Source organism: Dioscorea cayenensis, chromosome 6 (assembly GCF_009730915.1).
Source record: "Dioscorea cayenensis subsp. rotundata cultivar TDr96_F1 chromosome 6, TDr96_F1_v2_PseudoChromosome.rev07_lg8_w22 25.fasta, whole genome shotgun sequence".
NCBI lineage: Eukaryota > Viridiplantae > Streptophyta > Magnoliopsida > Dioscoreales > Dioscoreaceae > Dioscorea > Dioscorea cayenensis.
The window spans coordinates 14,496,934-14,569,022 of record NC_052476.1 but is presented as its reverse complement, the minus strand read 5'-3'; the positions used below and the strand labels follow the sequence as shown (position 1 = coordinate 14,569,022).

At 33.3% G+C, this 72,089-nt stretch overlaps 2 protein-coding genes, 1 long non-coding RNA gene and 1 other non-coding gene across 6 annotated transcripts; all 4 read left to right on the top strand.

Moving 5' to 3' along the window:
* The first annotated feature begins 5,928 nt into the window (after positions 1-5,928).
* On the top strand, positions 5,929-6,035 carry LOC120264026. Its single transcript, XR_005537209.1, has one exon. It is a non-coding gene; the product is annotated as a small nucleolar RNA R71 (small nucleolar RNA).
* A 9,181-nt stretch (positions 6,036-15,216) lies between these two features.
* Positions 15,217-20,560, top strand: LOC120263890 (dual specificity protein phosphatase 1B-like). Of its 3 annotated transcripts, none has more exons than XR_005537163.1 (7): positions 15,217-15,420; positions 15,508-15,643; positions 16,601-16,721; positions 17,286-17,431; positions 17,685-17,740; positions 19,615-19,737; positions 20,386-20,560. XR_005537163.1 is itself a non-coding variant. In XM_039271864.1 (6 exons), exons 1-5 carry the CDS (start codon positions 15,226-15,228, stop codon positions 17,720-17,722), a joined length of 636 nt encoding a protein of 211 aa, XP_039127798.1. In that variant the 5' UTR covers positions 15,217-15,225; the 3' UTR covers positions 17,723-17,740; positions 19,615-19,868. The 3 variants fall into 3 exon arrangements, 1 of the variants encoding a protein (XP_039127798.1); XR_005537162.1 differs by lacking the exon at positions 20,386-20,560 and adding an exon at positions 17,886-18,011 and having other exon boundaries at positions 19,615-19,868; XM_039271864.1 differs by lacking the exon at positions 20,386-20,560 and having other exon boundaries at positions 19,615-19,868.
* A 16,426-nt stretch (positions 20,561-36,986) lies between these two features.
* Positions 36,987-38,135, top strand: LOC120263856 (transcription factor MUTE). Its single transcript, XM_039271831.1, has 3 exons — positions 36,987-37,134; positions 37,224-37,637; positions 37,821-38,135. The coding sequence occupies exons 1-3, from the start codon at positions 37,039-37,041 to the stop codon at positions 37,899-37,901; spliced, it is 591 nt and encodes a 196-aa protein (XP_039127765.1). The 5' UTR covers positions 36,987-37,038; the 3' UTR covers positions 37,902-38,135.
* Positions 38,136-40,854: 2,719 nt separating this feature from the next.
* Positions 40,855-44,366, top strand: LOC120263947. Its single transcript, XR_005537189.1, has 5 exons — positions 40,855-40,959; positions 43,298-43,405; positions 43,504-43,926; positions 44,030-44,068; positions 44,179-44,366. It is a non-coding gene; the product is annotated as an uncharacterized LOC120263947 (long non-coding RNA).
* The last annotated feature ends 27,723 nt before the right edge of the window (positions 44,367-72,089 follow it).

Sequence of the window (72,089 nt, the reverse complement as noted above, 5' to 3'; positions counted from 1 at the left end):
AAGCACTTATCAAACTCCCCCACACTTAAGCTTTTGCTTGTCCTCAGGCAAAAATAAAACATTAAAGTATATAGGAAGGAAAATTGGAAGTGCTTGGCCTTAGGTTCACCAAGAGCGTGCAAGGGAAGCATTGTACAAGGAAGGAGAAATTTCAACACCGAATAAGAAAAATCAATGCTCTAGCTAAAAACTCGAATAAAAAAGAACAATAAACCTGATATTGTGTAGTATGTGTAAACTCACTCAAATCAACCCAAAGAATACTCCTCAAAGCTCTAAGTGAGATGGACTTATTTATGTACAAAAAGAGAATAGAAGGTAGTAGTTTCACACATACTCTAAGATATCCCTTTCCGAAGGGGCCGCTAAGGTGGCTTTCACATTTTCGAGATGGTAGCTCTTTCTACCGGGGTAGTATTTTCACTCATCCCATGAGATAGCTCTTTCTCTCACTAGGGCATAACTAGTATTCGACTTATGAGAATAAGTTCATACTTCATAGGTGGTAGCTCTTTCCACCCCCAATGCACAAACAAAGAACATATATATATATATATCAAAGAAATTAGCACAAGAAACTAACTAAAATAGTCCCTTAAACTTCGAACTTGAGTTTCCACAAGGTTTAATGAGTGAGTAGTGCAACAAATATCAATCGGGCAAAAATTCCTAAAAATTCAAGTAAAACTAGAGCATGAGAACATTCAATGTTAAAAATTCTCCTAAACTTAATAAAACAACCATTGCAACTAAGGTGAACCGCCATTGGCTACATGAGCATGAACAATGAAAGCATAAGTATAGAATATGTGTAATGTGAACTCCCCCCCACACACACACTTAAGATATGCATTGCCCTCAATGTATGCATGCAAACACAATAAAAAAGTATAACAATTAAAATTAAAAGCATATGTGGAGGTAGACAATTGTAATAATACTCCCCTAAACTCCTAATGGTACGTTTGATGGTGCTATATTCATTGAGAGTTGAGTTCTAATGGGTTGTGGAACACACACGGCCATGTGAATGTCACATTGACCGTGTCCATGACTATTTCTCAAATTCCAGACTCACAAGACCATCTGCACGTATACACAAGGGGGTTCAATGAAACTCAAGAAAAGCAAAATAAAAGCGAGTCTATAAAGATATAGAAATGAAATATAACTCAAAAAAACTGAAAATAAAAGATAAACTCAAAAGAAAGATCCTTTTTGAGTAATAAAAATCCAAAATAAATATAGAAGTAAAATACGAAAAACATAAAAGCAAACAAAGGTAAAAGACGCCTCAAGCATCGGTATTTGGCTCGGTCAGCTATGCTGCTACTGCTTGTGGATCAACTGGCGTTGCTGGTGGTGGTGATGTGACTAGTGGTGCTGGGGATGCTGGAGGAGTCCGGGGTCTCATCACGAATGGGGAGGTCACGTCCCGCTCTAGTAGCTGCTGTAGTGTGTTGAGACGGGCCATCACTTCTGCATGGTTTGCGGCCTGTATTACACGAACCTCAGCTAGATCTGCCTGTAGTACTCCTACAGCACTCTCGAGCCTCTCAAAGTGATCATGGGCTCGAGAAAGAGAAAAGATCTGCAGTGGTAGTGGCTCATGTTCTACAAGGGGTGCATTGGTCTCCATATGCTCCGGCTGCGGCTCCTGCGTAGGCTAAGATCCCTCGGCTACATCTCCCTCTCCCTCGGGTGTCTCTGGTTGGGCCATGACCATCACGTAGATCCACGGCCTGCACCTGCACACCACCCCCATCAATCTCATTGTCTCTATACCAAGGGGAGATAGAATGATCGTCTTCTCGGTCCCGCGAATAGCGTCCATCAGGCCCATCCCCATGATAAGTCTGGTAATGTATGGGCCTAAGAAAATCACCCCAACTCTAGCGTACTGGCCCTGGTGTGGCAAATAATTACCCAGAATGTGTCCCAAGTGAATTGGCTCGCTCTATACCATAGAGTACAAATATAACAGCTCCTGTCTGCTCAGAACTCCGGTGCTATCGCCACATCCGTTCACTAACCTGCTCGGATCGACGAGGATATATCTGTATGTTGGCCGAGAAAAGCACATGGCCTTGGACACCCCTAGCTCATACTGCCCCCTGTTCACACAATGCCCTGTAGGCACGCTGCGGTGTCAAACTGCTGGGGTAGTCTATCGGGAGATGCTCATACTCCTCTGTATCAGTAAAGGCTTCATCGTAGAGCCCCAGTTGGATAGAGAACTGAGTGACGCTCATGCTATAGCACTGTCCAAAGGCTCTAAACTATATAGTATCGATGCTCGAGAAATTACTATATAAGCGATCGAACTTGAATGAAGAAAGCACCTCTAAAATGAGCATATCAATAGGTGGCTCTCGAATTTACAATAATTTGCGCTAACTACCAACTGAGAGGAATTATTAACCTCCTCAGCCATCTTATCTCCTCGTTGGATCTCTCTAAGTGCATTCAAGTCTGAGAAACGTGATTGCCTGAACTTGAGCTTCTATAGACTCTCGAACTGAACCTAGTGTTTGGGGATCGCAAACTCTAACTGCTCTGGTTCGGGAGAAGACTCGCGTGGACGCTTGCCGGCCGCTTTCTTTGTTATGGGGGCCATATCTTCAAGAATTGAAAAAGAATCACTCAAATAAACTAAAGAGTATAACTCTGCAGAAATCCACACAGTCGTTTGGAAATTCCACACACCCGTAGGATCTTCGGGGTGTGAAAGACGCACGGCCACTATGCAAAAATCCTGAAAATACATAAAAAAATTCACTCAAATTTCTTTCAAACAGCATACACCAACCATTTAAGCAAGAAATCGATGCAACATCGACCAGTTTAATTGAAGAAATAAAGATTTGTGAAGAAAAAGGGAAAGATGGCTTACTGACGAAATGAGAACAAAAATCCTTGAATGTGGCCGGAAAACTCAACAAAATTCCTTTAAAAATATGGTGAGAAGTCGGGAGAGTGAAGAGAGGCGATCCTCGAGTGTTTGGGAGTGAAATAATGAAGAGTCACGGTATGTTTTAAAAAAAACCCGCACCTCTTGGCGTTCTATGGACGCACACGGGCGTGTAGAAATTCCACACAGCCGTGTGACTCCACAAGGGAGAATCATAGGGGCAGACACACGCCCCTGTGTGCTCTTGGGATAGCTCAAGTTGCCTCTGAACGCATCCACATGGGCATGTGGAAATTCTCCACGCCCGTGTGCCCGACCCACAGGGGCATCCCACGCGCCCGTATGCCCTCTCTGTCCTCCTGAGAAATCGACTAAGTGTTCCACACGCCCCTCTGGAAATTCTACACGGGCGTGTGGATGCTTGCAGGGGTACTCACAGGTCACTCACACGCCCCTGTGTGCTCTCCGGATGGAGGAGAAGTCTCTACAGAGTTTCACACGGGAGTGTGAAAATTACCCACTCCCGTGTGTTGTTCACACGTTCATCGACAGGGGCATTCACAGGCCCCTATGTCTTATCGGGATGGAGTCTAAAAACTCTGCAGAGATCCACACGCCCGTGTGAAAATTACCCATGGGCGTGTGACCGTCACAAGGCTGTTCACAGGGGCATTCACACGCCCTTGTGTCCACTCGGGATGAGCTTTGAACGAAAACACACACCCGTGTGGTAATTCTACACGGCCGTGTGTCTTTTGTGGATGACTTAGGAAAAATTACAGGCTCTGTAGAAACATTTCTGCAACTTATACACAAGCAAATCCTGCCTATACTATGAAAAACTGACCAGAGAAACATGGAAAGTACGCTCAAACGACCAAGAAACTTCACCAATCACAATCAAGCACACTAAAACACCAATAATCTATGAGTAAAACACAACAATAGCATGTAAAACATCAAGACACCAACACTCATGTTCTTATTCATGCAAGTACTAAACTAAAACCTAGAAAAACAGTAAAGACTTGGGTTGCCTCCAAAGAAGCTCTTGTTTAATGTCACTAAGCTTGACGTACTTGACCTTATCTCACAGGGGCTCATAGATGAATGTTGCCTCTCTTACCTACAACTTGAAAGCACGATGCACATAATTGTTTCAAGGTAGAGGGAGAGTTATCAAGCTTGTTACCACACAAGGGTTCATCACCCTTACTCCATGCATGCACATCCCCACTAGCCTTGGGGCGCTTCTTATGACTTCTCCTTGCTCTTTTCATCTTTTGGACCATCTTCTTCATAATCCCTGCGGTAGGTTGCACCTTGTCCTCTAGACCAAGTGATAAGACTTCTTCATTCTCCACTTCTTGATCTAGCAAGCCCTCAAATGGGTCTGGACACATCATTTTCTGCACATATTCATCAACTAACTCATCAGTAGTTTCAAGAAAATATAAAGTATCATCAAAATCAAGAGAATATCGCATGACTTCAGCGAGGCTGTATGTCAACTTGTCATCACCAACTCTTAATGTCAACTCCCCCCACCATCCATTTCAATAAGAGCTTTGGAAGTGGGTAACAACGGCCTTCCAAGTATCAATGGAACCTCAATATTCTCATCAACATCCAACACTACAAAGTCCATAGGAAATATGTACTTGTCAACTTTCACAAGTACGTCTTTAATAATGCCCCTTGGATGTCTAACTGTTCAATCGGCCAATTGAAGTGTCACCCGAGTGCGCCTAGGCTCTCCCAAGCCTAGCTTCTAAAAGAATGTGTAAGGCATGACGTTGATGCTAACCCTCGAATCCGCTAATGCCTTTTCTTCACCCAAGTTAACAATTTTGCATGGAATGATAAAGCTTCCGAGGTCCTTCTTTTTGTTCGGCATATTCTTTTTGCAAGACCACCGAACATGAAGCATCTAAGATACAGATGCACTCTTCTCCAACTTCCTCTTATTAGTCAAGAGATCCTTGAGAAACTTTGCATAGTGAGGCATTTGAGACAACGCCTCTACACATGGGATATTGATGTGTAACTGCTTGAATAGACCCAAAAACTTCTTGTATTACTCATCATTTTGGTCGTTCTTCAATCTTAAAGGATAAGGGATTCTTGGCTTGTAAGGTGGGGGTGACACCTCCTTCTCTTTGGCTCTCTCCTCACTCTCTACGACCTCGGGTGACTTAACATTGGTCTTCTCACTAAGAAACCTACTCTCAACTTCACGACCACTTCTCAAAGTGATCTCTTTCACATGTTCTCTTGGATTAGTCTCCGTGTTGCTAGGCAAACTCCCTTTGATGTCTTTCCGAAAGTGACTTCGCAATTTGGCCCACTTGGTTCTCCAAGTTGTGCAATGATGCGGTGTAGTTGCGAAGTGTGGCTTCAACCGATTGAAATCTCGTATCTGATGATTGAATGAACTTGGTCAAAGCCTTCTCTAAGTCGGTCATCCGGTTCTCCAACCCTAAAACTCGATTCTCCATGTTCGGGGCTTGTTGTTGTTGTTGGAAACCCAATGGTGCCATAGTCTTCTATTGCCCTTGATTACTCCAAGAAAGGTTCGGGTGGCTTCTCCACCCCGGATTGTAGATATTGCTATACGGATTTCCTTAACCTCTCATTGCATTGCCTACAAAATCCACCTGTTCCACTGAAGATGTATTACCAATAGTAATAGGACAATCAGGTAAAGCATGTCCTCCCGCGCACCCAGTACAACTCATCACGGCCACTACTCTAGGAAAAGTTAGAGTGTCTAACTTCTTGCTCAATGACTCAACCTAGGCTGCCAACGATGTGACTATAACAATTTCATGAAGTCCAGCTACTTTGTTCTGTCTCGTGTGTTCCATTGATAACTGTTCATAGTCATTTCTTTGACGAGATGTTGGGCTTCTTCAGGGGTCTTGCTTCCTAAGGTACCTCCTGCTACTGCATCAAGTAACCGCTTTGTGCTTGGGTTCAAACCATTGTAGAAAGTCTGAATAATCACCTACTCGGGGAACCCATGCTAAGGACATTTCCGCGAGAGATCCTTGAACTGCTCCCATATCTTAAAAATAGACTCCAATTCCATTTGCATAAAAGAGGATATTTCATTCCTAAGCTTCGCAGATTTTCCGGGAGAGAAATATCAGGCAAGAAAAGCTTCTACCATCTCCTCCCAAGTAATGATCGATGCTCTAGGTAATGAATATAGCCACTACTTTGCTCTCCCCTTCAAGGAAAATGGGAAGGCTCTCAACCTGATGGCATCATCCATAACTCCATTAATCTTGATCATGTTGCACACTTCCAAGAAATTCTTAATGTGGTTGTTCGGATCATCATCAGCCAAACCATTAAACTGTGCTGATTGCTGTATCATCTAGATGAAGCCTGGCTTGAGCTCAACATTCTGAGTTGTAATTGGTGGCCGCACAATACTAGACTGTGTGCCAAGAACTACGGGTCTTGCATAATCTGAGAGTGTCCTCTGCTGCTCATTTTGTTCTGGCATATTATCAGACCCTTTACCTTTTTTCTCAGCTTGATTTGACTGTTCTTGCACAGGTTTCTTTCCCCTTCTATGAATTCTACTTCCAATGTCTGGATCACCTTCAACCAATGTCGAAGAGTTTACTTGGGTCATAACCTGGAGCTACAACCAAAGAAAGAAAAAAAATTCAGAATGATGGAAGAATAAGAAAGCATGAAATAGAACAAGTGATGAATAGCTAAAATAGCAAAGTGCAAAACGCATCCAAAACACCTATTCCCTGGCAACGGTGCCAAAAACTTGACATACCCCTTGCGTGTGTATACCATAAGTGCACGGGTTGTTGAAGTAATAAAGTACCCTAGTGAGTGGGTAGTCGTATCCATAGGTAATAGTACACAGAAACACTAGAATTTCTATTTAACTATGGCGAAGATGATTCAAGAGTGAGGTAAACAATATCGATGCAAGTAAAAATAAAGCCAAGAAGAAAGAGACGCAATAGAATATAAGGAGAGGCAATTGACAGAAAATGGGATACCCAAACATTGCTCACCCTAGGACTATTGTTTCAAGTGCAAGACTAATCATTATACCTCCTAACTGATGGTTAATAAGTCGTGAAAATCCTAAAACACACGGTGCCAAATCTAAGGTCAACCGTGACTAACCCTACACTATGCCCCGGAGGAAAGGGATACTCTCGACGCCTTATACTGTGCAAGGTTGCTTATAGCTCTAGGGACTCTAAGTGATAAACCCTATTCTCTAATATAGATCTAACCCTTTGGTTCAGGCGAAAGACCCCTAGTCACAATCAAGCCCCAGCACTAAGAATTACTTCAACACTTCACTCTGTTGCTCGCGCAACTAAGCCCCAGTGGAATTCGTCTCTTAGCACTTCACTCTATTATGATTGCAAAGAACTCTTGGAACGTGGAGGTAGGATAAATCACACCGGAAGGGAAAAGGGGCATTCTGCTACCTCTCGACTCACCCTCTCGACCCTCTCCAACCTATTTTTGTCTAACCCTAATGAAGTGTCACTCATTCACAAGGATTACCAATATAGATTCTCAACCCTAGTGTCACTCTAGGGGAAAATCAATTCAACAAGAATTCAAGGTTGAAACTCAATTAAAAACATCAATTAAAGAAATATAAAGAAGAGTCAATGAAACAAAATCATCCTAGGGTTTACAAGTCCAAGCATCCACTATGGGTTTAACTCTCTATGGAGCAATATACAATCAACAATGAAATCGAATGTAAAAGCATGCAATCCATAAGTAAAACCCCCTCGCAGTCTGTATCGATGGTCTTGTGGAGTTGTCTCATCTTCTCCAAGGGTTCCCTCGTCAAGCCTAGGGCACACCTCGCTGAATCAATGGCAACGAAAGTTCTCCCAATAACTATCTTTTGAAGGAACTCAGTGTCAAAGGCTGTAGAACCACTCCAAAGAGCTAGCCAAAGCCTCTCCAACCCTAGCCGCGAGTGCCTCCAAAGATGGGGAAAAGATCATAAAAGGATTTTCCAAAATGTCTTAAATCGCAGTATTTATAAGGGTTGGTATCAGGCATCCACACGGGCGTGTGGAATTTCCACACACCCGTGTGAATTTCCAGAAGTTGATTTCCTGCGAGCTGTGAACAGTAACTGCTATATTGATTTTGCTATAGTGATTTACTACAGTATTTCACCAAAATACTCCCAAATCCACACTTATTATCGAGGCCACATAAATGGCCACAATTCATGCGGTAGATCTCGTTGCGTCTTCAATAAAATCACATTGACAAAGATCTTGCTAGTATTGCACAAGTCAGAACACATGAGTGTGACTACCTTTGTGCCCTTACAAATTGTATATTTGCTCAAGCACAATGGAGGTTGGGACACACTCACATGTCTTTGAGCACAACTTGTGTCTTCACATTTCTTCACTCCAAGCTTTCATCAACAAATGCATCCACGATCTACTTTTGGTTCCTTTCTTCTACAATTGTCTCCACCACCCTATATGCACAAAAGAAACACATATACACACGAATAAGCGATAAAATATGAGAAAAATAATGCTCAATATAATAAAAGAATACTTCATATTACTTATACACAAGCACTTATCAAGGAGATGGTTGCAATGTTTTTGAACATTGTAGCCCGCCATGTCAAAAATAGAATAATCAAGTTTGACTTTGTATGATTGGCCGAAACAATTAGTCAACATTTTCATGCTGTGTTGCGATCAATTATTCTTTACCATGGTGTTCTCCTAAAGAAACCAGAACCCGTCCCAGAAAATTCAAACGATCCTAAGTGGAAATGGTTTAAGGTAATGAATAAAATTTTGATTGGGTTATTTTTTTAATTTTTTCGTAGGGGTATTACATAAACAAATAAAAAATAATTTTTTCTTTTATCTGACATAGAATTGCCATGGAGCATTGGATGGGACACATATATGGGTGAATGTACCCAACGCCGATCGCCCACGATTTAGATCATGAAAATATGAAATTACCACTAATGTACTTGCCGTTTGCAGACAAGATATACAGTTTATATACGCTATATCCGATTAGGAGGGTTTGGCACATGATGCCCGAGTGTTGAGGGATGCCGTTACAAAACCAAATTGGTTAAAAGTTCCAAACGGTGAGTTATATGTACTATGTTGTTTTCAATGTAGTCATTCTCATTGATTGTGCTTCTAACAACAAATTTGTATCATAGGTTTTTATTACTTAGTTGATGTCGGATATGCAAATTGCCCTGGATTCCTTGCATCTTTTTGAGCCCAGCTGTATCAATTAAACTCATTGGCCGATGGGCGTCACCTAGAAACACCTGAAGAGTTTCTCAACATGAAACATGCTAGCGATAGAAACATTATTGAGAGAATATTTGGCCTTTTGAAAATCTGTTGGAAAAATTCTAGCCAATCCAAGCTTCTATAATTTGACCATTCAACGGCGTATTATTAGTGTGTGTTGTTTGCTCCACAATTTCATTAGGAGAGAGATAGCGGAAGATCCAGCAGAAGAAGAAGAAATTGATGTTCCATCTTCCGATGAGAGTGTGGAAGATGACACCAACAACATAGTAGCCATGCAACCAACGGATGAATGGACCCAATTTAGACAGGAGATGACCATGCATATGTTTAACACATGGGAATCAAGTTGATATAGTTAATGGATCGTTGTGCACTCATCACTTTTATGAGTTTCTCTTCATTTTGGATTGTTAGATCGTTATGTCTTGTTCATGTTGTGAATTATGTCCATGTTGTTTGATGTAAATCATTCCTTGTTATTTAGTCCATGTTGTTTAATGCGAATTATGTCTATATTGTTTAATGTGAATCATTCCTTGTTTAATGTTAATTATGTTCATGTTGTTTAATGTAAATCATTCCTTGTTTTTTTAGTCCATGTTGTTTAATGTGAACTATGTCTATGTTGTTTAATGTTAATTATTTGAAAGTTGTTTAATGTGAATCATTCCTTGTTTAATGTGAATTATGTTCATGTTGTGAATTATGTCCATGTTGTTTAATGTGAATCATTCTTTGTTTTTAGTCCATGTTGTTTAATGTGAATTATGTTCATGTTGTTTAATGTGAATTATTTAAAAGTTTTTTAATGTGAATTATGTACATTTTGTTTGTTTTTTAGTATGGAGACAAAATAACAACCAAAAGGGAGGGGACTGAACAAACGATATTCCGAGGAAGATAAAGCCCTCATTGATGCTTTGGTTGAACTTTCTACAAGCACTTTTTGGCGGGCTGAAAATGGCTTCCGAAGTGGATATCTCATGCAGTTAGAGAGGATATACAAGAAAAGATTCCACAAACCAAGTTGAAGGCTGTACTAAACATTGAATCTCATGTAAGATGAATGTCATTTCTGATATCTTACAATTGAGTGGTCTTGATTGAAACTTTCAAAATAGCACTATCATGTGTGACAAAAAGCGCATATGATGAGTACGTCAAGGTAAAAATAAAACAAGACTCATATTTACTCATGTTTTTTTATTTAATAACTATCGTAAAGATGTTATTAATTATGGGGTTTTTATACAATGCAGACTAACAAAGAAGCGACCGGACTATATGGAAAATCCTTTTCATTTTTCAATGATCTCGCACCGGTCTTCACCAAAGATAGAGCTTTCGGCAACAATAGAGGTGATATCGGGGACAACCAATCCAATATGAACAAGATGACAACATTTCACTAGAAGAAGGTGTAGGTTTATCCCAAATGGGTTTTGATGACCTACCCATGCCCACGCAAGAGTCGACACAGGATCCATTACTTATACTGTCTGATAACAGCACCTCAACAACATCTAGGTGTCGGAAATAGGAAGAGTGTTGCCAAGGATCCAGCAATGGACCGAATTTCTACAAATTTTGATGCTTTTATAAACCTGGTTGGCCCAGAATTTAGAGCATTGGCTGAGGCAACAACGCGTAATGCTAAGGCAGAGGCGCGCATTGCTGAGTCTGCTACACGAAAAGCTGAATCTACTACTCATAATGTTGAGATTGCCGCACGTAATGCTGAAATCTCAGCTCATAATATTGAAATCACAACACGCAATGAAACATCTCGTGCAGACATTCAAGTAAAAAAGAGATCACTTAGTGATGTCTTTTTTTCTGTTGATGGTCTTACAGAAGATGAGACCATGTTCATATTGCAAGCATTGGCTAAGGATGAAGACCAACTGACAGTATTTTGGGACCTTTCAACTGAAAAGAAATTGTGCTTTTGTTGGGTTTTCTTGTCAAGGATGTCATATTGCCCACCTAATGTTTGTCTAATTCATCTTGGTAAGAATTTAAAATTGTAGCTATGTAACTTGGATGATTAATTAGCATTCATTACATGTATATTTTAGTAGCATGAGTTATTTTATATACCATATGATATGTTCACCTTACTTACAAATTTGTTCATTGGTTTATTTGCTTTAAGGTTTACTTGTGGTTGATATGTATATTGGATTTCATTATTTTTTTCAATAAAAATAAAATCAATTAACTAATTTACATTCCAATATCCTTTCTTTGCATGTTTATCCATTTGATATGCAAGTGTTAGAATGAGGAGATGAGAACGGGAAGGAGTTGGTTTTTGTTCGATGTGGTTACTAGTTTAATGACACATCTTATCATTTTGAATAGAATTTTGTGGAACAACCCAAAAGTCTTGGACCCATGATTATACTTGCTGTTTTTTATGTTGTTCTTTTTGTGAATTGTTGAATTGTTTGTGCAACTTTGGTGGTTGGAGTTTTTTTAATGTTTGTAGTAATCTTTGCTTTATGAATAACATTGAAGAACAATGAGCTAGTCTTATGAATGCATGTTGAAAAATTGCAATTGAGATTGGACAAGATGTGTTGTTTGTGTTAAGATTTTTGATTCAATTGCGCTCCAAGATGGAATTCTCATACATGTTGGATAGTTTGGATGGCTTAGCAAGTTGTTTGTGTTTGTTTATTAGTTAATTTGATTGGCCAATTTATTTTATTATGTATGATGGTGCAGTTCTTGATAATTTATGGCTAAGACAAGAAGGTTATTATAGAGGTGGTTTGGTGATTGGCAAATCATCTTTGTTACTGTCAAAATATATATTGTGTTGGAAATTTGAGAGTTTAGCTTCAAATTTAGACGTTTATATAATAAAATAAATTAATAGTCATTTGAAATTAATTTTTGATTAAACATTAATTAAAAATTAATTTTTAATTAAACATTAATTAATAATAATAATAATAAATATTTATGTTTTGATTATTTTATAAATAATAATTACTTATAAAAAATATCATTTTTTTAATATAACTCCACTTTCTTCTTTTTTCATTCTCAATAAATTACTTCTCCAACCAAATAACGGTTTCATTACCATTCATTACTCATTGGGTAAACTACCCAGATAGTCCCTAAATTATTGGATTGTTTCTATTTTGGTCACTGAAGTTTGAAAAATTTCAATTGAATCCCTAAACTATCTATTTTCTTTCAATCAAGTCCTCCTGACAAACAGCGTTAACGGCAAGCTGACGTGGCTTGCCACGGCAACTTACCACGGCAACTTGCTTGAAATGCCATATGGCTTCATCTCTTTCACCTCTACAGTGAACCTTTTTACTTTCCCTTTCATTCTAACAAGTGGAAGCCAATCCAAGATATCTAAGCTAGGAGTGCAATTGATATGTAAAAAATGTGGGAAAGCAGGGCACAATGTCAGGACATGCAAGGGTGAAGTTGGTGCTAATAGTAGACTTAAAAATTTCCTGTAAGTATTTTATACTTCTTTTTTACAGCAAATGCAGTGTGTATTATGTTATACTAATTGTTTGAGCATTGATATGTTGCTGTGCATTCTTTGTAGAATAAGGGAATTGGTAGAAGCAATGCAAGGCAGACAATAGAGAAACCTAGGAATGAAATGGAAAACGTTAATTGTAAATCTCTAATTAATTGGTTATGATAATTTGGTATTCAAATTTATTTTTCCAAATCAGAGGACTCCTTTGAGAAGGGAAAACAACGCAAGTTCTATAACTACTGTTAGGTAGATGCTTGATGTGAGTTTGTTGTTTTGAACCCTTTATGTTTTTGTTTTAATGATTCTTAAATAGGTGATTTCTGATTTTTGGGCTTGTATATAGGGTTCTTCACAAGCTGTAACTGAACATGGATTTTGAAGGGTTCAAATAAGTGCAAGTCAAGAGGTATGCTTGCTACTTTATGAAAATCAAGTCTCATGGGATAATAATAGGATATTCTCAAGTTGTGCAATTAATTCATAGGGTTATTCTCAAGCTTCAACCCTAGAGAGATGTGAAATGTTGCATCAGGTTGATGTGTAAGAGGTAAAATTAGTTTTGTTTCATGGTTCACATTTGTGATACACTATTTTTTTTTTCAATCAGGGTCCATGTCCACCTGTACAAAATAGCTCCTCTCAGCTAGAAAATAACTCATTTCAACCACAAAGTCAGAATAATAATCATGAGGTAAAAAATCTGTATTGCTTTCAAAGAGTTTTTTTAAATTGTGTAAGATACTAATTCTGTATTTCAACAATTCAGATGCCAAATCCAGCTGGGTAAAATATATCCACTCAAGCTCATACAATAACTATAAGATGGATGCCTGATGTAAGTCTAGTTTGTTATTCATCATTAACAAATTTTCCTTTCATTGTCTTTCCTACTTTGATGATTTGTGATATTTGGAGTTGTATAGGGTACTTCTCAAACTATGAATACACAACAAAGCCTGGTTATAGAAGCTGGTTTTGCACATCCACCAAGGCAACAACAAAACTTGCAAGGGAGACAAGTGCCTTCAAGATATATGGAAGGGTTATCTCAAACTGCAAAGTTGGGGCTGGGAAAAAGAAAGTTGTGTAAATCAGTTGAAAATGCTCAACAACAGGCAAAGAAAGATTTGTCCAAGGGTGCACATGAACAAAAGGACTACTACTTGGGAGGTTGTGCACGATGTGGAAGCTTTGGCTAAGCTTTGGATTACAATGCCTAAGTTATTTTGTTGTTTTTTTGGTTTGTTTTTTGAATCAAACTATAGTTACAAAGATTCTGTATTAAATAGTTGGAAACAAATCACATTATACTATCACTTTTTGTATAAATGGTTGAAGTTCTGTTTTGCTAATATAAATATATATTTTCAAACAAAAATCTGTGCTATTAGTCTATGACATGTGTTGGCCACTAAAGTTTAGAAAATTTCAATTTCATCCCTAAACTATGGGGTTGTTCCTATTTTGGTGACTTAAGTTTATAAAAACTATGGGGTTGTTGCTATTTTGGTCACTTAAGTTTATAAAAACTATGGGGTTGTTCCTATTTTGGTCACTTGGCAATGAATAAACTAGGCCCAAGCTGACGTGGAAAGTTGCTAGTGATGTGGCAAGCAACGTCAGCTTGCCGTTAACACCGTTCGTCAGAAGAACTTGATTGAAAGGAAATAGATAGTTTAGGGATGTAATTGAAAATTTTCAAACTTCAGTGACCAAAATAACAACAATCCCATAGTTTAGGGACTATCTAGGTAGTTTACCATTACTCATTTCTTTCCCCCTATTCATTATTTCATTCCTCTCATGAACATTTCATTACGGTAATCCAAATGCTAGCTTAAAACCCTTTTTAGTAGGGGTGGATATGGGCCGGGCGACCCATGGGCTGGCCCGAACCCAGCCCAAAAAATACAGGGTCTGGGTTTAGAAAGTTGGCCCAAAAAAGTGGGTTGGGCTCAAATGTTTTGGCCCGATTGAATTTTGGGATGGGTTTGGGTCAGATGAATTTTGACCCGACCCGACCCGGTTCGACCCGAATAAATAAATAATATATATATCATATATTATTTATAATATATATAATTATATATATAATAGTAATAAGCTTGAAAAGAAAGTAAACATTTATAATACTTTCGTATATATTTTTTTAAATGTTTGAAAAAAATTTTAGGGGTTAGTAGTAGTAGTTTTATTTAGTTATTTCAATTATTTAATAAAAAAATTATTTATTTTTTTGGGATCGGGTCATGGCCCCAGCTTAATGACAATCAAATGGGTCGGGTTTCGGATCAAAACACTTTGGTCGAATACTACCTGCTCAAATTTCGAATATATGGCAGATTGTATTTTTCAATTGCATCTGACCCCGTACCCGACTCATGTCCACCCCTACTTTTTAGTAATGTAAGTTTTCGCATTGATCCCTAATCTTTCTCCTATTTAAATTTTTTTCATAACAGATGATGATAAACCTGGCAATTCCACGCGCACTCACTGGAAATCCTCTGAGAATTCAACCCATCCTTTCTCGATTCTCTGGAGTCATGGCGTCGATGGATGACGATGCGTACCTGAGGCGAATGGCTGCGTTACTCCAAGCAATTTCTCTAGCGAGGGTCGCCAAACAGGACAGCGTTATTTGCCAAATCGAAGACGTAGATGACCTCTTGGAATTCATTAATTTGTTCGATTTCTTTTTTATTTTTTTTTATTTTGATTTATTATTATTTTGGTAATTTTAGGGTTTGTATCTGGGATCAGTTGGAGCTGCACAGGATAAGGAGGCGTTGAAGAAGTTGAATATAACTCATGTATTGACTGTGGCCAAATCGCTTCTGCCTGCTTATCCGAACGAGTTTGTGTATAAGAGGATCGATGGTGAGGGATTATGTTGTGGATCTTATTTGTTTTTTGAATTTTCTTTCTGATTAAGTTTGATTTTTTAAGTGAATTATGGTAAATTGGTGATTATGTTAATTGTTTTACTATTAGGATAGGTTGATTGGGCGTCTAAATTTTGAGGGGTTTTGTGTGTGTCTGTGTGTGTGTGTGTGTGTGTGGAAAAAGGTGTCCTTTTGATTCTATGTTGATTGCTCTGATCTTATGTTGTAAAATTTTGTTGATTGTTTATATATTTTTGATAAATTTTGGTGAAACTTGATCTTTATCTTAATTGTTTTACAAATAAGATGTTTTGATTAGGCTTTTCAATTTTGAGGATTATTTTTTGAAGAAGTTTCAGTTTGATTCTGTTGATTGTTGTGATCTTGTGTTCTTTTCCATATATTAATTTTTTTTTTCTTATAAGAAGAAAAAAAAGTTATTTTTTTGATTGGTTTTAAGGAATGAAATATATTTAATTATGTTCTACTTTGTTCCATTGCCATATTGCACATTGCCTCTTTGGACTTTGCCATTGCACTGCCTGATCTTCAACTTTTAATTGTGTTTGGTTGAATGCATGGAGTGCACTTTGATTACATAATTTAACTTGTTCTTTTGTTTCTTTGATGTATGTTGTAGTGAATTAAGAAATGATTTTGACTGATTATTGATTTTAGAAAAGAATTAAATAAGATGTCATTGCTCTTATTTAAATTCAAAGTTAACATGAAGTATGGGTAAGGATATTGTTTTCCTTGAGTTGCACGCACAATTGCTTGCTTGCGTGCTTGCAAGTTATCCTTTGAATGTACTTGTTCCCTTAACGTGATCATTGACTGTTGGGCTTTCTTTGTTTTATCTCCTTTGCAATTATATATATATATATATATATATATTAACATATGTTTTTTTATTGATAATAAAGATTAATTCTGTTTCAATTGGATCTAGTGCTTGACAACTCAACAACAAATTTGGCTCAATATTTTGATGAGTGTTTTGAATTCATCGATGAAGCTAGAAGGTCGGGTGGTGGTGTACTAGTTCATTGTTTTGCGGGAATATCTAGAAGGTAAACACTTCTCTTTTTATGTTCCTTTTATTCTGGTCGGTATTCTTCAGATGCATTGTATTGGTATGCACAATTACATTGCAGCTTACACTGTTCTAATAACTTGACAGCCCTTCAAAGCATTCATGGACATTGATCATGAGATTTAAAGCCAGAAATTAGAATGAAGAGGATAAGGAATAACTATGACTAATAGTGATGTGTATGTTCCCTGTTTTAGTGTCTATCTCAGATGGGAGAAAGATTTCTGTAATTTATAAGAGACCCAAGGAGCAAGGTTTCATTAACTAGGGGTTTGGTTTTCAAGAACTTAATGAGTTGAACACATTCAGTACTGTTTATAAATTTGTTTATATTTTTGGACCTCATTTTTCTGTAGTTTGAATATTATCTATTTTGAGAATGAAGGATTTTAGTTTGCAACTTATACATGCAAAAGAATCTGAGCCCTCGTATAGTTTAAGATGTTGAGCCTTTTGAGGTATATATCACATTATCATTATCATGTGGATTAACCTATGTGCATTTCGCAATGATTTTTGACAGTATTATTTTTTTTTTCAGTGCCACAGTTGTTGTTGCTTATTTGATGAAGGAGTATAGAATGCCTCTATCTCAAGCTTTGGAACTTGTTAGGAGTAAACGGCCACAAATATGCCCTAATTTTGGTTTCAGAAAACAGTTGGAGGACTTTGAGAAATCTCTGGAAGGTAGCCAATCCATTCTTAATCTTCTGCAGCAGACTATATTTATCATTTTCTTTTTTTGTTACTAGAATTGTCAATTCTCAATAAGAACTTTCTAAAGAATAATTTCCCTGGCTATTGTAACAATATGCTAGCCAAATGACATTATTGATCTACTTGTCTGTCTTCTTTATTATATTTATAGAGTGTTTCTCCTATGCCTTTTATCTAGTTAAATTGGACTGTTCTTGATGAAAGATTTTGATTTATTCTGCAGTGATTCAAAATCCAAAGGCAATTGAGTCTATGAATTAGTGATTCCAGGTTAAAGAGGTATGCTCTTGGGAAACCTCTTTTTTTTTTTTTTATTAAGCAGACTGCGTACCTTTAAATATACAAATTTTAATTTGTTCTGAAAATGCATTCACCTTAAAAATGAGTCTTAATGATTGTTTTTCAACAATTTTGACTTGCATAGGACCAAGATGTGAGCCCCAAGTTAAATGCTACCCAGATTTTAACAACACATGTTATTCTCATGAATGCTGCCTGGCACATCTCTTAATTGACTCCATTTTTTGGTCTAACCAATAGTACCAAAAATGTAAGTGATTTGTTATCTTTTAGTATTCATTTGGGCTTCAATGAAGCTCAATCATGAGCTTGTCTCAATTATAGTCAAATATAATAGCTAATATACAAAGTCTAAGCCTGGTGTTTGGTATTGAGATCAAATCTGAATGAGTTTTGTCAATATTTAGATTTAAGAAATAGCAGATACAATAGTTATTTATATAAGTATATTCTGATTTTTTGTGCTTATCTATTGATATTGCAACTTGGGTCTTGCACAGCCGCTGGAGTTGGATAATTATGTGAGTTGGATCTTGCTGAAGATGCTTTTTTTTTTAATCTTGAAATGTAAGAAATAAAAATTACTGGTTGCTCGGGATAAAGTTGGTTGCTGAAAACTGATTAAGGAGTCCTGCATTTTTTTCCTGCTTGCTTATACTTCCAAATTAATCATGAATGATGAACTTCTACTTCTTATCACAGAAACATGGAGATTATTGTGGCACTCATCTTTATTATAAGATTAACAGGATTTTATGTTATCTGAAAATATAGCTCTTGATTTGATCTAGAGAAAGAGTACATTCTCTCTACTCAAGATTTATTTAGAAAATATAATGATAAAAAATGAATGTAATTTGAAAGGCAAAATCTAGGGCTTCTGAGAAAGTTGAGAATTCATTAGTTTGACCATCTTTATGTGGTGGCCAGCTGCCAAATATAAGTCACTTGTGTCTACAGGCTTCTTTTTCACTCCACCTAATTATATATCATTCACATGTAGCCAGAGCCTTTTGTAATGGTAGTTGGGGTGGTCCATTTCATAAAGTATGAATGGGTAGTTTTCTTGTATCACAGATTATATGTGCATGTATCAGTATTGTTGCGTGGTAGATGCCCATGGATAGTAAGAGATTAGGAGGACAGTGACAGCCATTAAAGAAGGCTGGGATGCTTTTCTACTCTGGGTCGGATTGGCACCATGCTGCAATAAAGATCCATCTAAACTATTCATTTTATAATTAACTGCTATATGATACATATCCAACAGCTTTGGTGCATTGCATCTTGTGTGGCTAGAATTTTCTGCTTCCTCAATGCTTTGCTATCGAACACACTGCTAAGTTTATTTATTTCTTACCTTTATCTGGGTATACACTGTGTCAGTATTCTGTAAATGTTATTTTTGCAATATACTGATGCATGAGATTTGGGTTATAAATGATATACCTGTATATATGTATATATGTTTTATTTATGAATTATAAATTCACTCTCAAAATCCTAGAAGTCACAAACAATCACTCACCCACGGAGTTTGTATCTATTTCTGGTCTGGGTTTTTTTATATACTGTGTCAGTAAACTGTTATAAGCCTTATGTGTAAAGGGTAAAATTTTCCAATCTTGGTGCAAATTTTGGAATTAGCAAGAAGATATACAAAAGGGTAATGTAGTTTTCTTACCTTATTGTTTTCACGGACACATGAAACTATAGAATTTATAGCAGTGTATATTTATGAAACATTTGAGCTATTTAATTCAATCAAATTGTCACTTCCTTTTAATTGATAGATATACAATCTCTTGATTAGCGAAGTATATTCATGATCATTTTCTATTGGAATTGAACAGGTACCGTTATGTGATTACTTCCATATGAGATGCTTCTAGAACCCTTCAAAAACATGGAAGGTGCAACCCTAACCTCATGACATCTTCTTGGCATTCTCCGGGGACGGGCTGCCATCATCCAGAGTAATATCTTCTCTTTACCAACTGTCTTCGATGTAATTTGTTTGTCTGCAAACTTTTCTCTTTGATTCTCTGTCAATAAACTGAAAATTGCATTACATAATATTGCCAAAGTTTTTATTATATAAGAATTATTCGATTTCTTTGGCATATATTTACTTTTTCATTTCATCAAAATTGAATATAACAATGTTTTCTATTCCCGACAGTGGCGAAATTTATATAACTGCAGAAATTGAACTTGAGATGGCTGTGTTGATTGCTAGATTCCAATTTTTTGTCGTAATACTTTGCAGCATAATTCACTTCCTAATTTTGTTCCTAAAATTAATACAGATGGATAATTCTATTGCCTGAACAAGAGTTGGTAGGTTGTGAAAACAGTTTGGAAATTTGCATATATACGCCTGCAATAGTGTAGAATTATGCATTTGCCTATATTGCCTCGGAAAGCACTTTTATTTGTTCATAATAGGGATCTATACGCAAAACACTGACTAAAATATTAAAAAAAATAAATTCAGGACATATGAAAGATATATAACTTAACTAGTGATTTGAAAATGAATCCTCCAAAGATTAATTATAATTATTATTTAATTTAAATTGATGTTTATTTTAGTAATCATGTATATGATTATTTTGATGCAGGGATAGAGATTTCCAAAAGACCATTATTTATTATTTTCTTGGAAATACTTTTATGTGGATTTATATTTATATTATCTTACATGTGAAATTGTGATCAATTGAGTTTAAATTTTGTGCACAACTTTTAATCTCCTTATCAGCTTATATGTATTCATGTGTGTGTATTTATTTCTTTCTTAATGCATCTTAGTACAAGAAAAACAATTTCAGAATGTGATAGCCTCCCAATCCCATACACACTGAGCAGTGGAAGCGGTTCACTGATTTATTATTATTATTTTTTTTTGGGAAAGAGGAGCGGGGCAAACCCACTCAAAGCACCTGCGACGTCACATGCTTCGCTGAATAAATGGGGATGGGCGCTACCACGTAGGCCCGAAATCACCCATACACAACCACTATTCATAACTCCCAAAATGCTGCCTCAGTGAAAATCGAACTCATCACTCACGGTAGAGCTCTATCGGCGACCCGTGTCATCAAATAATCCAAAGGTTGTTGGCTTATTATTATTATTATTATTATTATTATTATTATTATTATTGAATCCTAATTGTCTATTTTCCGTATAAATATTTTTATGTTTGCGTATCTGGAAAAGCCATCTTCATAAAATATTAAAATTAAAAAATGTCAATATATCTTAAAAATAAAATCAAATGCTCTGACTTTTTAAAAGTCGTGGAGGAATTTAATATTACAAATATATTATCCCTTGTTTTCAGTAATAAAATATAATTATGATTTTAGTTTGCATTAGGTTAGAATGAGTGGTGCAAGAGCAATGTGTGGGTTTTTCGACACAGATGGTTCTAATTTCAAAAGTATTAAAAAAACCCTTATTATTATTATTATTATTATTATTATTATTATTATTATTATTAGTGGTGGTGGTGGTCCCGGGATATAATTTCAGTTGAGTCAGTTGATTTTTGAGATCTTTGCTATTTTATAGGTGATTTTGAGGTCTATTTTTTTTTTAAGTTGATTTTGAGTTCTTTACTAGTTTATAGGTGATTTTGAGGTCCATTTTTTTTAAAAAAAAAAACCATCCAAAACCAATATATACAAAAATAAAAAAATAAAAAAAAATTACTAAGATCCATGTTTTATTTAAAAGTAAATTTAAATTCTATAGAAGTTCAACAAATGTTAGAAAATAAGATATGGAGAGAAACATAAGAGAAGAGAAAAATACTCAGCTTAATTGTATGATTCCATGTGTATAAAGTGATAATAGGGGATTTTTACTGTCCGTGTTCAAATCTATTCGGTTGTAGTGTGGTGGTTAAAAAGGTCCTGTAGCTGTTCAATGGGACAAAGAGAGAGAGAGAGAGAAGAGTAGAGGGAGGAGAAAGAAGACAGGGATAGAAGAGAAAGTAAGAAAGGATGTGAAGATAAATGTGAATAATATTTTTTTGTTTTTCTCATTCTTTCATTGGTTACTCTGGTCCATGTAAAATATGTTTTGTTATAACAGACTGCTACCCCCTATGATAGTATGACACCTGTCCCTCATACATCTTTTCCCACTGATACTTAGAGGCCACTACACCCATTATAAATATAATAGTTACATGATAAAGTTAGCTTATTTCATGGTGCTTAATAAACCCCGATTGGTCCTCACGCTGCATCCTTAGAGTAGTCTTGGTCTCCCACATTGCATCCACAGCAGCTTGGGTATCCCATTAAATAAGATATTGGTGAGTGGTGTGGCTGTTGGATTAAAGTAGTCGAGAACGAAGGGCAACTATTGGATGGAGTAATGAGTGTTGGTTGACAAAGTTCGATGGAAGTGGATGCTGATGGAAGGGACAAAGATGTTGAGAATGGAAATGTGGAAGGCGTTGTGAGAGTGGGTCGTTGCCGAAAGCTCGATGCGATATGCAATGGGGCCTATTCTCTCAATGATTTTGAAAGGTTCGAAGAACCGTTTTGAAAGCTTGTGGTGTTGACGCCGAGAGACAAATGTTTGGTGAAACGATTGTAATTTTAATAAAACCCAGCCCCGAGCTGGAAGGAAACATCTCGGCGCTTGGAGTTAGTTTGGTTGCGCATCTGGTTGTGAGCACTATGGAGGTTTTCCTTGAGAGTATGCAGGATTTAAGTGTAGTTTGTGAGGAATTCATCAATAGTTCCCATAGATGAATTACCAGTAAGGTAGTCTATTAGTGAGGGCTAGGTGCTCCCATAAATAACTTCGTACGACGTCATGCGGATGACGGAGTGCCAGGCTATATTATAGTGCCATTCAACCATCGAAAAGAAGTGAACCAATTACTGTGGATGGTCTGCTACAAAGTAACATAAGTAATCCTCCAAATAATGATTAAGTATCTTAGTTTGGCTGTCGAATTGGGGATGATAAGCGCTGCTGGTGACGAGTTGTGTCCCTTGGTGGCAGAAAAGTTCATATCAGAAGTTACTTATAAAGATAGAATCGTGATCGAATACCAATGTGGTTGGGATGCCATGAAGACGAGCTACGTCGCAATGAAAAATCCTAGCTATCAATGGCACGATAAAGTGAGATAGAAGTGATGAGAAATTCACTTGTTTAGACAAGCGATCAACCACAACAAATGTGACTATTTTGCCAGAAGATGGTGGCAAGTGAGTAATAAAATCCAAGGAAACAGAGTTCCATATTTGACCTGGGAATGTGATGGTATTGGAAAAAGTGTTCAATCTGGAAGAGCCAAGATAAGACATTCTTACCAGTAGATAAGGGGAACTCTAGTTTGGGAAGGCGAGAGGACAGGTGGGGAATAGGGCTGGGAGATAATTTTGTGGAGGGGAGGAGGGAGTAAGGGAGGTGGTGGAGTGGTTTGGTCGAGCTTGGATACTTTAACAATGATGTTGGCCATCACAGTTTGTAGAGAGACGAGGGACTTCTGGAGGGTGTCATAGCTGTCAGAGTGTTGTTGGATGGTGAAACACATTGCGTCGAGGTGTGAGAAGAGAGCATCATGACATTCTGTGAGGCTATTGATTTGCTCCTTCATGGCACGAGAATGAGTCACCATGCCGTCTATCATAAGGCCCTCAATGAAGTAGCAATGTACCTATTCAATGGGAGAGAGAGGGAGAAGAGTAGAGGGAGGAGAAAGAAGAAGAGAGAAGACATGGATAGAAGAGAAGGGAAGAGAGGATGAAAAGATAAATGGGAATAATATTATATGCTTTTCCCATTCTTTGATTGGTCACCATATATAATACGTTTTGTGCTAACAGATTGCTGCCCCCTATGATAGCTTGACACTTGTCCCTCATACATCTTTTCTCACAAATACCTAATGACCACTACATCTATTTCAAATATAGTAATTACATGATAAAGTCAGCGTATTTCGTGGTGCTTAATAAACTCCGATTAGTCCTCGCCGATTTTCTGCTTTGACCATTTAACCTCACCACATCAGTACTAGCGTTGTCATTTGTCGCAGGTCCCAGATGTGGGTTCGGGCTTGTAACGTAAGCCCCTATCGTATCGGGTGATTATGCTGGACTGGATAATCAATCTCCTGCTCTATCCATGTCCCTGACATGTGGTTTGTCTATATTTATTAAAAAAAAAACTTGAATACAAGAAGAAAAACAAATATATCGAAGAAGAAGGTGAACAACAACGCAATAAGAACATGTTAAAAGAAATTCGAATTATATGAAAATTAAGAAGATAATGAGAAAGGGAAAAAAGAAGAAAGAAATGGAAGTAATTCGGATATTACAGGGATAAAAAATATTGATTTGTTAAAAAATAATGAATGTGCCATACAAATAAGTAATAAAAATAGTTAAATGACAATAAAATATATACCCAAATTTTCTAAAGGAAATAAATGAGGAATAATATACTGAGGAAAAGAGTTATAATATTCAACACACTTATCTCAAACACATATTGGAACCCCAATATATAGGATTCATAGATGTACATTGTTAATGTAACGAAAGGGATATTAATGGAGGAGAAACACATCCACATTTACATTTTTAACGCATCCATTCATAACACTCTCCCTTGGCTGCGTATAACCAAAGGATATGCCCTATTAAAACCTTATTAGGAAAAAAACCCGATAGAGTAAAAAAACCTAGTGATGAAAAAAGAGTATATGACCCTCGGTATATGGAGTAATTGCTGCCTCATTAAAAATCTTGCCCTGGAAAAACCCTTTGGGATAAAAACCGTAGTGAAGGAAAAAAATGGTACATCCTCCTCCTCATAAAAGTAACTGTCAACTTCTTTCAACTATGATGTTTTTGAGTCTTCTCATCTTTGATTTTGTGTACAAGATTCTGATAAATACATTTTGGAAGTGATTTTGTGAATAAATCGGCTTGATTCTCATTAGATAGAATTTTTTTGACTTCTGTGTTACTTTTTTTTTTCTGGAGATCATGAGTGTAGAAAAATTTTGGTGATATGTGTTTTGTTCTAGCTTCTTTCTGTAGCCTCCATGTATCAAAGAAAATACAGACACTATAGCATTTTTGAATTGATGGCAGCTTGCATGATCAATGTATACGTCCAATCATAGATTGCAACCACTTCATGGAGAGCTTGGATTTTAGCACGATTTCATAAAGTAGCTGTAAGAGTTTGCTTTGTAGAACACCATGAGATAGCTATACTATTATAAGGGAATATATATCCCATTTGAGATAATCTTTTATGAGGATCAAACAAGTATCTGGCATTAGCAAAACCTGTAAGATTAGATGAAGACTCTCGGGGATAAAAAAAAACCCATATGTGTAGTTTCTCGTAAATAACATAGAACATCCTTAACTCCTTCCCAATTTCTTCGTGTTGGTGTAAAGCTGTAACTTTCCAGAAGATTTACTACAAAAGCTATATTTGGTCTTGTATTGTTTGCAAGATACATTAATGCACATATTGCACTTAGATATGGAGTTTCTGGGCCAAGAATTGTCTCTTCTTCATTAGGTGGTCGAAATGGATATTTATGAACATCAAGTGTTCGAACAACTATCGGGGTATTTAATGGATAGGCTTTATCCATATTAAATCTCTTCAACACCTTTTCTGTGTAAGCTGACTGGTGAATAAATACTCCAGTAAGTAAGTGCTCAATTTGTATACCAACACAAAATCTTGTCTTCCCCAGATCCTTCATTTCAAATTCCTTCCTGAGAAATGATATTACAATTGTAATTTATGGAGGCGTACCAACAATATTTAAATCATCCATATATACTACTATCATAATAAATCCGTTAGTAGAAGTTGTAATAAATACACATGGACATATATTATCATTTTGGTATCCTTCTTTTATCAGATAGTTACTGAGATGGTTATACCACATCCGTCCAGATTGTTTTAACTCATAAGAGATCTCTGTAATTAAATAGAGTATAAATGCCACTGCTTTGAAGCGTATGACGTCATTTTGTATCCCTTAGGGATTTTCATATATATGTCTTTTTCGAGTAATCTGTATAGATATATTGTGACAACATCCATTAAAACTGCATATCTAATTTATTACTTGCTGCCATGACAATAAAAAATCGAAAAGTAATCCCATCCATTACAGGAGAATATGTCTACTTATAGTCAACACTAGGCATTTGGGAAAATTCTTGAGCAACTAATTGTGCTTTGTTTTAACCCATAATAGATCACTGTAATTTAATAGAGTACAAATGCCATTGCTTTGAAGCGTATGCCATTTTGTATCCCTCAGGGATTTTCATGTATATGTCTTTTCCAAGTAATCTGTATAGATATGTTGTGACAACATCCATTAACTGTATATTTAATTTATTACTTGCTGCCATGACAATCAGAAATCGAAAGTAATCCCATAAATTACAGGAGAATATGTCTCCTCATAGTCAATGCTAGGCTTTTGGGAAAATCCTTAAGCAACTAGTCATGCTTTGTATCTTTTCATTTTATTGTTTTCATTTCATTCTCATAAATACCCATTTATAACTGAATGGTTTTATCCTTTCAGGTGTGGTACTATTAACCCAAAATGCCTCACATTTTTAAAAGGGAATTTAGCTCAGACTAGATAGCTTCTTTCCATTTTGGCCAATCCTTTCTATTGACATTCATCAATGTTTTGTGGCACTGGATCCAGTGGCGGCGCCGGGGTGTGGCGAGGAGGGACATCCGCCACACCCTTCGCCGGGAAAAAAAAATTGTTAGCTTATGACTTCTGAGGATTGTGTTGTGCAACAGACGAACGGTGGAGATTAAACGGTTGGAGTGGGATTGAACGGTCAGATTAATTATTAGGTTTTTTAATAGTTATTTAAGTCGGTTTAGAATATGAAGAAGCATGGAGGTGTGGAAGCGAAGAATTCTCGAAACCGATTCAGCGTGGACCACATGCTTTCTTTGAACGGGTCGTCATGAACTCATTTTTAACACGTGGCCTCAAGATAGCCGATTTTTGGGAGTATTTTACCAAGACAACCCCCGAAAAAAATTTCATAATTATAAATTACAAAGGTTTCTAGATTTTTTTCATCTGCAGTACATGATTACAAATCCACGCAAATATCTCGAGAAAGTTTCATAATTTCAACGGAAAAAAACACATTCAACTTACACCGGACTTCTTTTTTATATATCTATTAGGTTCAAATTGATTCATATATATTTTTTTATTTTAATTGTATTCATTTTTATTGTTTAAATCTTTTGATTGTCTTTTTTAAAAAAACTTAAAAAATTTAGATTTTTTTGAAAAAATTAGAAAAAATTAAATCGAAAATTTCTCACTCGACGGCTGAAAATTTTATGCCAGATTTTTTGTTGACTGGTCGAAATGTTTATTCAACGGCTGAAAATTTTTTTCTGTCAACTTTTGCCACACCCTCTAATGAGTCCTGGCACCGCCACTGACTGGATCATTATCTGTATTTTTTTCAATGTCTGTAGCCACATTATAGATAAATATATCATTTATTTCGGTCTCACCCCCATTTATTATTTTACCATCATTTATATAACAAATTGAGTTTTCAGTATTTTCAAAGATATCCTACTCAATTCATTCTTTTTCGTTGACACACTCTAAGGGTTTCATATTTTCCTCTCCCTTCTCACATGGGAGATCCCCCTTTTCAAGAGCTTTATTTTTTTACTTCTTCTTTCTATGAGCTAAATCTTTGGCGTCTATTGGCCTTTTACGTTGTTGATGTGGTTTGTTTTTAACTTTCTTTTCTTTCAATTTGATAATAGGTATCTCAATTCTTGTAGGAGTATTGACAGCTGGTATATATGACGTGGCTACCTTTTTGTATCTATAAATGCATCAAGTATCTTATTTGCAATATTCTGTAATTTAACGATCCTTTGAACTTCAAGTTGACATTCATTCGTACGAGGATCATATGTGGGCCCCGGCATCCTTGTCCCATTCATTTGTAAAAAACCATGCAAGCCCGGGATTCCTGGCCTAAATTCTGCAAACTTTTGCAGAATTTCATGAAACTTGTCTTAAGCCTTGTTTTAATCCTTATTGCCATCTTGTCTTACAGGGAATTAATAGAACCTCTCCCACTATCTTTTGTGTGTGTGTGTGTGTGTGTGTGTGTGTGTGTGTGTGAGAGAGAGAGAGAGAGAGAGAGAGCTGAAACCTCCAACCTTCGACGAACCTCCATTGATGGCGAAGGGTTCTTCAGTGCAGGCCCTCTATGAGCTCCACAAGAAGACCTTCACACTTTCTTCTGCTTCTCCGTCCCCATTGCCATCTGATAGCTTGTTGGTTTCTTGATTGCAATGGCTCCTAGGAATGTTGGACTCAAACAAGTTAATCTGGAGGATGACAAAGGATAGGATTTCTTTGGATCAAAGCTTTCCAAGATTTTTCCTTTTTCATGAACACATGGAATGATGGGTCTAAGCAAGATTCTTTACGGTTCCTTGCATGTAAAAAGCTTATGGGTCGGATCGAACCTCCATGCAACCTTAGTGGTGACCAAAAACTTCTTTCCGATGAAGCTTACGGCCGACTTTTATACATATTGCCATGATTACCCATTCTCCAGTTTTGGTAAGTATATCAATACATTTTGATTGTCGGGTTCCCAAGTCTATGGCAAGAGTAGAGGATTAAAAACTAAGTTGATGAGCTTGCTTGAGGTTGTAAGATAGAATTACCTTGAACAAATGAATGTTACAAGAGAGGATAATGGCTTAGGTTATACTGCAATTATGAGTAGATGAGCTTGCTTGAGGTTGTAAGATAGAATTACCTTGAACAAATGAATGTTACAAGAGAGGATAATGGCTTAGGTTATACTGCAATTATGAGCAGTTATGATTAATATAGAGACTAGCCTAATTTACCATAGATTTAGAAAGTAACCACTTTTTCAATTCGACCCTTTTAAATCTTGTGATTTTATACCCGTAAGTCTAGACTTAGTAGAGTGTTAATTCTCATTTCATGTCTATAGGACTTTTGCCGGAGGTTGAAATTGGTGTTCGGTTGGATTTCAGAATTTTATCTGGTAGCAAGTAAGTAATCCCCCGAGAACTCATGTTTTCATTATTTGAAGAATTTCTTTTTCTCGGCAAAAATTATTATCTATTATTTTATTATGATATTCTTGCTTATTGTATTAATTATAAAATTATCCATTGTCAAATAGGTATTTTTCTTGTATTTATGATTTTAATTAGCTATGGACTCAGTAATTATGTTTTGGTATGTTATTTTTAGAATGGCTACTACTTATCTTGAAACGTTAATGCATCCTATATATTAGAATATTTGGTTGTAACCAGTTCCTTATTTATCTATTTGTTCTTATACGATGGGGTTATGATCATATTATGGTATGATGATAAGATCAAAGCTCTTGAGTTAACATATAGCGGATGCTTTTATGTTTTAAAGGGTGTATGTTAATTATTGATAATATTGAGTCGATGTACAGATTTGATGGGCTTATATGTGTTTAGAGAAAATGTTAATGTGGGTGAATGTTAGATGTGAATACATCAAGAGAAATGTGTACTACAACCCTAAGGCAAGGTTGAGTCTTGAATTTCAGGTTTTAACTTACTATCTGTGGTGGAGATCATAGCCTTTCCTTGATGGTATCCTTACTAAAATTGAGGTTAGCACTTGGGAAATAAATTAAATGATTTGGTGGTTTAGAGTCAATATTTCAAGGTTTATTGGGTTGGATATTATTACAGATTAGAGACTTCGACATTCTATGTTCATGCATGAAATTGCTAGAATGAATTTTTTTAAGTTATGATAATGAGTTGAATGGGAATTGGGGCCTAAATTCGGAGGTCATAGAAGCACAATTTCCAGACGATTAAAATTGAAAAGTTGTAATGATTTCTTTGATCTATCTACCTGCCAAATCTCATATTTATTGGATATATATTCTATAAGATATGATCAATTATAGTTGACATGTCTTGGAGGTATTATTGTGTAGACATGCAGATTTAGAGGCCAATTTCTGGATTCAATAAGTAAAATTAGGCAAAGTGCTCAGTATAGAAAATATTCCTTATTACCATGACATTCAATTTGCAAAATTTCATGTTTATTGGATTTATAGATTATGAGTTATGACCCATTAAAAAGACTTGCACATGATGACATCTATATGCAGAATCTTCAGATTTAACATGATCTTTCTCATTCTCGGAGACTAAAATTGGGTCAAGTATTAAACAAGGAAAAGGTTCAGAAGTTTCCCAAGTTACTTACTACAAAATATCTTTGCATTTGATGTTAAATTCTGGGAGTTATGCATTTTGAAATGAGACATATTAGAAGTATTGTTATGCAGAGCTTGTGAGATATAAATGTGCATAGTGATTAGTTTTTAGTAATGATTTGGGAAATTATTTATTTAATTTTATAAGTAATTTCTGTATTTTCAGTTATTTTCCTAAAGTGGGTTTCTGAAATTGTGTTTTTCTGTTTGTTTGAATATTTGGAAAATTCGTGAATATTCTGCATTCCGACTTTGAGTTTTTGTTTGAATGCTTTGGTCTCCAAATGAGCGAGATGCAACCCTGTCAGTGGGGGGTTAAAACCTGACCTTGTCGACAAGTAATTTTGAGAATTGAGACTGCAGTTTCGCACCGTGTCCGTTCGGTGAAATAATCAACGGCCACCTGGTATTCAGTCTCGGGTCACCGAGGGTAAATAAATGATTTCTGTTATTTTGGCTCGGGTCTGTCACCGAGGATAAACAAATGACCATTGGCACTTACAGTGAATTTGGAGACATACACTTGAATTTGTTACTTTTTGGCTTTGCCCTTTTGATTTTGAATTTCTGCAAAAACACAAATATTTGTCCTGCCTTGAAATTTTCTGTATTTTTGATACCATATTTCTGGGTTTTGAATTCTGGTAAATCATATTTGTAAATATTCTTTATTAGAATATTTCACTTTGTATTTTGTTTGGTTTAAGTTATGTTTTGAAGACTTATGCTCATATTTAGAAATTTTTTTTTATATTTCTGATTTACAGCTTTGAATCTAGTATTCTCTTGATTACAGTATTCTTAAATAGTGGTATTACTTGAGAACTATACCCCTGTTGAATTATTTATTTTGTATTTGTTTAAATTATGTTTAAACTTTGAATAATTCTTAATATCTGAATCCAAGATTCGTAAACTCTGTTGTCTTAAACCAATTTCTGGATTACTTACTGGGCTAGTGAGCTCATGGATTTTCTTTTAATCCTTTTCAGATCATGAGTGATAGACCGGCGTGGATCTTAAAAGTTTGTCTGTAGATGTTGTCTTATCCTGTTGTAAATTTTGAGTTATTGTCATTGTCTATCCCTGTATTCTTGTACTTTGTATTTTGGACTTCTGTAGCCTGGTATTGTGTACTTTGTAGAGTCTGTAATCTTGTAACCCAGTTGGTTTGTTATAGTTTTGTTTGTCCTAAATCAGATCCTGAGGCCTTGCAGGTCTACTTGGTTCACGCCCTGTGGATCTGCGGCCGTTTGTCTGTGCACCGGGTCCGGCGAGCCGGGTTCGGGGCGTGACATCATATGTATATAACTAGGATGCGTTCCAATCAATTTCTTTCTATTCATTTTGAATAACCATCTCTCTCCCCTAATGAAGGAAAGATAAATTCATCAAAATGATAATCTGCAAATCTTGCAGTAAATATATCTCCAGTAAATGGCTATAAATATCGTATAATTGAGGGAGAGATGGAACCAACATATATACGAAGTTTGTGTTATAGACCCATTTTTGTACGATTTGGTGGTGCTATTGACACATATACTACACAACCAAATATTCTTATATGTGAAATATTGGGCTCTTGACTAATAACAAGTTGATGTGGTGAATATAAATATCATGAAGTTGGTCGGATCCGTATTAAAGCTACAACATGCAAAATAGCATGACCCCACGCACTTGCATGCAGTTTTGTCCTTAATAACATTGGACGAGCAATTATTTGGAGTCTTTTAATTAATGACTTCGCCAACCAATTTTGGGTATGTACATGGGCTACTGGATGCTCAACATGTATTCCAACTGCCATACAATAATCATAAAATGATTTTGATGTAAATTCACCAGGATTATCTAGATGAATTGTTTTAATAGGATAATATGAAAATTGTACTTTAAGCCTGATAATTTGTGTCAATAAACTTGCAAAAACTACATTTCATGTAGACAAAAGTGAAACATGGGACCATTTAGTTGATGCATTAATTAAAACCATAAAATACCTAAATGGTGCATTGATTAAATTCATAAAATACCTAAATGGTCCGCATGATGGATGTGTTGGTTTGCATGTTAGATGTGTTGGTCGACATATATTTCCTTGTGTTCTTTCTTAAACTTTAGGAGTTTCACCAGTTACTTTAGTTTTAGATGGTTTGGCTATCAATTTTCCATTAAGCATACTAAACATGTATATTCATTATTTGTTAGGATTTTATAATCCTTCAGTGGGTGTCCATGTGAATTGGTAATAATCCAACACATCATAATAGCACCCAGATGCCTAAGTGTTTCATGCCATAGTTTAAATATTTCCGGATCATTAACTTTCTTGGTTATGACCGTATGCGATTTTGTCACTTTAAAACGTGTACAATATAATCTTGAAGAAATACAAGGAATGCTTTCAAGTACACGTTTTTGGCATGAAACAACTTGAGTAATATAAATATATTATTTTCTTTCCTTATCAACTGTATCTAAATGATATTCATTGAGACATTTATCTTTAAAACTTCGAAGATTTCTTCCGGATTTTGGAGAACATAGAGCATTTTTAATTTGCAAAAGGTGTTCCATTTGGCAACACCAATGCTGTTCTTCCGGAACCTTCAATCAGGTATGATGACCCAACTATTATTGCTATAAAAGCCTTTTTTTAATTGATAATGATGTAAAATATATTTGCTTTTGCAATACAGTATGTGTCATTTCACATTCAACACTGCATTCATCATCAGCCATATTTTATCTATATAAAAAGCATAACAAAGAAATATAACTTCAATGAAAAGTATAATATATTGAATAAAAAAATACTACATATGTTATAATCTAATCTATGAGAAAGTCTGCTACATCTAAGTGTGTAGTCTGAATTATATCATCAGCAAAGTTAGTCTTTGTGGAGTTATCTGCGAAATTTGTCTCAAAATTTTTATCCTTTTTGCCTTTAGGAGAATCTTGGTATAGTTGGACAAAATGCTTGGGACTTCAATAAATTTTAGACCAATGACCCTCTATAGTCCACAATGGTGACATTTATCTCTTTTCTTATCTAATCCATCATTGTTGTTTTGTTGTTTTTATTAATGAACATTTATTTTACAATCGTGTGGTCCGAAATAATTTCGGCCGCTAGCACGACCACATTTGCCACGGCCACCATGATAACCTTTTCCACCGCGGTTCTTATAATCGTCACTACGATGACGTCATTTTCCTTGCCCGTAATTAGTTTTAAGCATTGGTGTCGATTTTAGATGGTCGGGTTTGATGATTTAGCATCAACAATTCATTAATTTGCTCCACCACAAGGAGACAAGAAATCAATTCAGAGAATTTAGTATAAGTGTTTTCTTTGTATTATTGATGTAATATAACATCTCGAGGATGAAATGTTGTGAATGTTTTTTCAAGCATCATATTTTCTGTTACTGTTCCCCGCAGAGACGTAGCATCGAAACTATTTTAAATAGCTCAAAATTATATTCTTGCATGCTTTTAAAATCTTAAAACCTGATATTTGCCCAATCATTGCGTGCTTTTTGCAAATAAACCATTTTAAGATTTTCAAATCTTTCTTTTAGCGAAAACCACAATTTCTGTGGATCCTCAATGGTTAAGTATTCATTTTTTAGGCCATCATTAAGATGATGTCGTATGAATATCAATGCTTTTGATTTATTATCAATGAGCTCATTATTGCCATCGTAAATTATTTTTTTTATGTTTAGCATTTAGATGGAGCTTATCATCGAGGTTCCATGATATATTACTCCCAGAGATATGAAAAATCTCGAATTCTCTTCTTGCAATATTCGTCATGATATCGAATTCTTAAAAATAAACACTATAACAATAATTGGCTTTTTTTAAAAAAAAAATTATAATTTTTAAAAATATTTACTTAAATGTACATTTTTTAAAATATTTACTAAAATATGTAAAAAGTACCATGTATAGTACTTGTTGACATGTTGCTTTTTCGGATTTCTTTTTAATTTATAATAGGTTTTTTTATATAATATTTTACATTAAGAACCTTATAAATTTTTTTAAATTATTTTTTTTCACAAAGCTACTTAAATTTTACAATAATTTTTTATATTTTATGTTTAAGTCCTTATACTTTTTTTAATTTAAAATTTTTCTCACAACCTTATTTAAACTTTAGAATGAGTGTTTTTTTCTCACAAACCTACGATCATCAAAAAATTCAATGCCCTGTCAAATCTGCAACCACCAATAATTAGGATAATTAAATCTGACAATTGTCAGATTTATGATGGACAAATCTGTAACAACTAGAAATTTAAATGAACAGCCATAACATCTGATGGTTGAAGGGTTTTAACTGTTAAAATTTAAATAGGGTTGTGGGAAAGAATTTAAATTTAAAAAATTATAAGGACTTAAACGTAAAATATTATATAAAAAACCTATTGTAAAATTTAAATAGGGTTGTGAGAAATAATTTAAAGTAAACAAATTTATAAGGACTTAAACGTAAAATATTATATAAAAAATCATTGTAAAATTTAGATAGGGTTGTGAGAAAAAAAAATTAATTTAAAAAATTTATTAGGTTGTAAATATAAAATATTATATAAAAAACCTATTATATAATTAAAATAAAACCTGAATAAACAACGTGTACAAAAAGTACCAAGCATGGTACTTTTTTTTTGCCTATTTGGCAAATATTTTAAAAAATGCGCATATAAATAAATATGTTTTTTTAAAAAAATATAATATTTAAAAAAACCACAATAATTTAATAGATAATTAAAATAAAAAAGTGAAATAATGAAAATGATAAATAATAATTTTAATATCAGTCAATATAAAGCTAAAGCATGGAGGAAGTAAAAAAATATATATATATATATATATAGCAAATTTGTGCTGATATTAACAAGTTAAAAAAACTAATGAATTTGTGACATATAAATAAATAATAAAAATAAAAATATGAAAGTAAAATATATATCTAAATTACCTAAAAAAAATAAATGAGAAATAATATATTTAAGAAAAGAGTTATAATATTTAACACATTTATATTAAGCACATATCATAACCTTCATATATTAGATTCATGGGGGTACATTATTAATGTAACGAAACACATCCATATCTACATTTTTAACGCATCTATTCCTAACATGATTTAATTTTTGTAGGGTCCATAACTGTAAAAGCATGTAATCTAATCGTATTATCAATATAAATAAATATATTAAAGCTCTAAAAATTTCCTAGGAAGAAGAAAGGGTGAGCATGTTGAATTTTTAAGTTGCAAAAGCGAAGACCCGTGAGAAGTTGTATTGTGAAATAATAAATGCAGTGTGTGGTAGTAACTACGAGTAGGCACAATTCTATGCATTACTTTCAATGGCTGCATGCTTGCCATAAATAATCCTATGAATTTTACATGTGTAACCCTGTAACAATTCACAATTCTCTCTGTGCATGGTCTAAAATTCTTAATTCAAATATAAGTCGTTTTAGGAATTTTTTTTTTAGTAACAAAGCAATATTTATTTATTTATTTTTATAATTTTTCTTTATTTAACTTTTTAAATTATATAAATAAAAAGAGTCATGTTTATAGTTCCAAAAAAAGTATGGGTGTAAAAAACAGTAGTTTAGTCATTTGGTTTATTTTTATTTTAAATTTTTAATAAAATTTATTATTATTTTTAATTTTTGTACAAGATTCTTAAGTGATTTGTATTTCAGAATAGATGAAATACCATATAAATACTGTCTTGATGATAGTAAGAATTGGTTTAAGTCCTATTTGGGAAAAAAATAAATTGTCACGAAAAGGGTATATATTTGAAATAGACAAATCAAATAAATATGTTAATTAATATATTATAAGATATTAAAGGTAATTTATTTTTCTAAGCACACACTTGCATGTAAATAATGATGTGCTATGGGGGCATACATGTAAATATGATTTTCGTTTGGTGCATATAAAATTATGTACTTTCAAGGTTTTATTTATCCATAAAATTTCACACATAAAAGAGAGGATTCCATGAATGGGAAGGCTCTAGGTATGTGACATTGGACACGTGCATGTTAAGAAGATAAAAGCCAAGCCCCTTCAATAGTGTGACTCAGTCATGTCCATGCAAACATAGCTCACGAGTGTGCACCCAAATTATTAAATAAAGGGATTTTTACCTTTATGCCCTTGGGGAAAAATATTATTTCTATTTTACCCCAAGTGAAATATTGGATTTATGAGTGCTTTTTCTTGAATTAGTAATATGATATTTATGGTTTCATGTAATTTATATAAAGTAAAAATGTTAAAAAAATTTATGATAGTTATTAGGATCTTTGTGTTACAAAATTTCTTCAAGATTTCTAAATATGTTCATTTTTTTCTCCATATGTTTTTAATTATTATTATTTCTATATATTTTTGATTATAATTAACTACCTATGAACAATTCAAAGTGACACCATTTAAATGATCCAAAAATTTTACATGAGTTCATTGGGTTGGGAAATTTTAATTTAATTAAAATTAAAAAAATAAAAATATTTTAATTAATATTAATTTAATATATATATATATATAACTTAATTAATTTTATAAAAACAAAGAACATGCTAATAAACTCACAACCAAACAACCCCATATACTCTGTTGAGTCCAACTGCTCAGCAAGCTTAGAATCTCTTTCATGAGGGGTATAGTATTTGTGCAACTTTATAGTTCTACAAGGGCATATATGTAAACAAAAAAATCGCTAATAAAATTCCTCTCCTTATATATAGTCCTGACTGTGCTGCTCCAGGATTGATAACAATATATAGCACCATCTATTCAGAACAACAACAAGAAGAAGTGTTTGTTTCTGCAGTGCTTAGTGGAGAGAGCTCATGTCTCACATAGCAGTGGAGAGAAACAGGCGCCGCCAAATGAATGAACACCTCAAAGTCCTACGTTCCTTGACGCCACCTTTCTACATCAAAAGGGTAATATTCAATCATCATACATACATTAATTTATCCTCAAGCCTATAAATAAACTAAGTTTTCATTGCTAAAAATTAATTTGATGAAAGGGAGACCAAGCTTCAATAATAGGAGGAGCAATAGAGTTCATCAAGGAGCTGCATCAAGTTCTTCAATCCTTAGAAGCAAAGAAGAGAAGGAAAAGCATAAGTCCTAGTCCTACCACACCAAGTCCTAAGCCTCTCTTGCTCCTCCCTCCACCACAGCAAATGAGCCTGAGCCTGCCTTTGGACAGCCCTCACTCCATTGACACTTTGAAGGAGCTTGGTGCAAGCTGTAACTCTCCGGTGGCTGATGTTGAGGCGAAGATTTCCGGCTCTAATGTTCTCTTGAGAACACTATCTAAGCGCATTCCCGGGCAAGTTATCAAAATCATCACTGTTCTTGAAAAACTGGACTTTGAGATCCTTCATCTTAATATTAGCAGCATGGAGGACACTGTGCTTTACTCCTTTGTTATCAAGGTACTATAATTTATCAATCTTTGCATATATATATATATATATACATATATATATTTGTACATTTGTTTCAATTGGCTTTGATATTTTAAGATTGAATAGATAGAGAACATGTGGTGGTGATCATATGGTTCTGAATTATTTATATATGTGACGTTTTTTTCTTTCTTGTTATTTTATGTACAGATTGGACTTGAATGCCAACTCAGTGTGGAAGAACTAGCCCTTGAAGTGCAGCAATGTTTCTGTCAGGATGTTGCCTACTAAACATATATATATATGTTAGGTTTCTTACAGTTGAAGCACAAATATATATATATCTATATATATATATATCAAAGATATCTATCAAAGACGGGGTATAAGATGTTATGAGAACATATATGGTAGTGGGTAAGCTTTCAAGAATATATAGGTATGAAATAACAATATTATTCTCACTGCTTTCTTTAGTTCTTAATAGTTAATTCCATGGGAATGAACAAGTATTGGATTCTGTTTTGTGTGAGTTTTTCTGCAGCAGCCACTTCAGAAATTAATTTGAAGCTCACATATATATCATGTAATTTTCTTGTGGAACTATTACTGATAATAGAGTAAATGCGCGGAAAACATTCAAGAAACCATAAAATTTAAACATTAAGACCTACTATATCTATAAATTAAATTATTATTGTATATAGTTTTATCCTAACTTAGGTGGGTTTATATATATATTTTTTATATCATAATTAATTTTAGTCTAACATGGGTGTACATCCTCTTGAGGAAACTGTTTATTCAAAACCTTACTTTTTTTTATAACCTTAATGTAATTAATTTATACTTTTTATTATTAATATATTGATATAATTATTGTTTTTAATATTATTGATGCATACAAAATGACTGTTTACTTGGTAATAGTTCTCAGCCATTTAATATAAAATAATTCATGCTAACAAGTAGTATGAAAACTAATCATATAATCGAGACAATAGTGTCATTATCAAAATGTTCATTCTATATCTATCGTTACCACATACATAACTGCTATTTAAGAGACTTAATGAAATCTAATAAAAAACTACATATTTATACATCAGTAAGTCTTCACCACATGTAAGATAGCGTTTGGTTAGATGTACTTCAAAATGCAGTGTATTTTAAATTATAGTGTAGTTGAAAATCTTTGTATTTGAAAATACAGGAGAGTCAAATCTAGTGTTTGATTGGATATTTTTAGAGTGGTGGATTATCAAATTTCACTACAAGAAATACAGGAAAAGGCAACGGAAATATTGCTACGGATTCGTTCCGTTGCTATTTTTATACATTGGCGACGGAATTAGCGTCGGACTATCAACGGAATGAATCTTCAGAAGTTTAACTTGTTTTTATTACATTTCCAACGGAATTGTATAATATAGCAACGGAATGTTGATTAATAACAACGGAAATATAGCAATGGATTTATTCCGTTGCTATTCCTTTGTGAGAGCTTACGCGTCTTAATTTTCCCGCGAAGTTTTGTTGCTAACAAATTGCTACGGATCCGTTCCGTCGATATTGGCAAACATTGGCGACGGATTCAGTTTTGAATTACCGACGGAATAAAACATCATAAATCAACTTATTTTTATTACATTAGCGACAGAAATGTAAAATATAACAACGGAATTTAGATGAATAGCAACCGAACATAGCAACGGAATAAGTCCGTTGCTATTCCAAAATTTTTAAAAATAAATAAAATATTATTTATTAATATTTGAGATTTATAATTTTTATTTATACATTTTCACTTTATAAAAATATTTGATTTTCCAATTTTATAAATTAATTTATATATATAAATTAAAATATTAAAAACAAACTTAAGTCTTAAATTAAATATTATTTGAAACCCAAACTTAAAAAAATAAAATATTATTTATTAATATTTATAATTTATATATTCTAATTAAATCAATTTGATTTTTTATTAGGTCACATGACCCACTAACTAATTCTTTATTCTTAATTTTTAACTAATTAATAGCCCACTTAATTAAATAATTGATTAAATTTTGAAGTTTGGTGTCTCCCAAGAAAACAAATTTAAAGAGACATGCATCCAATTGTAATGAAAGGCACTAATGAACCTGTTTGCCTCCCTTGTTTATTGCATGCATGGCTCTTTATCCTTGGACCATAGCACTACCAAGGAAGCAACACCATGTGCATCTCATATGCCCAACTCTCAATCATGGATCCGGATCCAATCTAAGTTTATTATTATTATTATTATTATTATTATTATTATTATTATTATTATTATTATTATTGTTGTAATAAAAAAATTAAAATAATTCATAATGCATTCAAAATATATAATTGAACCTTTTAATGTGTACATATATAATCAAAAAGTTTGTAGCTTACCACCTTTTAAAATAAAAATTAAATTATTAAAAATGCAATATATTTTGTTCCTAATTAGAATATAGAAAACATGGAATCTTAACCACAATTTGTTATTTTAAAAAAAAAACCTTTAAACCTTTAATTTTGAGTTGGTTTATATTTAATTTTTATTTATTATAAATCTAATTTAATTCGATCTATTTAATCAGTCTAACTCATATACCATAACATAATCATCATACCACAAATATTTATACACACAATGCGAATTTAATTCTAAAAAGATTTTATCTTAAAACTTCATTATTAAAAAATATATTAATAATTTATGTAATTATTTTGTTAATAAAAAACATACTATATATTTTAATTATTAACTAATAATTATATCCACCCTAGAAGCTTCATTAACTACAATTAAAGCAATCAGGAAACACTATATGCACATTATTATATAATAAAGATACAAAAGAATAAATAAATAAATAAAAGCTTAAAAGCTTGGATTTATTGAAGTGTCCAAACTTAAAAAAAAATTCATGCTGGGTTTATTACAATAAAAGCTTTTTACAAAGTTCAATTCATTATGATATAAACTAAATAAATAAATAAATAAAGGAAAAAAAAGAAAGCCCAGTTCCCTCTCCTTTTTCCTTCTTCCCTCTCTCTATCTCTTAGTGTCCGTGCTTTCCTTTTTCCTTGGATCTAGGTTTAGGGTTTTTAATCCACCCTAACATCTCGTCGATCGGGTTCGCTCCAGTCATCTACAACATCTCCTCTCTCCGGTGCGCGACGACAAACTCATTTCATGATCTTTGGCTCGAGAAAAGCTTTGTGATTTCTCTCTCTTTCTCCTGTGCAATTGGGAAGCGAAGAGGTTTTTTGTGGACTTTTGGAGGTGGATTTGGGAGAAGCTAGGGTTTCTTTGGGAGTCTTAGAGGTGAGGTTTTCTACTGTTTGTTTGTTGTTTTATTTTTCTTGATGGTTTCTTTTTAATGTCCGAACTTTGGATTAGGGTTTGAGGGTAGGATTGAACTATTTGGATTTTGATTGTTGTTTTTTTTGGTTGAAATGGATGTGAATGCGGGGTTTAGGGTTTATTTCGGGGTTTTGATTTGTGAGGGGTGTTGGAATTTGTCTTTTCGTGATCATTTCTTGTTTTTGTGATTGGTAGTTGGCGGATATAGTTTCCAGAAGGTGTAAAAAAAAAGCACAATCTTTCATTGATTGTTCATAACCTGGTAATTAATTTAATGGTTAAATCAAATGTTCATATGAAGCAGCTAGCATCCGGAGAATGGGTTCAGATTCAGTTAAATCAGGTTCATGAATTAGATAGATTGGATTTAAGAATATATATAAGTTTTATGATTCAATGGAAAAGAACTTTCATTAATAATACATAATATATACTTGGCTCAAAGTCACATTAAATGATCAAGACAAGAGAGTGAAGGAAAGTATTAAATGTTACTCATTTTTCTACAATATCTCAGTCTTTGTTTTAGTTATTAATTTCACTGGGATCATGAAATACAAGCCCCAGTATACCAACTCCTTTGGCGGGACATGTAGTAAGTGAGTGTCATGTGCCTTTCAAATTTCCTGGGGAATTGCTTTACCTTATCTGCATAACTGGACTGGTTGCCTTCCCAGAATGCAGTGTAGGGCTTTTGCATTGATCCAGCATAAAATATATTAATTGTCAGATCTTCAACCTAGTAATAAGGTTTTAGTTACTATTTCATTGTCCTGAAACAGAAACCTCATGCAGTATATCCGCTACTATGGAGGGACTAGTTGGTGGCATGTGTTAAGTTATTTATTTATTTATTTATTTATTTAAATAGGTTATAATTTTTGCTGATATAAATTTTTTTTTTTTGAGTGCTTTCTTTTGAATCTTTTCATTCCTTTATATATATATATATATATATAACACTTTATATCATCCTCGAATTCTCGAAAATTTTTCCGGATCTGTACATAATCCTCGACCCGGTTTGGTTTTACGTTAGTATTCTGTAGGAATTAAATAGATGATTCTGTATGTATTATCACCAATTAGCATTATTATTGGTAGTAGCTTCTCGCAATTGGACATTTGGTTGGCAATTTTTTTGCTTCGACTCCTATGATCTACTTTTACCAAATCTCAACCGAAAGACCTCTTTATTCTAGTTGTTATTATGTTAGACATGATTGGTTTTTGAAGAGCAAGTATCATCTCTAATATGTTTGTAATGTTTAATTTCTCTACCTTATGTATATCTATATATATATATATATATATATATATATATATATATATAGATATATCGAAGATTATTATCTATAGGTTTATTTTTAAACAAATAAAACAAAAAAATGATTGTGGTGTTAGCTAATAATAATATTGAAAAATTTTTAAACAAAAAGTTTAGTTTTGAAATTTCATTTTTAGTTTGTTAGATTTGTTTATTTGTTTGTTTTGATGTTGTAAGATCATATAATTATCTTAATATTTTTTTATTGTTCTTTCAATTTTTAATAATATTTTTTTCAATTGTTTTGTTACCTACACCAATGGCATAATACCCCTTATTAATAAGAGACATAAGAAAAGTTCAATTCTTATGAATTTGCGTCCATATTTATTAGGACAATAAGAAAAAATTTGCATATATATATATATATATATATATATATGTATATATATATATATATATATATATTTGTATACACACTGACATACTCACACACACAGAATTTTGATTGTTTTTTTCACATGCTATTTTTCATGTACACAAGCATCTTTTCCACTGTTTTTCACTATATGCACATGCATGAGTTATCACATTAATTATACACAACTCATCAAGATGATGTTACATGGATATCTTTAATTTAACACCAATGTTCTTTTAATGACATTTCACTTTCTTCATATCACCACAAGCATCTTTTCCACTGTTTCATTAAGCCTTAAGAAATGCCATCTGTCTTTCACTCATACAACAAACATATATTATATCTATGTATTACTTCTTTAGTGTTCTGATATCATAAGCTGAAATTAGGGCCATGATGCATTGCTTTAGTATTCATGGTACTATATAATGTTAGGTGAAAGCAGGGCATGATGCATATTTTTCTTGTGGGCATGATTAGACACGTCTACTTTTCCATATGTTTAAAATAAATATAAGAAATACAGTATTATATATTTATATATATACATTCGCATTCACATATAAAATACTCCTTTTCAATTTAATTGAAAAACATTTCTTATGTAGGAAGAAGAGCTTCAACGACCAATACAATATCCAGAATTATTTGAGAGAACTCATAAACGGTCAAAAGGAAGTGGTGATTTTGTAGACAATAAATCCAAAGTTGTTAGTGTATGTTAATCATTCTTTAGGTTGTGAATTGTTTACTTCATATTTTGGCAAACTTAAATCAATTAATTTTTTTTTTTTATGTTTTTCACTTGTTATAGGAGAAATATCAATCTACATTATCTGAAAAATATGGTGATAATACTTCTGATCGTCCTGAGTTTGATCCAGAAGCATGGGCGTCATCAATTGGAGGAAAGATGGCTACACGCACGCATGTATATGGGTTTGGCACCATGGTTAATTCTAAAGCATTATTTGATACTACTTCTAGTGCAGCTGCATGCACAACTAACTCAGTTTGTGGTCCTTCCACTAGTACTCCGCATATGAATACTTCTCTTAATGATGATAAAATTGTGAGTTTAGAGGAGAAGCTTGAATCATTGACCGGTGATGTGAGTCAAATGAAGAATGCTATAGGTGATATAAGCGATTTGAAAAATCAATTTCAGATTATGATGAGTTTCATGATGGAGAAATTTGGATCAAATATGCCTCCATCAACAACTAAATGATTTTAGGTATAAATTTGCTCTCACTTATATTAATTTTTTGTGTTATATTTATAAATTTCTAGTTAATATTTAATTTGATGGATTTTAAATTTTCTTGGTTTTCATATAGGAAGACATTTGGGCAAGAAGATGGGAATAAAAACTCAAGGTAATTGAATATACCTTCATATATTATTTTTACTTTGTTTGTTGTTTACAATTGTATTTTTATAACAATTTGATTTGATGGACTTTAAACTTTTATGATTTTTAATAAAGGACAATGGTCAAGAAGAGGGAACAAAAAAAAACTCAAGGTAATTCAATGTATGCTAATGATGGATCTTTGCTTAACTTTGTTTGTTGGTGATAATTGTATTGATGGATTAGAAAATTGTTGATGATGGATTTTTCATTGTGATGTAATGTTGGAACATTTGTATGGATTATTTGTATTTTTGGTATGAATGAAATGATGGATATTGGATATTTAATGAGATAATTTGTTTTATAGATCATTTGTATGGATAATTTATATTAACTGTATTTGTATGGACAATTTTTTTCATTTGTGCAATAAATTGTGCAGGTTGTATGAAAAAATAAATTTCATAGCTAATATCTATAATAATCAATAACAAAAAATAGCAACGGATATTCCGTTGCAAATGACAATGATAAGAGGATAACAACAACAGAACATCCGTTGCTAAATGGACAATAGCAACGGAAAAAAAAAGAAATTTGTTGCTAGTAGGAAAATAACAACCAAAATTCCGTTGCAATAAGAAAAATAGCCACGGAACCAAATAAAGAAAATCCGTTGCTAGTAGAAAAATGACAACCAAAATTCCGTTGGAACAAGAAAATAGCAACGGAAAAGAGGAAAATCCGTTGCTAACGGAAAAATAACAACCAAAATTCCGTTGCTAAAAGAAAAATAGCAATGGACATAATATGGATTTCGTAGTTAATGAGAACATAGCAACGGAACTTTCATTAAAAATAAGATAATAGCGACGGACATTCCGTTGCTAACATAAGAAAAATATTGTTAGTAAAATAAACTTTCCGTTGCTATAAGAATAATAGTAGCGGAATAGTCCGTTGCTTTGCAAACATTGCGACGGAAATATAGCAACGGAATTTTTGTGAACCTAAAAAAAATGAATATTTTATTATTATATTAATGACGGAGTTCTTTTGTTTGTCAACAGAAGTGTCCGTCGGCACAACATAAGAAATAACATCAGAATTTTATAATACCGACGGAATTTGAATAGCGACTTGAGAATAGCCGTCGGAATGATTCCGTTGCTAATTCCGTTGCTAAATATATCAGCAACGGAAATGTAGTCTTTAGCGACGGAAAAATCCGTTGCCTTTTCCTGTATTTCTTGTAGTGTTTTGTATTTGGTCGGAGGAATTTGAAAATCTAGATTTGAAAAGTTCATGTTCGGTTTGATGTATTTAGAGGTTATGGATACCCGTGGTGAGGTTACCCCCACCTTGGGTGACCAACTGACCATAGGTTTTGCTAACTGTAAAATACCCCATTAAATTCTGTTAATTAAATCAAACAATTGTTATATGGATAGATTAAATAAAATAATTGTTGACTTAACTAAATCCATGGGCTTTCAAAATACATGTGACTACTTAATTATATCCTAACCTAGATAAAATATTTAGGCCTCTAGATAGGCATATCTTTGGTTGGGCTTGATAACATGCATGTTATATGAAATGCGTCTATTGAATCCATGGTATATGGATTAAAAATTTTCAACATACTAATTTCACAAAGAAATTATATCTTCAAGCCTTACAAATATATTAAAAGAATTACCTTTTAATATACCTTTGAACTAAATTCATTTGTAATGGAAAATATTTTAACATGCAAAGCTCCTTCAATATAGTGCAGAGATAATTTCTAAGACTGAAATATGAGTTCATAGTTTAGAATCCATAGTGGATGCTTTGATTGTAGGTTTTAGTTTTCCATGTTAGAATTTTTCAAATCAATAATGATTTTAAGTTTTTTAAAGCCTTTGGTTTCCTATTTTCTCATTGATTCAAGTAGATCCCTTGATTTTGAAGCACAAAAAATAAACCTAGATGGCTTTATACATGAAATGCTTCGCAATCAAAATTTTAGTTGAGAATTTGTTGAAATATAATGAAGAAAAAAACCAACGAAGGTGCATCACAATCCAAACCAGAAGAAGTATAGAGATTTTTATCATCCGACATAGATACTTCTTTGTATATCTATAGGGCAAATAAAACTAGTTCATGATCAACTGCATGAGAAATAAAAAACCATTTTATTATGACCTAACCTTTAATAACACTAGAGATCGTCTAATTTATAGTAAGAAATGCTAGAGGTCGGAGGTCGTTTGAAGCTGAAGATGGGAAAATGGGAAAGGGGTATGCTTGTGATAAGGATCCAATGATCCTTTGTCCAAAGGCTCACGTGATGGTGTTATTGGAGTTCCAAATACTGAATTTGGAACTACACCTAATTAGGATGTAGTTCCAAATTCACCCAAATCCACTAGATCAACACTTCCAAACCCAATTGCTTTTTTTTAAATCCACCAAACCAAACAATTGACTTGGAGAAATTATGTAATTCCACCTACAAGGACTTTCAAATCCACCAAAACAAACACCTAAATGGCATGAGATCTCCACCACAAATGAGGAAATGCACCTAGTTAGACGACTTCATGCTAGAAAATAAAATCATAGAAGATCAAAATTAAATTAAATAAATAGGAGTAAAAATCAACGTAAGAGGGATAATTATTGTTATGAAGAATTTCTTATAGTCTCTACATTTCAAAGGTTTAATTGAAGCGAAGAAATCATCAACCCAAATCTTATGGAAGTCATCATTCATTTCAAAGAACATTCGACCTCTTGCATTATCTCCCATCAAGTAGTGGTATACAATTCCAACTTGTTGTGTGGAATAGCCATGCTTTTGTAGCTTCTTATGTTCAGCAGAAATCTCTTTTGTAAAGCTTAGTGATCGGCTAGATTTTACTAATTCAAAAGCATCTTTGGTTGTGGTAGGAAATTCATGGATTGCATCATCTTCAGCGTTTACCTTGTGCCTTTCTTTACCTTTCTTTCTTAATTGGCTTGTTGTTGGCATGGGTTTAGCAGTGCCGGCTCAATTTTGGATCAATGGTGAGGCATTGCCATGTGCACCAAGGGTGAGACGTTTCTAGCTCCATGCTGAAGTTCATTTGTATGCAAATCGGATTTTTAAAGTACATAACATGACAACAACTAGCTTTATCATTGCCACATATAACTTCCAATAGGTCATAATCCTCAATTGGTTTATTCAAATATGGCTAATCTTGTGTCTGAACTTGTATGTCAATAAATAAATTTTAAAATCATCAAAATATTTGAATATTTAAGATAACAAATAAACATGCAACATAACTATAAGTACCTTAACATAATCTCTATACTCCGCCTTACCCATAACAATCATTTTTAGGTCGTTGTTCTAGACCCATGCCACTCATTTCTTTCAAATTTTTAATTTTTGTGCACCTTTACTATATTATCCATGTTATTCTCTATACTGTCACCTTAAATGTGTCTTTTATTGCTCGAATAGCATGAATTACTTGTGAGTTAAAACCCTTATATAATTTTAGTCATTCCTTAACTTGGCTAGACATAAATCATATAAAAAATGGCTTTCAGATGGTGTCCATCTCTTCAGATGCTTTGTATCCTTCCAATCTATAATAATAAATAACACCCAAAAAATATGGCAATTATTGATTTGGCATAACATGTGAAGTAATAAATATATAAAAGCAAAGCAAAATATTATTCTAATTGAGCAAGTATAAAAAATTTGGTTGTGTAATGGTAGGAACCAGTAACAAAATGCACATCACTTTTTTTTTTATATAAATACTTGACAATGTCTAATGTAAAGTAAAGAAGTAAATATTCATTACGAGGTTACCATACAATAAGGAAACAACAAAGGAACAAATGAGGCCTTAATTTGTCACAATTATCTAGGAATGTAACTATTTGTTGGCCCACATTTCAGCTGTGATTTGATCATAGTGCCTCTTCTCTTTGCTTCCTAATGGTGTTTGTGAAGGTTGGTGTATTATCTAATCTTCCTTAGAGGGAATGAAGTCATCTTGGCCACCATTGAGGATGTAATCTTGTAAGATATAACATATCAACATGAGTTCCACTTATGTCTTAAAAAGAAAGAACCCCCTCAACACCCCCCAAAAACTTTAAAGTGACCTCTTAAGGTACCAAATGCAAATGCATGGTCAATGGAGGTACGCACAACTGAATATTGTAGGTTAAAAAATTTCTTAGTATTTGTAGGGGTCCGAAAACCAAACTCCTTCAGGTGATACCTCACACCACTATAAAGGTGTATAAAATCTGGTTGGTCTTTGTCGGTAAATAACGAAGTTAAATACCATACAAGACTTTTAACCCATTAGGTCTATCAAGTGCATCTCGAAGAAGTAGAGAACCATGTGTGATCTTTCTTAATTAGCGAGAACATAACTAAAATGCAAGCCAAATCAACAACTGTAAGGACATTTTGCTTTGGGTGAAATTTTTTCCCCTAATATGTTGTTATTAAGATGTTAGGGTAGTAGCATGAATACATGTCCTGTCCCTGGCCCCAATACAATTGTAATATTAAATAGTTTATGTTAGAATAAATCCTAGCTTATTATATTAATTTGACATCTAATATTAAAAATATTTTTCAAGGATATAGCTTGCTTCTCGTTGCTATATATGGTTAGGTTTGTGTACTTGGTGGTTGCACGCATTCATGATGCAACTCACCGATTGGATATAATACACGATTGAAGTACCTACTAACTCTCTCCCTAGACCTTAAGAAATTATGCACAATAATACGATTTTGTTGGCTGTGTTCTGTGTAAGAAAATTAGTAATTGCTCATTCATGCTCAATTATAATGTATCACCAAAAGGCCATTTGACATAATATTGAGCCGAGGTTGAAAAACATAAACTCGTCATGTAAACTATATTGATACTAGTAGTGTCATTCTCATCTATCAACATAGACAATTACATCCCCTTATTTAATTCTAACCTTTCATGTGATGGTTGTCTATAAATTCTTCATTCGTCTATTTTTTTTTCTAAGCAATAATAATATAAGGCCACAACTAAAACTATTACTTGCAATAGGTATAGTTCATCACCATCCTTGAAATGATCCATCTAATGTAAACTTGCAAGGAATTTAAATAATTTCAAAGTATGAACAAATAAAAAAACATGATGAATAATATCATTTTATAAATATTTTATAATTAAACTAAATTCCAGTCCAATCTTTGCAATCACACCATGCATAATAAGAAGTCTTCAAACTAATTACGGTTATCATAAATACTCTTTAGAAACAATTTTACTAACATGACCAATCAAATCAACATGGTTAATCAACAAGAAAGCAAAAATGGGAAAAAAAAATCCTACATTAGAATCAACACAACAATAATTAAAAAATTCAAATAAAAGCTAAGAAAGTTCATTTACAAATAAATCTTTTTCTAACATCCGAGTTTCCAGGTGCTTCATCTTCTCAAGTTTTTACAAATATCTTTATCGGTTATTCCATCTCTCTCTCTCTCTCTCTCTCTCTCTCTCTCTCTCTTATGATGATTCAAATATTATCCCTTTATCCTTTCTTTATATCTCAATCCATATGATTTTAAAATATATTTATATACATGGATGACACCAGGTGATATTACATGGGGAATTACACCACTTTTAGGCATCTCTTAATCATTAAACAAAATCATGTAATTAACATGTATAAAATAGTTCATTTACAAAAATTGTTTCACCCAAAAACAATTACTATGCAATCAACAAAAGATTTCATATGGACTTCACTCCCAACCTAATCACTTCAACATCTTGTTTAAGCCAAAAGAAAAAAAAAACCGTCAAAAGTGTAAATAAATTTTAACTACTAATTATCAAATTCAAATTGGCAGATAGAACATAAAAAAAGAAAAAGAACAATAGAAATCAATTAGTTCTACATGAGATTAAAAAGAGAAACAATAAAGAGATAAGAATTTCCAATATAAAAGCACTAGAAAACTGATATATACGTAGAAGTTTGGATCTATAAACATAATAACAAATGCCAGTATTATCTATGTTAGTTTTAGCTACGACATCATTTGAATAGCTTAAAACATATTACTATGTATGGTATAAAATAATCACCACTAACTGGCAAACAATGGCTGCAAATAAATTTTCATAGCTACAATTTATTTAGTAGCTAAAAAGGGGACTTTGTGTCTACAAACAATATTGTAGATAAAAGAGGTCTAAACTTTTCATATGAATTATAAAACATAGCAGAATAAAAATGTTTTTTGGTGAAAAAATACTTCTTCATGGGTGTAAAATCATGGGTTACATATATTTTTTCATAGCTATGATTTGTTTCGTGAATAAAATGAGAAGTTTTTTGTCAATAAAAAATATCATAGAGAAAATATTCAAATGTACTAAGGAGTAAAACATAGCAAAATGTCATTGTTTTTACCCAATTAAAAAACATAGGAAAATAAATTGATTGCACATATTTCACCACAAATTTAATATGTAGGAAATTATGTATAGAAATTGTATATATATATATATATATTAAAAAATAACATATATTGGAAATTGTATGTAGGACAGTCAATTAGCTCATTAATTTATATAAATTAATTTGCAACATATATTTTTTATGTGATTATATAGTTTAAGATAAAAAATTATTATATAGAAATTTTTAGAGATCAAATTTCACCAGTAAACCTACTAAAAACTAAATATTTAATTTCTTTTTGGTGAATAAATATTTAAATGTAATTATTTTTAAGAATACTTTAAATGTTGGATTATAATATATTTGATATTTATATATTGTATAAAAATGTGTTATTAAAAGATAAAGTTATATAAATTAATGAAATTATAAGTAATTCATATAAAAATAGAAATTAATTTGCAGGGAAAATTAAATTCACTCAATTATATAAATCAAATTTATGTGATTATATAAATTATGATAAACAATTATTATGATAATTTTTGTAAGATTAACATTCACAAATAATAATGACTTATTTCAAAATAATTTTTATTAATAGAAAAGGAGTTATTTAAAATTTACATATTTTTTTATTTGCCTTTTAATCAAATATACTTTTTTTTTTCTAACTTTCTTCTTTTCCTCACCCTCTTTAATCCTTGATCAATTGGATAGGCAATCCAAACCCTAGCAATTATGCCCTCAAATGCCCTTTAGGATCTCAGTGGCCACAGTCTCTTCCCTTCGATTTCTCAAGGTAAGATCTGCTTGGCATATGTTCCTTCTATTCCATTTGTTTGTTTCATCTTCCAAATTATAAATTAATTATCAACTCCTTTACAAGCTCTATAGCTGCATCTTGAAGTAAATTTCCTCCTTGAACTACTTCCACAAAACATACAAACCCTTTTAAATTCTTCACCCAATCTCTTTATCCATCTCCACTAATCTCCACTTCATTCTCCTCCCAAAGTCTTACTAAAACCTTAATTTTTATAGACATATGAACACACATCATTTTTGCTTAATGGGTTAGAAACAATTAAGGAACTGATAAGGTTAGGTTTGGTGTGATCAGTGCGTCGTTTTTCTTTCAATATATAATTAGAGATGCTAATGATGACTTAATTGGAATTTATTAAACTAATAAGAGTAGTGTGGGCAAGTCCATGTTTAAGATCATACAGGTGGAGCCACACTTTATCTTTTTTGTTTATTTAAATGCTATGATTGATTTGTTGTTTGATTAGAAGCAAATCAACATATGCTATGCATTTAGGTTTATTAATTATTATCATTTAAGATTTGAATGGAAAAAAATTTAATGCTTTGGCTTTTTTTAAAAACTAATTTCCACCTTTTTACACAGTTGTTGATGTCCTATATTTTTTTCTTATTACATAGAATAGTGATAAACCATTGGATGCATGCCCAAACTCTATCTTTTGTACCCTTTCCTTTATGCAGTGTAGCCATTAGCCTTTATGATTGGCTTAAGAGATTATGCCCTTCTTTACACAAGATAGAGTTTTGTATTTTTGTTATAATTTTTATAATAGAAAAAAGAATAGAGCTCTTTCATTTATTATGAATTAACCAAAATGTAAGGAAATTGGGTCACTTATATACACCTTAATTTCCATGGTAGTGATTTGATTAGATTACTAGGACCGCCACCTAATATTCACTGTTATTGTGTGACTATATTATACATCATTATGCTTTTCTCTCCCACTGTCATCCTATATATTAACCTTGATTTATGTTTCTTTGTTTTTTGATGTGTAATCTAAGGGTTTTTTATGTTCTTATCGGCAACAATTTAGATCTTTCAATGATTTTAGTTTAATTATTATTATTATCTTTTGTTACCATGGTTTGATGTAACTTGATGTTAATTTTTCTATTTTAGAGCATTATTGTGAGATGGTTTACAAGGGTATAACTTGACGTAAATAGGTTGTTGGTGTAATCCTTACAAGAGTCTGACTTTGCTTTATCTAAGATCACTTAAGCTGTTAACTAGTTTAAGATAAGTGTGTTTGCTTATCAAGATAACTAATAAATTATATTTTATGTTGCTTTAATGATCATAGAGACATTTCACTTCTATGTTTGAAACATGGAATAGAGTAGCAAGGACAATGAATGAGATAGATGGGGAGGAAATGTCAAACTTGAAGAACCTTCAGGAGTGCAAGAAGAGGTTCTTGTGTTTGATTTGATATCTATTTGGTATCTATTTGATTTTTGTTCTTAGATTTTTTGTATATGCATTCTTTTTGCCTTGTGATTGTTAATTAGAGAAAGCATGATTTTAATATAGTGTTTTGAGAATTTATCCCTTGGGATTTAGGATTTTAGATGCTTAGGTTCTTCTTTGAGTGGTTGAGAAGTGCTTTGGTTATGATTGTATTGTATAAAAGAAATCGAGAAACTTGGGTTTCTAGATATTAATCATTAGTATTATTATTTGTATCTTCTCTTATTATCAGTCTTTTTTGTTGGTTGAATCTTATGAGAAGAGTTTCCACATTTGGATGAACTAAATTAGTGGTGAATTGATCATCATGTTTATCTCTAAATGATTAATTTAATTTTATTAGAATGTTGAGCTTTGATTAGTGCCTTTGTTTTGTTAATTTTTGTTCTTTTTATCCTAGCTTTTAAAAAAAAACATGGATTTGTATTATTTACAAAAAAGATTATGTTTTTTAATTAATTTTCTCTTCTTCATTTGGTTTGAAGATCAAATTTCAATTCCTTTCATGAAAAAAAAAACAGATTATGCAACTTTGATGTTCATCTGTCATCCTTAAGTTATGTTCCTCAAAATAGGCATTTGCAAAGGCTTTAGAGTGGTAGAATATTGTATTCAAATGATAAGAACATGATGGATATTGATAAGTTTAAATTTTACTTTGAGTAAGTCACATTGTTTTAAGCTATTTATGCTGATATAGCTATGGTCTTAATTGTTATCTAGTAATATGGCCTTTCTTTTATAGATGTAGGCATTTATGGAAAACTTTAACCAAAGAGAAGAGGAGGTCTTCTATGTGTCTTGATTCTTTATGGTTTTCTATGGACAAGAGAAAGGTGACAATGGAAAAGGTGCTCAAGAGGACTAAAAAAAAAGAATATACTTAAAAAGAAATATGTTTTCATTCCCATTGTTTGTATGTGAACTCTCTTTCACATAAAAATTCTTTTCTTTTTTCCTCTCGATGTGGCTTAATTCATTTAATGTGTGTGTGTGTGTGTGTGTGTGTGTTAAATTTAAAGGGGACAATGGAGCCTTCTTATCCTTTGCAACTTTGGTGAAAATAGGCATTGAAACATTGAGAAGCCTTTCCTGTTACTTTAATATTCACTCCATCAAACAGATCCAAAAAGGTTGGAGCTAGATTTAAGAAGATATGCACTTGTTTTTCACCTTTCTTTTTCTTTAGACAAATAAGGGTTCTTTTTTTTATGATTATCACTTAAATTTATGTATTTTCTTTATATGTGAAAAATAAGCTAATATAAAAGAATGATAGTCTATAGATTTTGTATCTTGAATTTATGTTCACTATTTAAATATTTTGGTGATGAGTATCATGAGAGCTTTCTATTATCCTTAAAACTTCCATAATGAATTAATACTGTTCTATTTGTGTATAGATATAAGCCAAATATATTGAAGCACCTTAAATTGTGTTTTTGTTGTGTCATTGCTTTATATAGTGATCATTTTATATGTACCTTCATGTTTTTAGTTGTGAAATGAAAAAACAGACATCAAGGAAGGTGTAATCAGCATGCTTGTAGTAACATCAAGGTTCTATCAATGTGGTATTCAGGCTTAATTGGTGTGTTTGAAGGCTTTGCTTTGACTTGCTCTATTTGAGTCAGACAAACATTTAGTGTCACTTTCCTTTTCAATAAACATACACAACTTTAAAATACAAAGGAAGAAATACATTGCAGTTGATCAAATTGCAAAAATCTTTGAGTAGTTATAGCACCTGTGAATAGTTAATCACATTTTATTATGTAGTTGGAGTAGTTTCCTAGCAATATTAAAAATGACAAAATGCATTATTTAGCCAAGTTTATTTATCAATTTACACATGTTTATATTCTAATATCAAATTCGTATTAGATATTTGTCGAACTAAGGCAAGGGGCGAGAATAAAGTGGTTATATCCAAAATTCCTCTTCTTGCTCCTTATGTGACCATTTTCTGCCATTTATCTTTATGTATAGCATTGCATTATTTAATATTATGACTCAACTTTTAACAATGTTACTATGATAAGTTTCAAAAGAAAGAAATGGTGTGGATTGTGGTATCTTTGTTCTCTACTAATATTTATTTGTCCAAAATGCCCCCACAAATTTTGCTTTAGATGGTTGCCCATATTTTGTAAGTTAGCCTTTAATTATGAAGAGCATATTTAACATAATAGAAATTAAAAATTTATTCACATTGTGAACATTGAGTTATTTTTTATTTATTGCTTCCTTCAGCTCAAGGAAGATTGGTTTAGTCAAGATGACATAGAAAACTTTCCGCTGGAAATTCATTCTTTTAGATATAAGTTGGAAATTATCTACCTACTTTTGATTATTTAAATATGAGGTAACAATTAGACCCCTACTTTTATAGATGCTTTTCATGTTAGCTAAAGTATATGTTTTGTGTTTGTTATAGTTATCATTATTGCATCGGATGGCTATACAATATGGGTTTTGTTGTTGTTGTTGTTGTTGTTGTTGTTGTTTTATTTATTTCATTATTTATAGATGTTGGACTTTTTTTATAGCTTCTAGTACAACAAAGAAAAATTATAGAGGTGAGACACGAGATTGCGATTTACAAAAGTTGGTGAAACTAATAAAAAATAAGCTTCCTATTTATATAGACATAGATCAAGGTAGACCATTATATGGGGTTCAATTAGCATAGCTATCAAATGTGCTAGGTGTTATTGCTCGGACTTATTTACCTTGTGTACGATTGATCACGAAACTTGACTGGGAGGAGCACATAAAACAACATTTAATTGTCTTGGGGTAAGAATGGTTTATATTAAATAAGATACATATTTTATGTATTGTTGTTTTAATAATTTTCTTTTTAGATAAATTTGGATGTTATTGGCATCGAGACAAATCCAATGATAGCTGATTGCGTAGTTGCTATTTTGACAAAATAGAATTAGAGATCATCATCAATCTTTGAAGAAGTATTATTTGAATTTTTCTTAACTATGAGGATGCAGGGAAGAAGAAACTTAATAAGTTTATTGCTCAACAGAATTGGGAGGATTTGTACGATTATTGGACTAATGATAAAACTGAGGTACATGCATGTATTTTGTTAATCATTATCAGTAATGTGTTTTAATTTTACTTGATATCAAGAATCTATTGAACCTTTTCTTTTATAGGAAAAGGCTAAAAAAGCAAAAGTCAGTAGATCATATATAAAAACACCCCATAATCAAGGATCTAAATCCTTTGTTGTTGTTCGTCATAAACTTGTAAGATCTAAACATAATTTTCAATCTTATAAATGGAATTTATACATAGTCACTTTTGGTTATTTCTCATGAAATAGATGAGGAAGGATGATGAAACTAGGGAACAATATGAGTGTGATAGGATTGAATTGTACAAAAGTACTCACTATAAGGAAGGAAAATGATGGACTACTTTCAGAAGCAAAAGTAAACTATGTGAGCTAATTATCATATCTATGTAGAATTTTGTTTATATTATTGAAAGTTTGATGTATACTTTTGTTGTGATTTTAGTGTGCAATGCAGCAAAAGTTTGAAAAGGCTATAGATGAGAAATTAGGATGTTGATGTTGACAAAATTTTTGATGAGGTTCTTGACTTTCAATCTGGTTATATTAAAGGATTAAGTTATGGTCCATAGCCAAATTCTTCAAGACATGGACATGCTAAGTCCATTAAAGATCTTGAATAAGAAAAAAATTATGTGGAAGGGGATATGAAGTAAAGCGTATGAGAATAGAGCTCAATTGACAAAGCATGAACAAATGTTAAGGCAGATATTAGGAGTAAAATATGATGAACACAATGTAAAATAGTCAAAGATATTATATGATTATGTTTATTACATTTTGATGTAAGTTAATAAAATTTTTTATTTGACATTTTTTATCTACTATGCAGTGGAGATAAACAAGGTTATTACTAAGTTTAAAATTTATATGTTGGCTATAATTTTTTCAGGTTTGTTACATTTAGTATTTACTTCTTTTTGCTTGGATAACAAAGTTTTTCATAAAGCAACTTTTAAATACAAATTTAAGATTTATTTTTTTTAATGGAATAGTATATAGGATATATTTAGTAATTTTATTTTATAATTTATTGCGAGAAGTTAATAGGTTTTGACAAATGAGTGGTACAAAAATTGGGATGGATGATTTTCTTTTATGGTACAAGAGGTAGAGACACAACTTCGCATTGATACTTTTCTCTTTTGATGCTTTCAAATTTCGATGGTAACTTAAGTTTCTGAATGATTGTAGACAAATGGTTATATTGAACATTTTTTCTTAAATTCAAAGTTTGTAGATTAAGATTTGGAATGGATTTCTATAAATTCAATATTTATATTAACAATGAGTTATTACTATGATTTTTTATATCGGCGGGAAAATTAAAAACCATTACCTACGATTTATATGAATATAAATCTGAAATTTATATTCATATAAATATACATATAGATTTATGTGTGGTGTCACTTAGTTGATTAACGCCCAAAAACTCCAAATCCCACATTGGAACAAGTTAATCAAATTATTTCAAAATTATGTATTCAACAAATAATTGAATAATCATATATATATATATATATATATATATATATATATATATATATATATATATATATATATATATATATATATTATAACTAGAATTTTAAAGGATAATTTAAATAATAATTAAATGATCAATATCTGAATTTGTCACGGCCAGAACTTAGTTCGTTGAGCCAGGTGCGCGACAAACGGTCTCCACCCACAGTGCATAACACGGTAGGCATGGAATGCCTCAAAACCTTTCTGAATTCACTCAATACTGACTAGAATGCATATTCAATAAAAGCTATTGGGTTTGTAATTAAAAGTGATTCAAGACAAACATAACAAACTCAAGGTTTAATAAGAAATCCACTAGCTTGTAGTCGGCTTTAGTCGATAATTAGAGCTAGACTATCCACCGACCTAATATAATTTTGATCTTAAAAAAAAAAGAATAAACTTATGAGCTTAACAAACCAGTAAGAAACCACTATAATCATTGAGATCATATGGAAAAATAAAAAATTCATAATCGAATACAATACATATAACATATTATATTGATAACAGAATATAAACCAATAAAATCAAAGCATTTCATCTAGATACAAACTTATTAAGCAATTAAAATATATGTCTCTCAATTAATATTGTTAAAACAAAATGTCAGAAGTCATTTATTTAAATTCAGTGACACGAGTTAAATTTCAGAGCTCATTTGTTTACCCTCGGTGACCAGGACCTAAATATCAAAAGTCATTATTCTTTAACTGAGGGTACGGTGCGAAACTATAATCTCTAATCAGAGTTTTATTTAATAATTATTTATTGATTAGTAGTTTTATTTTATATTATTTTTAAAAATTCAAATTTAATCTTATCCTTGAATTTGGCTCGAATAGTTTATTTTTTGGGACATTTTTAGATTTTCATTCAACGGCCTCCCACACGTATGTTGCGATCATCGTCAACCACATGTCCACGATTATCTACTTTTAGAATTTCTGATATAAGTTAGGTATTCAACATCTCCATGTCATCTCAGCCTCAACAGTCTGGTGACTATGGGAGGGGAAGATTTTCTTCTTGTGCTGTGGTCTATGATGAGATCCTAAGTGAGAGGATAGATTATGATGAGTCAAATTATTTAATCTATAGAAGCTATGTCTTTGTTTCTTTTTCTTCTTGCTCCTTTTGATTTTTAGTCTCTAAAACACAGAAAACGAAGTATGTATAATTCTAGTTAAGCTTCATGATTATATGGTGCATGATGTTGTTCAAATTCATTAATAGTTTTTTGCTTGCTTAAACCCTTCAATTTCCTGTGTTCAGATGGTCTGACACCTTTGTTATGGTATTTAATATCCTCCGTTCATTAAATTTGGTGCATACCAATGTGAATATAAAAGTTTGTGTCTCTCGCTCCATCAACTTGCTATTGTTTTGAAATGGGCCTGATATACATTTAGCTGAACAGAGCTCTGTGGGTTTTGGCCATGGCTATGCATCTTAGAAACCAAAAAATTCAGGTCATGTTTGAAATATAGGTTCTGTTTTAAGTTTATTTATTTTTCTTATTTGCTTGAGTGTGTTGATTATTCTCAGTGTATTCAGGATTCTAAGATTTATTTGCATCACTCATATATATACATATATTGTTTTAGAAGTGTAACCTTGGAATGCGTTCATCTTCAGCTTTGAACTTTGGATTTTTTATAAAATATGTATTTGACTATAGGGATTTGGTTCAACACTATGATTGTCTAATGAGAACATGTTGTATTACATACTAGATGTGTTGTGAGGATAACTTTTTGTGGTGTCATGGGCACTATAGTTTATGCTTGTGATAAGTGCTTTATTATACATATCCTATTGATTATCTTTTGCACTTAAGTGGCTCTCAAGAGTGTTTTTATGGATAATTTGGAACTAAGTTTATTCTATTTATACTTATAGGTTATTATAAGTGCAACTGGAGCCAAAGGAATAAATTCGGGAGCAAATTGAGGCTAAAAACAACAAACAGAGAATTACACAGGCACAATACACGCCCTTGTATCCTTTAAAGCATCAGCAAGCTGAGCATGCAGAGAATTAGAAGGTCCATGCATATGGCCATGTACATGACCATTCACTCCCTAATCCCAAAGTCCTCCCGAGAAGAGCACAGTCGTGTATATGATGTACATGCCCGTGTACATCCAAGAACTTGAAGAACATGGCCCAGAGGAGAACATTGGGTTGAAACATGACACACGCCTGTGCATCTCAAGAGCAGAGAAGTAGAACCATCCGGACATATAGATGACCATGTACACCTAGCAGTGTATCCCTGGAGTCGGTGTTTCGAGCGATCCAGTAGATCTACATGAGCAAAGTACTCCCGTGTATTAGCCAGATTCTTGGAGATATAAACAGAAGCTAAAAAAGTTATTTGGAGAGCCTGATTTTGGGGATGTGACTATTGGGCGATCGCTAGAATTTCACGGCGAATCAAAGGAAGAAGAAGGACTTTGAAGAAGTTGCTGGAGTGATGATTCAAGGCGACGATATTAGCTCACATCAATTCCTATTGTGAAGACATTGAGAGGGGGTTTCTTCTTCCATGTTTAGTGTTCTAGGGTTTTATTTCCATTGCTTTGAGATGAACGAGAATCCCATGGAGGGATAACTTTCTTGGGTGTTCGGATTTGATGTAGCTTGGGAATATTCATTTTGATATTGCTTTTAATATAGATTTTCTTTTTACTTGTTGGGTTCATCTATGTCTCTAATTTTGTTGATTTGGCGTAACGAGAGTGGCTATCTCATTTTGATTGCTTGATTGAGATTAAGAGATTCATTGCATGAGATCACCCATAGATGAAAGGAATTGAGAGTGCACACTAGAGATAGGCCACTTGAGATTCAATACTACGGTAGCATGGGATTAGGTATTGGAGAATCTTGAGAAAGTAACCGATATATATATATTTAAAATATCTCAGTCCAAAAATTCTTGGTTTTGATCTATATTTAATTGCAATTACTTTAACTCTAAAATCCCAAGTGAAATCTTATCCAGACACCTTCGTCTTCTATTGATTTCTCAATCCTTAGACTTGTAATTTTGGTCCTTTTCATTCTTAAATTTAGTTGATTTGACACTCATTGAGGTTTTTTTTTCTAGCAAGATAATAATATTGGAGTTAGTATTTCTACTATTTAGTCCCTGTCGATTAGACCTTGCTTTTTTAACACTTTATTATACGATCCGCACGTACACTTGCATGCATCCCTATCATCTTGGTTTCTCTGTCAGTCTCATTGCAAGCTCAATCTTTCTTACCCTATTGCAAGGTCATTTTGAGGGTTCCAATGTTGTGTTGCCTATACATCTTTCCTATTTAGGGCCTACTCATGCCATTAATAGTTATATTCATTGTATAAACCTCTTGTTTGTTTTTTTCACTATATCTCACATGCCTTTGATTAAATGGCCTGACACTATATCAAGTGTCCTCTACTATATTCACCATGTTGGTGTTAAGTATTTGGTACAACTTGAAGTAGTTTTGGAATTATGAGGAAGTTGTTCATTATTAGATTAAGTAAGGTTTATTTCCTTTTCTTTCATTTGAAGGATAATCCATGCCTCTGTATACTTTTATTAATTGGTGGGCCTTATGTGTAACTTCTTTAATCTTTGTTTCACTTCGGTAAGGTATTAGTTCAATTGAATGGTTAGGTTTTGTAGGTGGGGCTGACCTTCTAATTTTTAAATTTTTACTCAAAAACTAGTGGTTCACAAGTAGGAGTCCTGCAGTGCTTTAATTGTTGAAAAGTTAGTGCTTCTTCTGGATAGGTTTATAGTATATCTTATGCACTTTTTTTTTGTTTAATTACATGCATTAAACTTGGTTAATGCATTATTGTTTTGTTAAGAGAATTCTTGGAAAGCATGTTGTACACTTAATTTGACGTAGATTATAGTTGGGGATACTAAGAAGATACTAAGCAATTAGAGTCTGTTTTATGTTTTTAGAGCCTTTCCTTGAGGGTTGACTTTGGTTTTCAAGTGTGGGTTAGAATTTGAATAATTTGAGGTAAGTAAACCACATATAAATATGTATATATATATATATATATCTATGAAATCTCCGGTTACCAGCAATCTTTTACATAATTATTTAATTTTTTTTTGTTTTGTTTAAAACTATTTATAATCTTTTTAAATGCCATTGGGGTTTTGAATTCAATGTCTTTTATTATTTTATGAAAATATTAATTTTTATTTATTTATTTATTTAATTGACAATTTATTAGCTTGTTACTTACTATTCATTTAGTTATTTAATTATTTACTTTTGTTGTCACATGTTAAGTTATTAACCACCGCTAAATGCATATGACAATCCTTGATAGTTCTAGAACTGCAGCAAAATCACAAAGAATACAATGTTAAATACCAATATTTCCAAAAAATGAACTTCAAATTTTTTTTTTCCACTTGCAGGTATAAATGTTAGATAATCTGTAAGATACTAGAATAATATTTGCTTTGATATTGCTTCTAAATCCAAATAAAAATGAACTTCAAAAACTTTTCCCTCTAAAAAAAATAACTAGCCTATTATATTGTAAGTGTAAGATATGGAAGTTACCAATATCATGAAAGTTACAACACCAAGATTCTTTCTTCTAAGTAACTCAACACATCTTGGGCAGAAACTGTAGTCTCAACCACAATGTATTCAAGTCCAGGACATGCAGTAGATATGGCAACAAGATATTTGATTTCACCAATATTATTAAACCTTTAAAGTAGAATGTTAAGATATGGCATATAAAGTCTTTAAGTTTAAAAAAATAGCAGGTCAAATCATTTTTTTTTTTCCAATGCTATGCAAATACAACTCATAATCATAAGCCTGCCACTTAAATTCACACCAACCTTTTTGAAAAAATGACCATAAAATGGAGAAGAATAATTTAGTCAGTCGTGTACATAATTTTATTTTGGGGAAGATTTTAGCACAGCGGTACTCAGTATAGCATGTTTTTTTTTGCTTAAGAGGATGGATGGTCTGTGATCACTTGTAAAATATAGATTACTCCACCAACGTGCATGCCATGTAAAATTTAAAATGTCAAATTACACCCAATATGTCAGCCTTCAGTAGATGTGCTTCAACTAAAATGCAGGTTGGAGGTCATATTAAAAAAAACCACACATTTAAGCAATAGAAGCAACTATAAGGCTTCAACAGCTTAAATCTTATTAAAGGTAAGAAAGACATATTGCAGAGAAGACTGGGAAAGACAACTACAATATCATAGTTTCCTTTGTGTTCAATTAGTTGAGTTTCTTAAGGTCCTAACTCTTTCCCGAACTTTAACAAGCTCAGCATGAAAACCCTCTATTTCATCTGATGCTAAACAAATGATCAAACATTAGATTATTACAATGGAAAATATAAGTTCAAAATTGGAAGAACTCATGATAAAGAATTAACTAACAGCTGCTTTTCTAAAATCCAACTTGTTTTCAAATTGTACAACATTGGTACATAAGATGCACTTTTGTTGTTTAGTGCAAATCTAAAATAACCAGGATGGTATCCAATAAAAATGACAATCCAAGAATATACCTACTTTAAATCAAGCAAATATTCAAAAGCAAACTACCCATTTTGCATTATTTATTTGCATAAAAATCTTAATACTAAAAAATTAGAACAAATACACCTATGAGGTTAGTTTCATCTTAGTAGCTATATCATACAAATGATTTACCAACGTTGGCATTAATGTATGGAAATTGAATTGTCATGGATGGACCAACAAAAATGGCATAATTAATTATGTGCAAAGTTCACAATTAACTATGATATATTTCAAAAGGACTGCAAATATATAAAGGTTTTTTGTTATCTCCTAATATAAGGAAAACATACATTGGCCAGTTTTACCATTGTATATGTGAAAGAATAATATTTCTCCCACATTGCCACAAATGAGCCAAATGCTATGGATGATTAGGATATTGACCTAAAGACTGAATAATATGCATTTACCACTATGTGCAACTACAACATGTTTCTTGTAGGCCTCATTAGATTAGAGATATACTCAACAACAAGTTCTCTGCCCTTAATAAGTTATAAATTCATAAAGAGTGAGAAAGCCGGCTACAAGATACAAATGTCTACTTATATGCATCAATAAAAACTTCAAATTGCATCATACAAGTTCACACCTCAACTAAGACGATAAAAAAACTACTACAATATTAGACTAAAAGGCATTTTTAAAATTATAAAGCGATGCCCAAATTCTGGAATATACTAATAGGAGTATCTTGAGAACTCTCTTAAATTTGCTTTAAGATCTTCTCCTCTAAGACGCATGATAAGTGCTTGTGTATTAAGAATGTGAAGTGTTCTTTCCTTACAATGAGCATTACTTTTATCAGGTTTAAGCACTAATACATGTGTATTTGTATTCTTTTGCGCAGGTAGGGTTGTGAAGCTATGTTTTAAGAAAAGAAGGCAAAAGTAGATCGCGAATGCACTATTTGATGAAATCTTGGAAGGAACAAACATGAAGACACAAGTTGGGCTCAAAGATACGTGAATGTGTGCCAACCTCCATGTATTCAAGAAATTACAATGAGTTGGAGGGGCACAAGGGCAGTCACATTTGCGTATCCTGAATTGTGCATTAATAGCAAGATCTTCACCAATGAACCTGTTTATTGAAGAAGCGACGCTATCTACGGCATAAACGTGTGCCTGTTTATGTTGCCTCGATGAAAAATGGATTCGAGAGTGTTTTTGGTGGAGTATTGTCGAAGGTTACTGCAGGAAATCACTGTAGCAGTTACTGTTCACAGCCCACAGAAAATCAGAAATTCAAAGAATCCACACGGGCGTGTGGAAATTCCACAGGGGCATGTGGAACATCTACAGGGCCGTGTGGATGCCCGATTCCAGCCCCTTAAAAGCCGCGATTCAGCCCCGATTTCTCCGTCTTTTCCCTTATCTTTCTTCCACCTTTCCCCATCTTTGGAGGCGCCCGCGGCTAGGGTTTGGAGAGGCTTTGCCAAGGCTTTAGAGAGGTTTGACGGCCTTCAACATCGTGTTTCCTTCGGAAGAGAGCTATTGGCGGAGCTTTCGTCGGCACCAATCCGGCGAGGTGTGCACTAGGTTTGACGAGGGGACCTTTGAAGAAGACGCGGCCGATCCACAAGACCTTCGATATGAACACAAAGGGGTTTTCATTCATGGATTGCATCTCTTTGCTTTTGATTTCATTATCTATTTTATTTTGCTCCATTGAGAGCTAAACCCCTAGTGGGTACTTGGATATTTGTGAACCCTAGGATGTATTCGTTTCATTGACCCTTTTTATTATGCTTTAAATTAATTGATGTTTTAATTGAGTTCCAATCTTGTATGCTTGATTGAGTGAATACTCTCTTAGAGTGACACTAGGGTTGAGAGTTCTTGTTGGTAACCCTTGTGAGTGAGTGACACACCACGAGAGTTAGACAAAGCTAGATTGGAGAGGGTTGAGAGGACGAGTCGAGAGGTAGAAGAGCGTCCCTTTTCCCCTCTGGTGTGATTTATTCTATCTCTAATTCCTCGAGTTCTTTGCGGTCATAGTAGAGTGAATGGGCTAAGGGATGACCTTCAGCTGGGGCTTAGTTGCGAGTGCAATGGAGTGAAGCGTTGAAGTGATTTTAGCATCTAGGGCTTAGTTGTGGCTTTGTACCTTCCTCCTGGACCAAAGGGTTAGGTCTACATATAGGAAGAGGATTTATCACTTGGAATCCATAGAATTCATTGCAATTCTATACGAGTGCGAGGTTGAGAGATTGTTCAATTTCTTCTCCGGGACATGTATAGGATTAGGCATGATTGACCTTAGATTTGGGACCATGTATTAAAGGATCTCCACGACTCATTAATGCATTAGTTAGGAAGCATAATAGAGGGTGTTTGCACTTGAAATGATTGTCCTAGGTATAATAATATCCGGGTACCCCATTTATCGTTGATTGCCTTCCCTATCTTTTACTTGCTCCTCCTTTATATTTTCTTATTTTCATTTGCATTGAGTTTGTTTTCACATCACTATCAATATATTTTCATTATAGTTAAATAGAAATCTTGGTGGTTCTAAACACTATTCCCTGTGGATTCGACTACCCTCTCACTTGGGTATTATTACTTTGACACCCGTGCACTTGCGGTTTACACGCATATTCGGTCGTGTCAATGCACATTCTGAGGGTTTGCTATGAACCAACTATTTGTTGAATCAAATCCTTTCAAGCTTCAGAATCTCTTGGTCAATATCTATGTTCCCAGATATATTTATGCATCCTAATAGAATTTATATATATGAATTATTTATCTATGTTTGCATATGTGGCACTTAGCAGGGGGGCCATGTGATGATATTGTTCATGAGAAACAACATCCATGAGTAGTTTTATTCTCTAGTTCTTGATATTATTGTTGTTAATGCCTCTAATTATAAATAAATATTACTTAGCTTGGTACACATTTTAGCTAATCTATTTTACCTTATAGTAATGTGAAGGTGATAGTCTTTGCCAACTTGTGTTATATATATATACATATCTATTTGTTTTGGTCTCGTCCACTGTATTGCACATTTGGAATTGAATTATATGCATGTGTCAATAAAGTTCTATAATTTTTTTTGCTAATGATATGGTTATAAGGTTCCATAATTTGTGATAGCGAAAGGCATCTATTTCCTAAATGTGTTAGTTAGAATTCATTCATGTTAACATCATAGCAATAATAATTTTGCTAAACAAGTTGAAACATCAACAACACAATGACATCAATTTGAGATTGCCAACATAACCCTCTAACACACTATTTTCAACATTCGTAACTGATCAATATTAGCAAGACATCAAAATATTTGGAAAAAGAAATAATTAATGACATAAGTTCCAGATTAAATGGTAGCAGAATTGATCGAGACCACCACCACAACCACCAGGAGGGGTAGCAACAATCAAGAAAATACTAGAAAATAGGACACTAGAAAAAAATATTGCATAGTGACCAAGAAAGCTTTGCAAAATATGGAGAAAGCTTTAGTAAAGGACAATAGAAAGAAATGTTTCTCTTTGGTCCTACTAAGCTGTCATTTCATATGCTTGTTTGATGGTCATGTTGGCTTTCCTTAATTAGTTGGTAAACATTAATCATGTTCATCTCTTCTTTGGGTATGAATTTTTTCAAATTGGATGGCATATAAGAATTCAGGCAAAACCATTGTAAATTGGATGCTCACTGGAAACCTCACCATCTTAACTATTCTCAAATAAACATTAAAGTTTCATACAAATATCTCAAATTCATATGAAGATAACAATAAAATCCTAGACCACAAAATGATTTGCTCAAATAGAAAAATTTATAAAGCAATGATAAGTAACATAAACATGAAATATCTAGTCAAGAGTTCAAAGAAAATCGCTTTCTACTTAGATGTTCACTACAACCCCTATCATCTTAACTATTTCACTAATAAAATACCTCGGCCGAATTTGCAAAAGTAAAATACATTAATGAGAAATCCAATGGAATTATTGGGTACTGAAAGAAATTATAGGGTATTACAAGACATGGCACAGTGAGAGCTCAAACTGGTGAACAGAGAAATATGGACCTTGCATAGTTTATGGAGAAAAAAATATAGTCGGAGAAGCACTGACTCAGAAGTGGCAGACAGAAAGTAGAGAACCAAATTCAAAGAGGAGATTATATGTCAAGGAGGATGCGTTGGAACTTGATATTTAGGATAGTTGGGCAATGAACAACAGATGCCATGTCAAAGAATGACTATAATGAGCTTTGATAGAAGATAGAATATAAAGGGAGACAACTTTTAAACTTCTATAATCTGAGCCGAGGGTTTAATTATATAATGTTGAAGCTGTAGATGAAACTGTTAGCCATCTTTCTTTAGTGAATGTTTGACAACCTTGCCTTTACCTCCAATTGCAAAACCAACTTCACAAGAAGGCTTGCCACCACCAAAAAATCATCAGCGTGTAAATATGCTATACAACAAGAAAAATGAAGACACAAAGAAGAATTTCTAAAATCACATCTGATATATTGCCATTGATTAAAAATAATATATATAAACAATGTTTGCAGGTAAATATGCCCCATGAAAAGATTGTACCAAGTTACATGTGTCTAATTGTTATATTCCAATATGCAAACCCAACCAGAAGAAATTTAAAGCAATGATGAATCAACTAATTAGACTATAAATCTTTGGGCATTTCCATAGTCTTCACACCTGAAAAAAAGATGCATACTAGTCTATTGTTTTAGTTATTGCAAGCCAAAGTTGACTATGAATCAGATATAATTTTTGTTCATGTTTTACAGGCCCAACCTCTAGAGATGTAGATTCAAATCTTCAAAATGCGTTCCCTATCACTCATGGTTAACACTTTTCAAGATATATTGTTCAAAGTTTAAATTACATTGTTCCTTACGAGAACTGCTTTCATCTCGGGTGGGTTTCTAGAGGTTGTGACACTGCTAAATTTTTAAAATGTTATTCTCAAGAAAAGCTACAGGGATGCAACACTTAAGTGCTTTCTAGAATGTTGATAAGTTCTTGAAAACCACTTATTTTACATATAATTTTTATGATATTTAGGATGAGATTTTACATGTTTAGCACCAAACTAGTATAGAATTTCATTCTTTTGTTCAACATGGACTTTTATTTTATTTAGGGCTAAATAAGCAAAATATGGAGGTGTTTTGAAGCAAAATAGATCAACGTGCTAAATTAAAGCACCATCATGGTTCACAATAGCTGTGGTTAGATGTCACTACGGCCATTAACCACTTCCATCATGACTATGATCTAGCCATGCCAGTGTGGAACCACGGAAGACAGCACGGAAGTCATAACAGCCTCCATAATGTCTGTTATGGATTATTATGCCCGTGGGCAATTCACACAATGCCTAAGCTAGACCATGCCAGGAAGTAACTTGCGGACTAAGCAACAAAATTTACTCACCACGGCCTTCACAGCAAGCGTGGTGAGGCCGTAGCGGACTTGGGTTATAAATACTCCTAGGTTTTACAATTCAAAGGGGATTCTTTTGCCGAAATTTGTTAGAGGCAGCCACATTTATGGAGAAATGTGTAGTTAGAGATAAGATTCATCATTATTTCAGCATATTCTGATTAGTTTCTCAAGGAGGAATCAACTTGCATTGACTATGGAGAGCGCGTCAAGAGATTCGGTGTTTTCATGACAATCTTGGGACCTTCTCAACCTTATTCATTGGTGACCTATTGGAGGAAGTTAGTTTAGTAATTCTTTTGCTATTTTTCCTATGGATTATTTTATTCATTGGTTGATACTTTTATATCCATTATAGGACCCCAATTCAAGGAGAATTTCGTGTCAATGTACCTTGATCTTTACTTGTGAAACATTATTGGCAATAATATATTCTTTCTAGTTATCTTTGATTTATTTCATGATTGTTTGATGCTATTTTGTTGATGTTGTGAGGAAGAGATTACCAAACATTAGAACACCGATGCCTTGTTAGATCAATGCATGCATTAAGAGATTAGGTATAGCTGGGTTTCTGGATTAGGGTTTGATTAGCACCTTTTAGTCGAGTTCTTAAACTTAAGACGGCCATAGGAGGCTAGGGTGGAAGAGATTTCATATTAGGTTTTTAGTGTTTTAGACCTGGTTGCCTAGAGATTGGGACCAGTAGGCCTTTGAATTCTCCCGATCCAATACTAGATCAAATTGTCACCTCTTAACATTATATCACAAGTAATTGTTGAGGAATTTTCATAAGATTACCTCTTAACGTCATAAGATTGGGGCTAGTAGGCCCTTGAATTCTCACAATCATCAATTGTATTTTAGCAGTTAGTTTGTGGGAATAGATTTAAAAGCCAGCATAGACATCAAACTATTGACTATGCGATAAAGAATTAATAGGAGACTTTCGCCATTCCCTGAGGAATATGACACTCATGCTCACCCACGAGTGTCTTACTTGACAACCCGTGCACTTGTAGTAAAGGTATACATAAAGCGTGTATCAAGTTTTTGGTGCCGTTGCTGCGGAAGCGCTTAGTTTAGAGATTCTACGAAAACTCATAGCTTAGTCTTTTAGCCATCCATTCTTTTATGTATTCTTTTTATTTTATTTTCTTATATTATTTTAACTATTTGATTCTTTCTTTCTTTCTTCTCTCTTTTCTCATTACTCAAAAAATACTATGAAACACCTCAATGCAGTTGAATTTCTTCCAACACCTTATGATCTTTATAAACAGATGAGATGGTAAGAAGGTTACAGTAACATACGGGTTAAGCAGCAGGAAGAGGTAGTTTGGCAATAAGTTTTTGATGAATTCATGCAATCAAATGGATCCGAAGAAAGAGCAGTGAGCAATGCAATGGAATATCATAACAAATGTGACAGTTTACCATTGGGCAATACCAATGAGGCAAAATATCTTATCTACATAATTGAGGATAAGGCAAAGGATGATCAGATTTATGATGAAGAAATAAGCACCGATAGGGCCACTCTGAGCATGGATAGTAGACTCAGGTCATCTATTGAGGAACCTTCAAATTTGGAATTAAAGACTTTGCTGGAACATCTGGAGTATGTCTTTTTGGAAGAAGGGTTAAAACTCCCAGTGATTATTGTAGGTAATCTGATTGTTGGCCAAAAGGAGAAGTTGTTGGCAGTTTTGCAGAAGCATAAGAGGGCTATCACTTGGAAGATATTCGATACCAAAGGAATCAATCCATCATTCTGTACCCATAAGATTCTATTGGAGGATGATCACAAACCATCTTCTCTACCACAGTGAAGACTGAATCCAAACATGGAGGAAGTGGTGAAGGTAGAGGTAATAAAATTGTTGGATGCAGGCATCATCTGCCCGATCTCCGAGAGTGCATGGGTAAGCCCAGTGCAAGTGGCACCAAAGAAAGATAGAATGACCGTAATTAACATTGAAAGGAATGAACTCATCCCCACCAGAACTATCATAGGATGGTGAGTGTGTATTGACTATAGAAGGTTAAATGATGCCACAAAAAAGGATCATTTTCCGTTGCCATTCATAGATTAGATGTTCTAGAGGTTAGCCAAACATTCTTATTATTGCTTTTTGGATGGATTCTTAAGGTATTTTCAAATTCCCATTGCTCTAGAGGATCAAGAGAAGACCACATTCACCTATCCATATGGAACTTTTGCATATCGTCGGAATTGAGAATCAATCTCCTCTTCTTCTCCAAATAGCGGCTAGGGTTAGAGCAGAAGAGAGAGCTTGGGGATTTTTCTCACTAGAAAATCAATTGATTACCTTTAGGGTTAGAGAGGAGTCATATTTATATTTATACAACCATCATAAAAACATGATGAACATTATTCAATTATGAAGTCCTATTCAAAATATTAACCTTCTTAATATGATTGACATTATCATAGAAGTTCTATTAGAAATATGAGTCCTAATGTAACTAAAACCACTTTTGTCTTTAAGTCCTTATAATTTTGATTAACTATTCGACTCCATCGAATTTAAATCAAAATTTTAACTTAAGTCAAAACCCCTAGACCAATTTCCACTTTCATTCATCCCGTGAAGTAAAATTATAAATTGATAATTTTACCCTTGCACTAAAAAATGAGACTAATTCTTTATCCCTTTAACTATGACTCCCTAGGTTCGTTCTGATTGGTAATTGGAGAATACGAAAAGATGTGGGTGACACCTAGCTAGCCCTATGGCCCCATGTCATAAACCAATTGAACATGAATGAGTAGATCATTACGAATCTTTCCGATTATGATTATCATGTGTGTATAAACCCTTCGTTCTTGTATCCCAACCGAGTGATAGCCATGGTGGTTGTCAAACTTACTAAACTCAATTGCATGCTAATAACCATAGTAGAGTACGATTCCCAAACTACTTTTCGTGGCCTACATGATTAGTTTGATTGTCTTGGCCAAGGTCTTCTAATCTCACATACTTATAATCATATAGGATACTAACTCGTTTACTTCAAAGAGAATGATTCCTTCTTGGTGATCACTCACAACTACTACTTGCCAGAGATAGTCACACTTGGAGGTCGACCCTACCAAAAGGCAAACTTAGCCTAACAACTTTAGTAACAGACTAGATATCATAAGTCCATTGTGATCATGACAACTCAAGTCTAAGGTGCACTCATGATAATAACCAACAATCCCAATCATTGACTCTCCAAGAGTAAAACCCATGTGATTGGATTGTTGCAAATCATGTTCGAATATACCAACCGTAGTGATGTATTTATGACATATGCTTCCACTACTCCATAATATTCAACTAGAACTTTTTGTCAAAGTATATATCATACAAATCCTTACAAATCTTTAACACCCAATTAAAGATTCTCCGATTTATGAACTATTTAAGTGTATAAGTACCAAACCCTTCTAGTGCCCTCCTTTTTATTTCACAAAGAGTAGAAGGTTTAACTTAATACACATGGACTATGGTGTTAAAAACTAATTAAAATTTCATAAAAATATTTATATCAACATCAAAATAAATGGCAATTAATAATAAT

Coding starts and splice junctions, on each gene's coding strand:
- LOC120263890 (XM_039271864.1), top strand. CDS start 15,226: ATGATGATAAACCTGGCAATTCCACGCGCACTCACTGGAAATCCTCTG. Junction 16,722..17,285: donor TTTGCGGGAATATCTAGAAG/GTAAACACTTCT, acceptor TTTTTTTTTCAG/TGCCACAGTTGTTGTTGCTT. Junction 17,432..17,684: donor CTTTGAGAAATCTCTGGAAG/GTAGCCAATCCA, acceptor TTTATTCTGCAG/TGATTCAAAATCCAAAGGCA.
- LOC120263856 (XM_039271831.1), top strand. CDS start 37,039: ATGTCTCACATAGCAGTGGAGAGAAACAGGCGCCGCCAAATGAATGAA. Junction 37,135..37,223: donor CACCTTTCTACATCAAAAGG/GTAATATTCAAT, acceptor ATTTGATGAAAG/GGAGACCAAGCTTCAATAAT. Junction 37,638..37,820: donor TTTACTCCTTTGTTATCAAG/GTACTATAATTT, acceptor TTTTATGTACAG/ATTGGACTTGAATGCCAACT.